Raw genomic sequence first — 72,089 nt, forward strand, 5'->3', positions numbered from 1 at the left:
ACGGCGAAGAAGGTCGATCGAAATATTATTCCTAATAACAATTTCAAGTGGATAACGCGATCGATGAGCCAAGATGCGGTAGATTATCTTGCGCGCTGGAACGATTGACGCTGAGAAATGCGATTCGGAGGAATGCTCGTTTACATGATTTTCTCGTGCACTAAAGTTTTTATGAATCTTCATAAAAATTGGTTTACAACCGACCAGTGGGGTCGATATACTCCCAGAAGAGGAGAAGTACATTAATAAACTGGAAAGTAGTACCTCAGAGACTTAAGGATTCTGTCATAGCTCTGTTAGAAAATCTGTGGAAACAATTCAAATATTCATATTTTATAAACAGAAGTGTGGTTAGGTCTAGATTCAAAAAATAGTCCACAATTACTAAGGTCAACATTAGATTTACGAAACTGCTCAATCTGACGAATGTCAGATCTCATACTTGAAGTTGCAGAGATCGAAAATATTATTTTTCAGCAATTTATGTTGAATTTTAATTCAACTGTCAATACGATAGACCTCGATAGAAATAGGTACATAAGCAATGCCCATAAATCTAGTGTAAACAAAGCCAACAACTGTTCGATTGGAAGACCATGAGTTCCACATCTTGCATCATATCACCACCATATGGTTATCGAATTCCCAATAATGAACTCTTTGATCCACATCAAAGTCACGAGCTGGTCCAAGACTCCCGTCAGACTCTAGTCACCAACAAGACGCTTTTCCTCCGCGATATTTGCGCTCCTGGAGTCGAGTACAGCTCCTCCAGGTGCAGGACACGAAGCATCAAATATTGTGCATTGTTCAGCGTCATAGCGCTCCAGGAGTACGGAGGTTAATGAATCCCATAACATTCTAGTCCGAGGATCGTGAACGTAATCTGGCGCACCACTACCTGTGGTTATTGGACTCGGAATAACTAACCCCACTTCGTTATGTGAGTTATAAAGGAACTGGTTTGGGAGATCCACTCGACTAGCGTGCAGTGGCCTCAAGGAAGTTTGCTCTTGGGGTCCCTCTTGCTGACAGAATCCAGGACCAACTCCGCCGGGACGCGAGCCTTCATCCTACCCCCGGCCAGGGTAGCCTCGACTAGGGTTCAATATTCGTTTTCATTCTTCGTCGCCGTCGATTTTCAGCTTAAGCGTACCGCAGTCGGCGTAATAGACCGTAAACTTGATCCTGGCGCCCGCCAGGGAATATTGGATCTCCTCGTCGGCGTCCTGGACGTCTTCGGACCTCCCGGTTTGTCTCTTCCGGTGACCAGTGGAAAGTTTCACAGGAATTTATAGACGCGGATGAACACTGTGCAAACAGGTCTGGGGGATTGGGAATTGTTAGGAAGACAGTAACGATGCGATTAGAAATGGAATTCGGGGTAAATACAAGGACGTAGGATCACGTGTCTACGTTTTGTCAATAAACGTTGTCGAGTCACCTTGGCCAGAATGTCTGAAACATAGGAGATTTCGGTTATTAGTAAGATATATACATTGTACAATGGTAACGTTCGCTCATTAACGTTCGCTGACTGGTTAGCCAGAACTGACCAACAAACGGACAAAAAAGAAACAAAAATTGGATCCTGATGCAGACCTAACCCGAGGGAGGTACTACTAAATAAAGTACACGTGTGGTTTCTTTTACAAATTGCATGATTTCCGTATTGGGTAGCTCCTCGACGACGTTATCGACGTATCTTCCGGTGACCACCGTGGAAAGTTTCACAGGAATTTATAGACGTGGATGAACACAGCACAAACAGGTCTGAAGGATTGGGAGCTGATGCTATCGTCAGGAAGACAGTAACGATGCGATAAGAAATGGAATTCTGGATAAATACAAGGACATAGGATCACCCATCTACGTTTTGTCAATAAACATTGTCGAGTCACCTTGTCCAAAGTGTTCGAAACGTAAGATTTCAGTTACTAGCATATACAGTGACTATTAAATTGTCGATACTTGTACGTAAAGCACACGTGTAGGTTCTCGTACAATGTAACATTATTCGGGAAGGTGAAAAGAGCCACGAGGCTGAATTTATCGGCTTCAGATTTATTTCGAATCGTAAAGAAATAAAATTGGTTTTACTTTCTTTAAGAAGAAGGTGGTGGGCGGTGGACTTGATTACTGGAGAAGAGGCCACGTAGCTGGATTTGGAGCTGCCTGTGCCGGAAGATCCTTTCCCAGATGTGTCAAAGCCTTTTGACGAGTCGTTTCCTGTCCTTAGACGGTGATGTTGACACTATGACGGATCCGTAACGAAAGAGAGCGGCTCAGCGCGAGGTTCCACGAGGTTTCACGAGGCCTATCCCCTCCACCAAACCACGCGTATTGGGCAAACGCGCGTTATCACGCACGACATATCACAACAAATTGTATGATTTCCATGTGGAGTAGCTCAACTTTAAGATAACGAAGAATTAGTTGTTAATAACCTTAGGTCCTTACGTATTTTTTCTTTTAAAAAATTAAAAATACATAGGCAAGCTGCAATATTTAGTTCAGCTAGCGATTCAACATTAAGTGGGAGGAACAGTTTCATATTTTGGAACTTTTTAATTGACTTGACTCTTGAACTGTCGTAGAGCCTGCATTGCCAAACCACATGATTGATGTCTTCGATTTCATGGTTGCATAAATGAGACTTCAATCGAGCTACGGTACATAGTATGTTTGTCGCTATAGCGGTGCTAGGGGCTAAAGAACATTTAAACTCTTGGCTCCACGAACAATAACGAGTGCTGTGTTTATTTTATATCAAAGCGTGATATCACTGCTCGATAAAGTAGAATCTAACAGGAACTTGGTTTAGGGTTCCGTCACCTGGGATTGCATATTCCTCTTCGAACAGAGGGAGCAACCGGGAAAGTTGATTGAACCAGACTTCTTAAGGAAGCCTCCTTCGATCGTTCAGCGTCCCGACGCCTCCAATCCGCGAATGGCTAGGTGAAATTTGCCTGATCCGGAATCTGGCTGACTCCTTCCTTTCCGCGTTCGGATCCAGACGGGATCCCGCGGTCCCCGGCGATGCAATTCCGTCCCAGCTGGTGATTAGGCTGCCACGGTAGTACGCGGAAAGCTCCTAGCTGCTCTATTTTGTCTTCCCGTGCCTTAGGGAGAGACGCGGGATTAGAGCATCCTTCCGATCCTCGTTCTTTCGACGCTAACTTCGAGTTTCCGGAGTCGGCTAACAACGTTCGGACTTTCTTTCCAGTTTCATTGCTTCTTAGAGAGGTCTCGACGGGGCACGCGAAGTTTGCGGAAGCGGATAAAAATTAATGAAGGCTGGAACGAGTGGGAGCCGACTGCGTGGACGTAGCCCGTGCGGTTTATGAATAATTAGGGACTCGCGGTAGCCGATTCGTTTCGACTGAAACTTTACGTTGCGATGAAATTTGTTTAGAACATCGGATACCGGAACACCGGTGTTTTGTTTTAGACTCAGGATCCCAAAGTTAGAAGATAGTCCGCAATGATGTTCAAATTTTGACGTTTTAAATTCTTGCCAGTCTAACTTTGTACTGGCTGGTACTTCGAAGGAAATTATTGTACTTCGAGTGGATAGTACGTATAAACGTCTGTTAGTGTTGAAATTCGCCTCTATTGTACGAAAAATGAACTTATCGACCTCGAGGAGGTGTTCATTTTAAGAATCATGACTGTATAAACGTGTATTGGTGTTGAAATTCGCCTCTGTTATACGAAAAATGAACATATCAACCTCGAAGAGGTGTTCATTTTAAGAATCATGATTGTATAAACGTCTGCTAGTGTTGAAATTCGCCTCTGTTGTACGAAAAATGAACATCAAACCCCGAAGTTGCCCTCAAGTACCCCCAACTTACCCCCAATAAGCATCTATTGGTGTCGAGATTCGAAATTCGTCTCCACCGTACGAGAAATGAACATGTCAACCCTGAAACAACGTTCATTTTAAGAATCCCCACATTTAATTCAAGTGCACAGAAGACACAGAAAGGCAGTAAAGAGCTGCTTGTAGCACACGATAAATTTGATAAAATAGAAAAAAAAGGAAGGATAAAGGAAGCAATAATTTGGATGACAGCGGAGAGAAGCGGGATCGAGTTATTTCGAACGGGATTATTTTCGATTAACCGCGTGTTCTTTGACGACGGATCAATCCCGCGAGGATCCGGCTCGCAATTACGCCGCGTAATCTTGCGAAAACTCGCAATCAGTCGAACGTCGAGTCCGAGTCCGAATCCGAATCCGAATCCGAATCCGAAGGTAACGTTTGTTCGCGAAAACTGCTTCTTCCTTCTTCGTTGACGGAATGCGGATATCGAAAAAGTTCCCGGGGGCTGATCATTCTTAAAAATTCCGCCGGGTCCCTTTGTTGCCTTACTCTTTGTAGAGGCAGCCTTTATCCATCGATCTGGCGGGAAGAACAAAACGAACACTTTCAATAAGTTCCGCCAATTTTCTTCCGCCCCTCGACGGACCGTTCTTCAAACTGGACCAATTGAAAAGAATTTCTGCCCCCTCCTGCAACAAACATCACAAATATTAGAAAAATATTCGCAGGTTTTGCTCCTAAGGAATTAATAACATTTAAAAATATTTTCAATGACTCGTAACCTTAATCAGAGAATAATCGACGAACGGTGAACGCTAGTTTTATAATTTATGGTTTTTACGACTTTCGAGCGTCGCGTGTCGAACGCGAAAATCCGCGTTGAATCGGCCATAATTACGACGAATGAATTATCCGGCAAATTAGTCAAGTGACAATCGTCGGATAATAGGCGGGCGAGGGGGGTTGGGGGGGGTGGGGCAAACTGAATGATTCGCGGCTAATTGGACGGCGTGAAATTTCGTGGCTCGTTGGCGGCCGAAACCGGGTCGGGTTGGGGCGGATTTTCTTTTCCCCCGGAAAATTGTCGACCGCGGGCAGCCAGCCCGTTACAACGGTAAAAATTAACCGGCTCGATCGCGCGTAACAAGTTAATTTTATTAGACGGCTGTCCGGAAAAAAATTGGGGGCCAAATTGAAACCGGCGATCGCGATGAATTTACCTCGCGATTTTGTCCAACGTTTAACGATGTATTTTTAATTAGGATAATGAAGGCCGGCAGAGGCGCGCGACTCGATTGCATCCACTAATGACGGGAATGACACTGAATCGATACTATCGATACCATCGTAAATTATAATTTAACGTCGAACCGTTTTCGAGAGGGAATCGATGCATATTTCGCTCTATTATTTTTTTTTTTTCGAACGATGCACAATCGGATTATATCTAATTTTGCGTGACGGAACGATTAATATTTTCTATGGCCCGGATGGTGAAAATTCGTGATAAATGCTCTATGAAGGCAATACTGATATTCGGTATTGTGTTTGTTTACTGACCGTGATATTATTTCATTTGTGCTTTGTTGTTCCTAAATAAATACTAGTCTCGATGTATTTGTATGAGCTTCGTTCGTGCATCATTTAATATTAATCGTTTTAAAAGTCGATAACTCGATTGGAATATAACAGCAATTTTAGCGTTTGGATTTTAGAATTTTCTTACTGGTAAAATGTTTAAAGATTGTTCTAAATCACTTTTTGTTCGTACAAGTATCGAAAACGTTCTAAATGCCCTTTAGAAAAATTGGGTCTGGTCCATCACAAATACTTTTTTTTAGATTACTGATAATTTCAATTTTAATTTGTAAAAATAACGTGATTTGGATTTTATTTCAATTTCGTAAAACAATTTGAAAATATCAAAATAAGTCATCACCTTCTATAAAATTACTAACTGTAATACATTCTTGTTCGCCATTTTTGTACAAATAAATTAAGAATTTATTATGGTAATGGGATATAATTATAATAAAATTTGTTTGATACACGTTAGATTCTTATAAATGTTCGAAGCAGTGTAATTATGTGCTAATATCATAATACAGTAAGTATTTCTAATGTTCTATGTGTATCAGTGAAAAAGATATTTATCTATGTCTTCACCAATTTCCCATTCAGAAGTCTAAATTTCAATTTAGGGTAACCCAGTTCGATAAATCAGCAATTCTGTATCATCATCGTAGCAAGAAAAATTGTATGAATCGGTGCATTTTATAGTGAAAAGCCTTTTACGAGCTTTGCACGCCATTTCCACGCGACCAATGAACGCGATTGTTGCAACAAGTTACCATTCGTCGTTTACCGTAGTATTTTTCTCCCGAGAGTCAATCGAAAGTATGACCTCGCACTCCCGAAAAGTATTGTGGCCGTTACTTTTTTCACGGATTGACCGACTTTGCTTTCCTCGGAGGACCATTGTCAGTCGAACGCGATTCCATAGACTCTCGTTTTGAAAGAGGGCCGTAATAAAGGACGAAGGTTTCGTCCCCAGTCACAATCGACTCTGAAATTTCAGTTTGTGCCAGCTCTCACAAAGCTTCGAAAGCTCCTGAGCGCAGCCGATTCCTTGCGTCTTTTTAACAGAAGAAAGAATTCTCGGTATCCATCTTACTTCACCTTCGTTCAGACCCGGATGCTTGTGGAAGATCCGCTAAACAGTTGTTTTAGACAGATCCGTCCTCAAATCAATCTCTTTAACTATTAAAATTCACATACGCGACTTCTACTTCTTTAATTGCATTTTAACACATTCGTAACACGAATGAAACGCTATTAAACGCTGAAAATATTTAGCTTTTTATATGACTCTTCTTCTAATGTCTCTTAGATGCAGTTTATTCATTTCTAAACAATGTTTAAAACAGATATCGTATCCCTATATTTATTCCCACATTTAATTATATTATTAGTTTTCTTTTTAAGGTTCGAGATTACCTCGTTCGTTGCAAAAATATTTCCTGCAATAATCGAGGTTCTACAGTATTCATATTCTAATGTTTAAAACAGATATCGTATCCCTATATTTATTTCCACATTTAATCATATTATTAGTTTTCTTTTTAAGGTTCGAGATTACCTCGTTCGTTGCAAAAATATTTCCTGCAATTATCGAGGTTCTACTGTACTTATATTGCAATTCTGACTTACTATTATAACAATATGACTATACATGTTTCACGAAAAGAAATGTGAAAAGTTTGCTAAATATTTTCTAACACAGTGTTTCATTCGTGTTACGAATATGCTTAAATTCTCATTTAATTTGACATCACATCACGATGCTCGGTAATTTATACGTATCGATATCAACGATTGTTTATCTTGTATTGGTTTCACCGCTAACAATAATTTAAATAGCGATTGAAATACCGATTTATGTAGCAGTAACGCGTTGCACTGCTTATCGGACCAACAATTTTGATGGCTACTTTGTTCGACACTTTTGTCCCCTATGGCAATCGTTCACCAAAGGCATTGTACTCGTTAATCATGCATTCGCCATAAAACAATGGCGATCGAAACACTCGTCAACCGGTGCACGTATTCGGCGTGCATATTCAATGAAATGTTCCCTTCGATAGTCGAAGTTGGTGGCTAGGCGAAAATCGGTAAAATCGATTTAGAAAACACTAATTGGCCAGCAAATTGTATCTGTTCGTTCTTTTGGCGATCCGTTGATTCTGTATCAAACGAGCACCGTTTTTTAATCAACGTTGCGTCCGCTATTGAATTTCGGAGATTTTACACTACTCTTTATTAGTTCGCTGGCGCTAGAAGGAAAACAGGAAATAAATGCGTGTATTGCGTTCGATCCAAAACTTGAAACTCTGAAACTATTGGCTAATAACGTCCAATACTTCGAATAGAATACTGATAGGAACGAAATTAAAACAGGAATGGTGACCTTGTTTTAATTAAAATTCATTTAAATGAATAGAGTGCCCGAGTAGTTATTTTCTGAGTTCTAACGAAACGTCTTTAGAATTCGAATTCTAGTAAAATTTTATTCGTTGCAGAAATAGTAGATGAATTCACTATAACTTGAATGGATGCAAATTTTCATTCAGAAATAATCTCCTTATTAGTATTCAAATTTATTTATCAGATAATTTTCAGGGTATAAAGTTAAAACGTAAAGAGAATAAATTTCTTGTAATACTTTTTTATGACGATTGAAAAAGCATTATATTTAATTATTCAAAGAAATGTTATTTATATTCGACGTGAAACGTGCTCGGGTATGGCTGTATTTAAGCATAGTGCGTTTAGTTTTATACCGTTTGATCCAAATAGCCGGTATTGTCAATACGACATAAACAAGGGAGGAATAATTAATAAATTATTAATTTAGATTTTAAGAGCATTGAAACTGGCGTTGTATCCTGAATCCGCTAGCTGGCTCTGCAGTGAGCTTAACGGATTCTGCCCGCTTTAATGCTCTTAAAATCCAAATTAATAATGCATTCTTATCATTTATGTATTTAAAAACGAAAAATTAAATTTTTCGATCGAGTATTTCGTGAAATGCTTTTCTCTGATTTTTAATCGATTCCTCAAGAATTTTTTTTGGTCACTGTGTGATCCCCAAATGTAAGAGACATTTTTCTATTTTTTTTTTAATCTACTAATCAATTGGAATTTTTGGACTTCTACTAATTTCAATAATATTCAGATAGATCTCATCGTTACTTTACATTTAATAAGTAAAACTAGAAAATTAAACGAGATATTTGGTTTCAAGGCTTTAAAAATCCAAATTAGTTGCTATCCTTTATAATTAAAAAATTCTTTTAGTGTATTTTAGCTCGTTGTAATATTGTTTTGGGGGTAGAAAAGGTACCTTACTCACAGTGGACTTGTGGCGTCGCCTCCCATGCTCACCACCAGAGGGCTCGCGCTCTCACAAGCGCTCGATTGACCCCTCGGTTGCTATACATTCCTCAAACGACTTCCCAATATCCCAGTCATCTAAGGCGGGGCCTGCTAGGAAGCCTTAATGATGAGTCCACTAGCAGGCTCAGACGAAACGAGCCCCCCTCCTTTCCATTTCTGTCCTACGAATTCTCAGAGTTCCTACCTGCAGCAGAGCAGCAGCGCCACAAAAGTTTATTTCACTATCCTTCCACACTCCCCAAAATATTTTAATATTGCTAGAAACAGCTAGTATAACAAATGTCTCTAGCAGGCCCCCTCCTTTCATTTTCTGTCCTCCTACGAATTTCTCGAGTTCCTAACCGCACCAAAGCAGCGTCACAGACTTCTACTAATTTTAATAATACTCAGATCTCATCGTTACTTTACATTCCACAAGTAAAACTAGAAAAATACACGAGATATTTGGTTTCAACGCTTTAACACGTTCACTGCCAGATCAAAGCCGTATAATATTCTGTAAAAGTAAAATTTTGATTTTAGACCATTGTAAGCTACATAACCTAAAATTTGTTTCACTACTTATTTTTGTAACCTTGTAAAAATTCACAAATTCTATCCAATTTTATTTTCTTCAACGTTTTAACTTGAGAATTAATTTTTCTAGTATCATAGTAGTAAATCCTGTCACCTATATATGGGTGACGTGGCAGTCAAAGTGTTAAAAATCCAAACTAGTTGCCATCAAATTGAATTAAAAAATTGTTCCAGTGACTTTTGGTCTTTAGCTCGACAAATACGTGCCACGATCGTTTCCTTGCGCATGTACCATGAATTCTCTATGACGCTGTGGTTCGCGCGTGCATATTACGCCCACTGATCGATGCGCCACTATCAATATTATCATACTAATCTGCGAGGACCGCGGGAGTATCAACCTGTCGAAACCCGTGACATAGATTTCTGCAACGACGCGACATCTCGAAGAACATTGAAATTCGGGGTGGAACGCAGCCAACGCGACATGGATATCCGACGGTTGGTCGATCATAATTGCGGCGAATGAACTAACCGGCAAATTAGTCGGCTGACAAGCGTCGGGTAATAGATGCAGTAGGAAACTGAAACCGGATGATTCATGCTTGATTGGACAGCGCTAGACGCTTCGTTGCTCGGGCCCAACAATAGACTGCATAATTCCGTCGAATGAGATATGCCGTTGTCTGAATAGATTCCGATGCCTTCGTTCCGCGAGGATATCATACGCTGGGGCCCCACCCGTCATTCAACGCGTGGCCCCGGTTATTAGAAAAGAATCGCGCCTGTATTTCCGTGGACCGCGCTACTAATGACGGACATTGTTCGACGATCACTGGCCGCGAGCTTTCGGTCTCAATGCGTGATGTCAAAGGCCCTAATAACGTGCAACGTAACGCTTTCGTCACGGACGTCCAGCGTAGATTCAATCTCAGCTGGATAAAGACGCCGCGCAGCGTGGAAAACCGTCTTCCAGATTGGCCATTTTATTCCCCTTCGACCTCTACGCGGTTAAACGAAAGAAAAACCTAAAATGTGTTGGTAAAGAGTATATTGGTTTGGCAACTAAGTAATATAAAAGTAAAATAAAGGGTAGTGTTTTCATGGCAACTATCACCTTTTGCCATCTTTTAAGCAACATCGTAATTCCAGGTTCACAGGAGTTCTGAACCAAGTGTGATTTGATATCGTCATTATTGAAATTTTTACCATTCAAGAGGGTTTGCAAGGACGAATTGTCAGGACTATATGTGGCAACACATCCCAACCAAGCTCTAATAATTTTTGTCGAGTGGCCAAAGATGTGTGTGGCCTTGCATTGTCATGATGGAACACAATACCTTTACGATTTACCAATTCTGATCGCTTTTCTTGAATTGCAGTATTCAGTTTGGTTAGTAGATCGATGCAACGTTCAGACAACAATATGGATTTGACGTTTCGAATACAAACATATACGTAACAATTCATCTAAAGCAATCTATCAGCAATCCGCAATTACATAGTTGTCAAACCAATAAATACGCAAAATATAAATCAAATATTCTTATTCACACGTTTCAACGTCCCTCTGAACAGTCGTCGAGCTTTCCAGTGCTGGTCTTTGTTGCATCAGAATTATTTTAAAGAAATTTCATCCATCGTTCGTGGATGTTTAAATGCATCGTTAATAAGATATTGTGCTGGCAGTTTCGTGCGGCGGCAACGTCGACGCCATTTTCATCGCGGTAGTTTTTTGAAGCCATTGACCAAATGACGGAATTCAAGCTCTCGTTAAAGTTTTTTGCGAATCCACCTTCGCGTCTTTTTAGAAGCTCGTTCGAGCCGGGGGTCCTCATAAATTGGAATAGCGTTTTTCAACGACTCCCAGGAAGGGGATTTTTGTGGACACAGTCCTTCAAAACTTTCGCCGACTTTGCTCGGTCGCCGAAAGCGCGTGGAACCTACGCCGACGACGCTGTAATTTTATTAGGCGTTTCAATTATATTTGTTTAACGTTTTTCTTAATTTTTAACAAACGGAAAATTTACAGAGTTAAAGGAGGAAATCATTGTGACGGATTGAAAAAATTGAAATTTGTTTTCATCTCTTTTCAATGCTTGGGGCCTTAAGAATGAGCCTTTAAAATATTAAATTAAAATTTGTAAAAATGACAATGTTACAGAAGATTTAGTAGACGCTTGAAATTAACTGCTCTTTAATTTAAACTGAATAGTTTCGACGCGGTGTTAACATGTTGGCTGTCAATCTAAAATTCTAAAATTGTATACGAGACCAAAACATTGATTTTAGACAATTTTAAACTATACAACCTAAAACTTGTTGTAGTATTTACTTTCGTAACTTCACTAAAATTTACAAAACCTATTCAAATTTATTGTCCTTGGCATTTCGACTTCAGAATGAATTGTTCTAGTTCCACGGTTAAAACTTCTGTCACCCATATATGGATGACGTCGTGGCAGCCAAAGTGTTAAAAGAAATATTGATTTTCTCATAGTTTTTTGAGATTTTTCCTTCAAAGTACTACCATTTTATAATAAATAATTATTTTTCAAAATCCGTACGTGCAACAGAAGCTACTGTCTTATAGTTTACGAAAATTGCATGAATTCTTGTCTCACAATTTTCTATTATGGCTATAATAATTAATATTTTTACACAAAATTTTCACAAGAAGTAGTTCAAGAAATGTAGTTTCGAAAACATTGAAAATTTATCGAAAAAGTTTCTTAGTTACTTCCAAAGAATTCTTGAAAATTGCCTTTATTTTCAGCCATCACAGTGATACAATATAATTAAAAAAACGACAAACTTAAATCTCTATATCAATAAATATCTTATTTGTTGCCCCTTTATTAAAATACTTGTATTCCTCTTAAATGTATTAGAAATATATTTTATATCTATATCCATCTCAGTCTAATCTATTGTCTTTTGCTATACCTACGCTCAATGGAGATTTCAAAAAAAAATCCTTAAAGCTAGTAATCCGCGAATTCGAAAGTCTGTTCCACCGACTTACAATTCGTCCAACTTCCCGACAGAATTCCAAACGAACTTGTGCAAATTTCCTGTACTGGAAAGTTTCGAGCAGGGAAAAAATTCCGAGCGTTCCGTCGCCCCGCAGGACGCGTCGCGCAGAAACGACGCCGACGCGAAACGTCAAAAACCCCGGCGGTCCGGTTCGCGTGGGCGCCATCGAGTTTGCCCGTGGTTTTTGAATAAAGTACCTGGAGAACGCTCGAGCTTTGAAGACCAGTTAGTTTTTGTTGGTTACACCCTAACGACCCGCCGTTAAACGAGCATCGAGTAAACTGGGAATGAAAGGGGCTCGATAGGCCCTTCTGTCGCGTTCTCGATCGACGTGCACGCGGGTTTCTCTCGAAAAACCCTCTCTACGATCCAATTTCAGCTCGTCCTCTGTTGTTGGTAAAAAAAAAATAGAGAAAAAGACGACGGGACGGAGAGGGGGTGAAAAAAGGAAACCGATCGCCGCCAGTTACACGCGGTGGATATACGGTATCTTTGCTCGCGCGCTAAGAATTGTAATAAAGTCCTCCGTGTAACTGTCGAAGGCCGCTGGCCTTCCGCGTGGACCAATCCCCTGATCGAATATAGGATCGAGCATGCGGAAAACGGAGGAGCACATTCTACTCTAGCGGCACGGAAAATCTCAAATTACGAACAGAGACGTAAGAAACGATCTTCGTCACGAACATTAGAGATTGCTGGAGACGTTGCTCGGCCATTTTGTACGTGCGCGCGGAACCAGATCCCGAGGAATATCGATGCCCCCAAGAATTACGAAACCGTTAAAACACTGATATTTATCATCCCTTTTACCTCAGGTTCTATAAAAGTTCTCGAAAAAGTGGGCGATTCTATTTAAAAAAATGCACACTTGATTATTTGGGCTACCTTGGAGTTGCAATATTCATAAATAGATCATAAATTACTAAACTTAATATCTAACAGACATGCAACACCCAAGTAATAACGAGCAATAATAAATATTTGCACATCAAATCAATCAACGTCACATTGTGAAGATTTGAGAAAACATTGATGATTGATAACTGGTATAGCAAAAGAATTTTTTCCCTCCCGGAAAATGAATCGTGTGTTCCAGTCAGGCACAATCACCTCGGACTCTTTTTCCCTTAATAATCCTTCAGGAAGAATGTCCTTTATTGCTGACTATTTCTGTCTTCGTTTTAGGTTACCTGCATTGTGCTGTCCCACGGTTCTGCAAAATGGCTTCGCGGCATTTAATAACAATGAGCCCGTTCGCCTGAAATATTTCCATTGTTCAACCACCTGGAACGTACTTTTATTCCATCTTGATAAAGTACTCCGGATAATTAGGATAGGAGTCCAAACAGTACGGTCGCTTTAGCGTCTTCAAAGAATCACTTTTCGTCGCATAAAACGTTTCCTTTCGCGCCCCTCGCGGAGAACATTTTATCCAGTATGCGTTGCGTAATTTCATAAGTCTTTGCACGTGCAACTGCGCGAACAAACTCGATTTATTTAAACACGGATAAACTTGGATCGCGTCGGAGTTGAGAGCCTTGGAAAATCAAATAAAACTAAGGCGTAGTAGAATCTTGTAATCATTCGTGTTGGTGATAAGCAAGGGAAACAATCTCAAACAAATTTATACGAGACTATCTATGGGATTAATGCAATCCTATAAAGCTCACAAGTACAACCCGCGTTTCACTGAAGTTTTACAAAAATAGAATTCGTAAAGTTGCCTTTAGAGAAGACAGAGAAATGTCTGTAGGCGAAGTGATTGAAGGTTTGAAACGATCGACGTCGAAGAGAAAAAAAGAAAAAAATGGAGACAACAGAGGCGTACTCGACAGATCGCGTAATCTTCCATTTCGCGGGCGGATACGAGCCAAAGGCAAACTTCATCTCGTCGAATAATCCTCTGAAAACTTGCCTCGCGTCGACCGGTCGCAATCTACCCGCAGCTTCACGCAGCGCGGAACTTTCTAGTCGTATGAAGGCATTAACGTCAGGGAGTAGTGCGTTGGTATAAAGATACGAAACCGCTCGGGTAACAACTGTATTCCCGTATGGCGAGAAGGGAACCGATAGCGCAATGGGAACCCCATCCTGTTCGTTTATATTCACACCGATGCACAAGAGGATCCGGGAACACCTCTGTGTGCCACGAACGGGTTGTTATATCATTTCGACGTGCTGCGTAAACACACGAAGAAGTCCTGGGAGGCGCGGCTCCATCGTATGAGCGCCATGGGTAGCGTTTAATGTGGTTCAGACGCCCTAGGGAGACGCCACTTTATACATACCTAACTTACCCCTATGGTGTAGCAGCGTGTAACGGTGTCTCTGTCTTTCTCTCCGAGTATAAACCTTTGCTTTCTCCGCCTTCACAGTCCTGCCTTTTGCGATCGAGGATTTTTTTTATCGTTTTCTTAGTTTCGTTTTCGATTTTCACTGTGGTTCCCCGTGACTCGAATAGATCGGAGTGTCTTACTAATTTGATCGTGTTAGAATATTAAACATACGAATACTTGGGTAGTATGATAGTTTCATTCGTTCTAAGTGTTTTATAGTTAATGAACTGGTTGACATAATCCATCGTGGCAGGGTAGGTGCCTAAATTTTTCGATGAAAAAAAAAAATTTCGAATCATTCTGAAAAAATTATTTTCGATTGCAGGGGTCAATTACAATCATATTTGGTCAATAGACATACCCCCGAAATCCTAACCATTTTCGAGAAAAAAATTCCTTACCGAAAATATAATGTCTGACCATACCATTGATATGTTTCACTGAAATTTCATGCGAATCTTTAAAATGTCATAACTTCTGAACGGATTGGACGATTTTAATGTTTCAAGACGCAAACAGCGCGTATTTTGATGAAGAATGTGTAGACATTTCAAGAATATTCGAAAAGTTGGTCCTTAACCCCGTAAAGTGAGAAAAACCCCATCAAAGTGGGCCAATTTTCAAACAGCCATAACTCCTACAATAGTGAATATAGTTCAATGAAACTTTTTTCTGAAGTAGAGCTCATGGGGAGCTACAAAAAAGTATTAGACAACTTTTCTGTTGGGTGTCGAACAAAATTACTAAAAATAAAACGAATTTTTAAGGAAAATCGACAGGGGGTGCCTAAATTATTCGACGAAAAAAAAATTTCAAATCGTTCTGAAAAAATTATTTTCGGTTGCAAGGGTCAATTATAATAATTTTTGGTGAATAGACATATCTCCGAAATCCTACGAACTTTTGAGAAAAAAATTCTTTACCGCAAATATAATGTGTGGTCAGAGATCTGTGATTATATTCCTCGTGTTGTCCAATTATCTGGCATACAAAATTGTAAAAGGAGATTTTAGAGGCCAAAATAAGACAAAAATCAAAAATACCAATTTATTGCTTGCGTTCTGTAACTCGAATTGACAGTCCAAGGATGTTTAAAAAATTTGATCGAATTATACAAACATACGAAGTGTTTCAATAAACTAGTTAACAAAATCCACTTCCCTGCCCTTCCCAAAACTAATTTATAAATATTACGTAAATATTACAGATGCAATTGCATACAAATTGAGTTGTCAAATTCGATTATCTCTTCACCCAAGTCAGAAATGAAATTTACTCCCGTGCCAAGCCCGGGAACCCGATTTTCTCCAGAAGAACCATCCCGCGCGAAAATAATATTTTACGTTTCTTATTTATTTTCACGCAAAGTATCGTGTCTTCAGGTCGGGCCGTGCAATACTTCCCGACTAATTCCGTACACTTCGCGGCGCGAGTTCTGTTTATGATCGCCGACCCTCTTCGCGGTGCTCGCCAATTTACACGCTAACTTATTTACTCGCGCCTGTCGTCCCTTCCTTTTAGCAACTCCCGCGGGTGTTCGTGTTTCCAGAAACCCGAGGCCGTTTTGTTTTTCATCCCCCGCGTATAAATCGTTCGTCGTATCCCCTCTGTTCACGCTCTGTACTCCCCCACCCTCCTCCCCCACGCGCCTCACGAGTGCTCGGAGTCTGCGTTACGCCGCTTGTATCTTTTTATTTCTTCGATCAATCTTCGTTTTTCTGCGTACCCCGCCCTGTCTTTCTGTTTGGAGAACCGACTCCGGGGCTCCTTTTTTCTCCCCAATCCGGGAGTCGCGATCCTATTTGCCGGGTCCGTTCCCGCGTTATTCCTTCGCCCGTAACTACGGTGTCGAGACACACTCGCGGGGGTGTATCCAACGCGCTCGTAAATCTGCGCTTTTTTGTCGTTACATTGATTACACGTTCGAGTGCCGTAAGGAAGCTGCGATCTTTCTTCCGTACGTGGACCGAAGACGACGAACAACCGGGTTCTTTTTCCCCCTTACGACTTGTCTCTGATGTGTTCCTTTTGTTTTTGCTTCCCTTTTCCGGAACTGGCCGTGATTTCAACGAGGAACGTTTCCACCGTGAACCGATCATTCGTTATAATTACGTTCCGTAGAAAGGAACGGACTGCGCGGGATAACTGTACGTACGAAACTGATTTATGAATCATAAATCGTTTGTATAGAGCTCCGTGTCCACTTATCTCGCGATGTAAATCATCTCTGCTTTACTTGCTTCCGAAAGTTCGACGACTCGCGCACTTTGCCGCTCCGAATAATAATTAATAGCGGGAATCGACGTGTTTGTTCTTTCGCGAATGATCGTCGAATCGACGAGATCGTATCTTTCGACGCAGTGGACTATTGTTTTATGTTTTTAGATAGAATTGTTTAGCCATAAAAAAATTTACAAGCTGCAGAAGGTTGCTAAGAAAATCGAACGTTTCGAACGTTCGTACCACGATGTCTGACTATCACTCGTTATTTCTACTTGCGTTAGTGTTTTGTAAACGTTGGCGTTTGTTATATCAGGTCTGGGTTATGTTTTTAAATTTTCATTCGTAACATTTACGTCGTACTCTAAGCTTACTTTCACAAGCGTATCGACGGTACGAGGTATTATATTCCGCTACACTCGGGGCTCTGTAAAAATTTATAGTGTAACCGAGAGACGATTATTCGTGTAAAAATCAATCCAGAATGTGTAATAAAATTTTTTTCATACGAGACTATTTTACGAGAAAAGGGATTTTTGAAATTAACAGGATACGCGCACGCCTGATCAATATTGGTTGTATCTGCTTATATGGCTGTGTACGGTAACGTAAGTAGAACAAACGAGCATAGCCAGACACTGCGCTATGAATTTTTAAAATATTAACGTTGGCTACCCGGGGTCTGGATTAGGTTAAATTTTTAAATTTTCATTCAAAAATTTTACATGATGTTCTAAGCTCACTTTTCTTTACTAGGGTATCGATTTCATCATGTGTTATACTTCACCGTGCACAGGGTACCGTAAAAGTTTGTAGCAGAATCCAAAAGGGAGGTCACTCTACGTGTAAAAATAAATCTACAATGTGAAATGAAAGTTTGTCGTACGAGGTTTTATTTTCGAGAAAATAGATTTTAAAGATGTATGCCTGACCTAACGTAGTTCTTACTACTTGAGTTGGTGACAGTAAAGATTCAAGTTAATGTAATAGTTGTTTTAAAGAGTGATAATTAATTGAATAGTAATAAGATCGATGGAAACTACGATTCATAAAAATTATAATGGATAATATCAGTGGAAGTAGATATGTGGAGTAATAGTCAGACATGTTAGTCAAATATAATGTTGCACTACTTAACGACCTACGAGTTGAACGAATTTTAGAGATTGGATAAAATATATTTTTCAAGGATACTTTCACGTCTGCAACAGTTAGTTTAAAAGTTATTTTAACGTGTACCACTCAAGTTGTGAGGAAATATTTATAATTAAATTTTACAACGTTGCAAATTAGTATCAGTTTGCTCGTTTCTAGAAATGTATTTCGTTCTTGAAGAGATTAATAAAACACTCGACAACTACAGGTTTTTGGAAATATTATTCATTTACCAGAATATGATCTAGCACGACTCAATCGCCAGTTCCGTACATTTTCTAACTACTTGCATAATATAAGAAAACTAGGTGGAAAAATTCATCCGATATAAAATTCTCCTTGGAAATTAATTTCAAGCAAATGAACTCGAGCTTGTCACTGGGATTTTCGCGATATTTCCATCACATTATTCACAATATATAACGCTATATGCTATTAATTAGTACGAGTGGTTTGCAAGTATTTAATTTCATCGAAGGTTTTTTTAAAGTTTTGTTTTCAAGAATATCGAGGTTGGAAGTTCATGGAAAAATCAATCCTAAGGAAATACTAAATTTTCAAATTCGATTGTACGAAAAAAAATTCATTTTATATTTTTCACTCATTTTCTCGCGTAGAATGACATCCTTTCAGGTTGCACCACGATACTCTGACACCCTATATATTATTTCTGTTCAGTTCCCCATTGTGTGATTCTTCCCATAATATTCCTATATATTACCTTCATCCCCATACATTTTTATTCTCGATATATTATTATTCTTTAGCGGATTTCTCTAAAATATTTTTCTCCCGTCACCTGTCCTTCGCTTTATCCTTTATACGCGTTTTAATTCGTACTCGTTCCCCGAGAACGTCGCCGCTTTGTTTCTTCCCGCGACGCGTCACTCGACGTCTCCCGTATCGTTTACTTCTATCACTGCAATTTTAGAACCGGTGGCAGGCTTTTTCGGCCCGCCATCGTTTCCCGGCCCGTCCACGAAGCACTCCTCGTAAACGTGAAAGCATCGAGAGCCCTTCCGGCACGTTGACATCGCGGTTAATACTTAACCGTGACGAAGGCGACGTCGAGACTCCCGTTTCGTACGCATGTAATTATCACCTCGTCTCAGCTGTCTCATTTACATTTACTTTACCCCGGTATTTTTCTAAAAATCCATCCGCGTCTCTGTTACTCCGCGCGAAATAGCGAGTTCGTTATAAAGATACTCGATATTCCAACTTTTTATCACTGGCGCGGTGCAATTACTCGCAACGTATTGTACGGAACATACTGCATAGTAAATACAGCAATATTTACAGGAACTATGCAATGTAACAAATATGGAATATTGCGTTTAGTACGTTTTGTTAATGTTCTAGCAATTTTCATTTTGATGTTTCTTTCGGAGAATTTAATTCAAAGATGTTCAATTTTGTTCGAATAAGCTCGTTAATTGTTAATATATTTCAACTGTGGGAACTCCAATTAGATTAGAGGAAATTATGATTAGATTGTGGATCTTCATGAAATGGAAGCTTTTGGAGGGTTGTCTCAATCCCTAAATAAAATATAGTATTATTTATAATATATGTATCTTATTTGAAGTATTTTTTATATTTTTCTGTATTAAATGCAGTCTTTAGTTTATTGAAAATTTAAATTTCCCATGAATGCATAAATATCCACAGACTAGTTATGACAAATTATTTCGACTACAAATTTTGTATCCCCTGTGGAATAATTGTAGCAATGAATTTTATAATCTTTATAATAAATGTGAAGAATTCTACATAAATTTTAGTTTGAAGAAAATAGAAATAAAAATACATAAATAATAAATCGATCAAAAGTTACACACCTATCCCACCTGATTTTTAAACAAGACTTCGACGAGAACGTTTCAACAAAATTGTCTTCGCTTCTCCCAAACGTATTTCGAGTTAAAAAAAAAATTTACTGTTTCTTCCGAAACTAACGGAGGGGGTTGGGGGGCGTTTCGAGCGGACAAAGGTTTCATTCCAGGCAGCTCGCGCGACTGTAATATGCACGGTGCATCGCAACCTTCGCCGTGCTGTGTTTGGCATTAATTTAGCGCGATGCATCCGCCGAGGATCCATCGCAAGAAACGAATTCCTGGAACGCCTCGCGACAACTCTATTTTGCGCCTCCGGTTTCATCAAGAAAACCTGCCCCCGAGATCCCGCTGTTTTTCCGCCCGACCAGCACCGTCCATTTTAATTTCCCCGTCCTGGTCCACTTGCACGCCACCCTCTCGTCCTACATTTCCCGTCCCCTGTCCGTCGAATGCTGCTCGCATTCCTGCAAATCCTCGACCATTTTCCGCACTTTACGCGATCCTTTCGCGAACGTCTTCCTTTTCAGTTGGGGCCACTTTACGGGCTGCATATCCCCGCGACGCGCGTTTCACTCGTTTATTTTTTATCCTTATATAATATTACCAAAGTCACGAACACAGAGAGACAGAGCGAGAGGATGGGGGTGGATAGAGTTTTCTGCTGGCGCACGCATTGTAGCTGGTACTTAATGTGACCGAGGCGTCCCGTGGAGACGCCGCTTTATACATACCTAACTATCCTGCGGTATAACCTGTCTCTCCACGGTGGTTATCTTCATCTACGTGTCCTCTCTACCCACTGTGTCCGCTGGTGTTCTCTTCTCCGAGCACCGGACCTCCCCCTGTAACCTCATCTCCGTCGTCTTTTTCCCCCCTCTCGCCCTCTCCCTTGGCCCCTGTTCAGCCATCTCTGCGCAATAGCACATCCTTAGACCCCGGGAGTGTCTCTCTCCAACCCTCTCTCGCTCCCGTTTCCCGTGTCGAGAGAGCTTTTTTTGTTTGTTTTCATACTGTCCACCCTCTGCCAGGCTCAATCCTTTCCTTTATCCAGCTACACGGTAACGCGGCTTCTTGTCTACGATTATTGTCTTTATCTCGTTCCCTTTGTGCAACCCACTCCCGCCCCGGAATGTCTTTTTCCCTTGATTTTTTTTAATTACACTCGTTCCTCCGCCACGCTCCGCCGGACGTACTCTGCTTTACCCGTCTCTCTGATTAACCCCGTATGTATATACCGTTTTTATCCACCGAAAGCCGGACCGTGGTTTACTCCAACGGACACTTTCTCCTTTTTATCCCCATCCCACCCCCTCGCGTCGTCCGGGGTTCCCCCGAATTATTGTACCGTTCCTGGTCGTTCTTTTGATCCGTTCCGTTGCATCCGCGACGCGTTCTTTTATCGCGTTTTGCCGGCCAGTTTACGACCTCGTCGTCGTAACTCCGTCGCTGAAGTTCTTTTTCCAGGCAACACCGGCTCAAGAGCCGCCCCGTAGCTCCTCTATTGGGAGCGTTTCTTTCGAACGCGACGCGTAAAGTCTCTTTTCGCCGGAGCTTTTTTACGTTCCCGCGCGTGATCGTGTCTTCCTTTTGTTCCCTGAGCTCGTTTTCAACGCCTGTCGCGTCTCCTCGTTCGACAGTATCTCCACGTTTCCCGCCAGTCCTTCCTTTATACTCTCGCAATGTCACTGAATGTTTTAACATATAATCAAATTTTTATTCCAACGATTTTATTTTATCGTCCCTCTTCGTTTACCGAGCGGCGCTTCTTGCGTGTTTATTTACAGCGAAATTTCTTTGGGCTTGCTTTATTTAGAAATTATCAGTGAATTTAGATTCTGCTTAGATTTCTAGTCCCTTTTTGGTAGCCTAATTCTCTGGAAAGTTTCGTTTGTGGCGGCGTATATATATAAATACATGCTCACTCGACCACTTGTGAGAGAGAAAAGTTGAACGTAGCCCTCTGCTGGCGAGTACTGGTAGTGCCACCACGTGTTAACACATTTACTCAAATTAGAAACTTGAGAACTCTCTTCGACTTACTATTTGCTCGTATTATATACAAATAGGTGCTCGAGCACTTGTGGGAAAGCCTAGCCCTCTGCTGGCGAATTTGGGAACCATCGCCACGAATTTAAGCCTTATCATTTATTCAAATTACAAACTTGAGAGCTATTTATTCGTGGTTCGAGTAAGTTACTAATTTACTCTGATTAACTCGTTACTGATTTATCCTATAATATTAATAATTCAGCATCGTTGGCTAATTGGATTTTAATTCACCGTTCCAGCGTTCCTCTATTAATTCGTTCGCTTTCGAATTTATTCCGTGATTGATTCTAACAATAAAACTCGCTCGTTGGTTCGCCTGATAATTCGTTTCATGGGTCGGTTGAACTCTTATCTATTCGTTCGCATACCCAGTCTCAAATGCAACCAGCATTCTGTCGTCGATTCACTCCGCCCGCTGTTCCACGCTCTTTCATTCTGATTCTCTTCCTCCGCATTGTACGTAATACTTAATGTAGCCGAGGTTTCTCGAGGGAACGGTACATTACGCGAAACAGCCCCGTATTCTCAGGCGTAACCTGTCCCTTTACGATGTCTGCGTTTGTCCACGGTTCTCCTTAGCCCCGTTCTCTTACCTCTTCGACGCCATTTCGTTTCCACCTACTTCGTAGCCACCCTTCGCGAAGCTTCCTCCTACGCTCACGTTAGATCATGATATTGGAATCGCTGAAAATTACTTTTTCAAAGTTCTGCTTCAAGAAAGAATTTTTTAAATTTACCTCGTTGCTATCATACTTCCAATCTAAATTTTAAATATAATACTTTTGGAGATATTTCATATTTTATTTTTGTCAATCAGATAATACAACAATTTATCTGTTTTCAAATTTTGCCTAGTTTACTATATTTTCGAGGATTCATTTCATCCCTTTTACAATTAAAAATTTTCAACTATATTTTTTAAGGTTCATTTTATCGCTGAAAGAAAAGCTCGCTCAGAACGGAAGTACTTTTACTCGTAAAATGTTTCAATGCATAATTCAGCTTGTAATTTTCACTCGGCGGGCAAGAAATAGTTGGTCTTTTATTCGTTGCTCGAAATTTGTATTTAGATAAGAAATTGAGCGAACGGTGGTCCAGATCCTCCCTTTCCGGACCCTCTCGCGTATTTTCCACGCGTCTCGTAGCCAAGTTCGTTCCTTTTCAGCCATTGTGCCGGGGCGAGACGCGCCGTAATGACGGGACACTTTACGGAACAACGGGCTCGAGTGAAATATTCTTCGGCGGAAAATGAATTGTATACCGAACGTGCGCGAATCGTACACTTAACTGTTCGACGTCGGTGACTCGGTGGCCCGGTTCGTGCTCGACGGGCGGCAACAGCTTTCCGCGGTTTCCGGTGGACTCTATCGATCGAAACTTTTTGTCCCGCGGGCAGCTTTTACACGTTAAACGCCCCAAAGCTGAATTTTTCATTCAGAAAGGGAGGACGCGGACCCGTCTACCGATTTTCACGGGATTTCGCACGATGAATCTAAGACGAACCCACAGGGAATCGAAAATAACTCGTTCCTCAAATGCAATAATCACGACAAATTGTTTAAATACCCATCGTACCATATTCAGTGTGAGAATATTAAATGCGTCGATCGAAAAATAAAAATAAAAATTGTATATTTTCTGATACACAGAAAGAAGAGATGTTTCTTCCTTTACATATAATTTTGCAATTTAATATAAACAGTTATTTTTCCTACGTATTCCCGATGTGTATAAATTTGCTCGATTATTAAGGAAAATATGGGATTTCAAATGCTAAATATTTGTACGGATAAGTGAATAAATCCTCGCGATCTTTTCAGTACAAATATTTACACGCTGTTTATCATTTTCTGCGCTTCGGGCCATTTTAACGCAACGCACGACACGTTACCAACTTCAAGGCTTCGCGGAATAGTGAGATAAATATTCAAATATTACCAGAACACAGTTTTATCGGTAGACTGCGTATGTTTGTGTGCGTGAAATATGCGAAGAACGTATGACATTTATGCTCATAAATATGCATGTATCTACGAAAAGTATGTTAAATACGGTAGTAATACGTGCGACAAACGTTAACGGTGTAGATCACGACTGAAACTATTGTCAAATTCTTTCCTTTGATGTACAACCTCTTGCTCTGTATTTAAGTAAAATAAAACTCGATTTAAAAATGGTGAATAGGTCAAAGAGGAAATCATGATATCGTAATACGTACGTAAATTTCCCAATAATGTACCACGATAATATCGTCAGAATATCGACGTACGTCATGGCTCGATGTCAGCTTGAATTTTTATCTGCCCGATACAAAATAACACGTCCCAAAAGTGGCGCGGTATTTATTAAAGTGCCGAAAATTATTGATTTAATTGAGTTTCATTCCATCCATCGGTCTGCGCCGTATACGTAAATGCACGATGCGTATCGTCGAATATAAATTGCATATAATTTGATCGAGTTTGTAATTAACGTCAATAAACATCGTTTCTTTCGAATTTATCGTCCGTTAATGCACGCGCCGGAATACCTGAACGCTACTTACGGACGAAACGTTGAATAATATAATAAAACAAGGTAATATGTTTAATAAAGTAATAATATTTGTATTTTGATGCGATTTCGCTACTCGTACAACAGCGATGGACCGCGAATAGATTGTATCATAAACAGGATTGGCGTGCAGCATAATAAAATCCCCGGAACAAAGATTGTTATGGGGTCTGATGAATTCATCCCTCGCAGCTATTCCCTCTGCATTTATTATTCATTACGCGTTTATTTTATCCGGTTCGTTCCTGTACATATTCCTGTTGCAGTCTGTGCTTAATGCCCGTAGTTCTTTCAGGTTACGTTTCATTTCCTTACGAATTGGTTTCCACTGTTTCACGTAAAAATCCCTCGATTACATTATCGCTACAATACTCCGCCAGTTTTTCATCCCGTTTCGTCGTCGTTTCGCAAATTTCACCTGTTCCACGCGATTCTTCTACCTCTTTACACTCATTCCGCTCATTCTGTCTCTCCATTTGTTACATAACCTCTTTCTCAGTTTATTCATAATTAATTCCCCTTCGTTTTTAATTTAAAATCCAGCACAATTTGTTGTTGGAGTCGTAATTATCCTTTGATATCCTACCACGCGGTTTCCTGTTCCCATATTACAGGGGTGTGTATCTTGTTGCGTATCGTGTGGTCATTATGGTCTTTTGTAACGCGATCGTCAGCACTTAAAATTTTGTTCGGTCGATGGAAATTAATTTCAATTTTAAAGTTTGACTAACTAATATTTATATTATGTCTACTGTCAGTGTTAAATATAACTCGACGAGATTGTAAATTTTATGTTTGTAAATCAATGGTGAATGGACTTTCAACTTTCTTTGTGGACAAATATAAATTGAGATTTAACGTAATACATAGAATTCTTACGTCCTTCTTTAACTTTGCAATATATTGCAACATATTGTAAAATTCCCTCCAGTGCATTAAAGTGGAGCATAAAACCAAAGTTTATATGATTTAATCCATCAACTTATTCCAATTAATAATACACATATGTTATTGTCAGGAACGAAAGGGTTAAAAAGAAGGGTAGAAAGATTATTTCTACTGGTGCTACGTCTTCGTCCCTTCCACTCACTTTCTTCCCAGCCCTCTAAATCTTGCACCCTTCCTCCTCCAACTCCCTCTCTCTCTCTTTCACTTTCACTTACCCTTTGCAATTCATTCTCCCACTGTTTTCTCTCTCTTTTCCTCCCCTCCCCCACTGGTCTCCTTTCTCCCTCTTTTCGCTAATTCACTTACCCTGCTATCTCTCTCCCTCAAGCCTTCCACGCTCGTACATATGCATCGGTGCTTCCTGTAACCATCGCCAAGAGAGTGAGGCGGAGGACGAAAGCAGCGGGGCCAGGGAATATTATTCAAAGCAAGATTTACATTTTTACGACGCCACCATTTTCTACCGAAGGCACCAACGAGAATAGGAATTAGGTTGATTTACATATATACGCGCACGCGCGACCGAGCCTGCCCGCGAGCCTCCTCGCGTAAAGGAGATTAATGCCTTGATTAGTTCGTTTTCCGCGACTTATCGCCCGCCAACCCCAGCACAGCTCCCCATCCACACACACTCTGCGTTTCTCTTCTTCATTACCGCCCCTAGGAGAGATTTTCCATCCTGACGATGCCGTCGATTACTTTTTCATCGACTCTGTCGACCCCCTCTTTCGATTCGAGATAATCACGCGTGGATCGAGGGGGGAGGCTCGAGAGGGTAGCTACTCCTCCGTCGAGGGGCCAGTCTTTCCCCAAATAAATTTAATTTTCACCAACATCCGACGAAAAAATTAATTCTGATTTATTAATGCTTTCGAGAGCTTAATTATTCTTTGGAATGTATTTTTTTGTAATTTTAATGCGTTCAGAGTGACAAGTATGTTCTCAAATTAATTTAAGTGTATCTCCTGGGAAAAGTAAAGTTATATTTTGAAAAAAGAAATTACTTTGATATTGGTCTTATCGATTAAATATTGAAACCGTTTTCTGAAATTGAGATGTATAATATAGATTACTTACTTAAGAAAATCGTAAGATATTTATAAGATTGCAGCTTCTATTAGATAGGTATATTTTTAGAAAGAAGGAGAATCGACGATTCATAATTTAAACCCTCCAAAAAACTAAATTGCCACTTCTTCGAACCACGTGCAGAAGCCAAAGGTTAAATTGAGGGTTTTAACGACTCGTGTGTGCCAAAAAAAAGAAATCTAATATATCACAAGTCACTACACAGTAAGGTTTGCAAAATTCTCAATTATTGGGTCCACGTGATCATAGCTAGTATAAAATTAGAATACAATGCACCAAAAACGATCGTTAATTTCTTCGTTCCTTAAGTAAATTTTCACACAAGCAAAAGGTAAATAACATCTAAAAATCCGATCACAGAAAGTTGTTCCCGACTGTGGAGTTCTGGTAATTTCGGCGTTATTTTGGTGCAATTTTTAGCTGGACTTTTTCGATGGCTTACAACCCGTTTAAAATGGCGGTGGAACGAAACAAAGAGTCGTCCAAGTCACTGTGCTTCGTTTAAGGTTCGCTTGTGCGGCTCCGCGAGCAGCGAAAACGGAAACGCCTGCCTTCTGTGCCGAGCTTTTGATTGATTTACAAGGGCTTTTCTGTATCGTATCAGAGATTTCCGATAACTCGTTCGCCGTTAAAGCTCTGTGCCTACCACTTGGTCTTGCATTACTTGGTGATCCAGTTACTTTTTTCTTTTTTTACTAAATCGAGAACAGGCTCGCGATATAGAACGTTTAATGTCGAGGATCGTCTCGCGGGGAACCAAAGGGAAAGGAGATATTCTTATTCCGTCGAACGGATTCCTCTACAGTTTCTAACGCTTTGGCCGCAAGCACTTTCAGACAAATACAAAGCATTTATCATTGTTCGAGCCGTGAGATAGGAATTATTTTTAATTGAATATCATCGTAGAATCACAAAGTTGTTTCAATTTTCTAGGTTTGAAATAAAATCGTAGATTCTGGGAAATTGTAGTTATGTAGAAATTAAATGCACAAATATTTGGTACATTTTTTTTAGAAGCCAAAATAAGACGAAAATCAAGAATACTAAATTGTTGATCGAGGCTTCGTTAAAAAGTTATTAATAAAATTTGTCCACCTACACGAATTTTTTTCTCGAAAGTGCTTAGGATTTCGGGGGTATATGTAACAACCAAAAATGATCGTAATCGATCCCTGCAACCGAAAATAATTTTTCCAAAATGATTTGAAATTTTTTAATAACAGTTTAACGAAGCCTCAGTAAAGAAATCGATATTCTTGATTTTCGTCTTATTTTTGCCTCTGGAATCTCCCATTAAAATTTTTCCTCAGTGGGCGAACATCCTGTATACAAAGAATATCATAACTGCATCCCTTTTTTAAACGCAAAATAAAAAAGAAATAGAAGAGAGGTCTGTTGTATATGGAAACTTAAAATACGTAGTGATTAAAAATAGTCGAATAATATAAAATTTTTATCACATTATCATTACTCTGTTAAAATTGTGTTCCGTAAGCATTACTAACGACTCGTTCCAGGACAACCGAGACAGTGATTTAGAAATCGCTCGATCGATGTGCTCGCGTTCGGTTGCACGCTTTAACTTGGAACAATGTTTCGTTTAACCGTGTCCTCCAACTTCCAGGGGCACTCTTTCATGCGAACTAGGTGTGTACCTGTGTACGTTCCGCTGGCTTCCAATACAAGAGTTAGGAGCAATTTCCTGGAAAGGTCTCTCGGGCTCATTAACCTGTTTGATTAGACAACTTTACTTCGAGCGTCGACGATAAAGTTATACGTACGTATCGGGTTTTAAGGTTCAGCGATAGTGTCGATCCACTAACGTCTGTTCCATTTGCCATGCCGGGGGGACTCGAAAACCTTATTTTCGTGGGTGTATCAGCCGGAAGCCTTTGTGTTTTAGGGTCTGTAATAGCGAGGATGAATCAGGCTTCTCGGGATTTAACCTTTGATCCTTTGATAACCCGCAGAGTCGGGCACTTCAACACTCCAAAACATACTACCGATAAATGGAGAGCAGAGGCTTGCTTGTATAATTGTTGCTGCTTTATGCAGTGGGTTACTTGGATACAGAAGATAACAGGGCACAATGTTATCAATTATAAATAAGATAAATGTAGTTATTGGACTGACGATATACAACAGACGATATTTAACTCTATATGGAAAACTTATAATACTTGCAGATTAAATAGTAGAAGACTTAACACTACATTATACAATTTTTACTGACAATCGTCAAGTTGACGGTTATATTAAAATGCAGATTTTCCTTTAAACAAGATATCATTACATTGATCAAAGCAGTTAAAATCTTTCGAGATTTCCTTCGGTTTGTCTCTGTTTATGAAAGTTGCGTGTTACGATATATTTCTCGCTGCTTGGATGTTCTGCTTTCGAGTGCATATGAATCGGTCAACAAACGAAGTTATTCCGCGCGCGGCAAGGAATTTCCACGCTGGGAATGTCGGTAATTCTTTGAAAAAATTTCACCGTCCCGCGGAGGCTGCGGCATTCACGGGGAAGTCGCATTCATTTACCACGAGAATTTCAACGTTCATTACTATGCGTTGCGTGTTCCCGCGGAAAACAAGAATCCTTACAAATTCGCATTCATTAATATTACATTAAATCAACGATTCTCGCGGTTCCAGGATTACGCCCTTACTAAACGCACGAAAGCCCTGCTAAGCTTGTAACCCCGTTCCTCGTGAGACCTTGAATTATACCTATTTGATACGCGGGGGAATTGCAGCTTTCTCGGTGTAATTTGCTTTGCTAATCTCGATTTTCCCAAAGTTTTCCATCGTCCAACGCGAGAGTCTGGAAACTTTTTTTGAAACCCATCAGATAATATTTTTTAACATTTTTAGTCAAGAAACTACGGCCACACCCTGGGAAAAAATTTTAATGGGAGATCCTAGAGGTAAAGATAAGACGAAAATCAAGAATATCATTTCTTGACTGAGGCATCATTAAAAAGTTATTAAAAAATTAAAATAAAATATTGCAAAACTAACCGAAAAAATTATTTTTGATTGCGGGGCTCAATTACAATCATGTTTGGTCATTAGACATACCCTCGAAATCCTACCCACTTTCAAGACAAAAATTCGAGAAGATGTGAAATTTTTAGACCAAATTAAAAAATTTCAAATCGTTTTGGAAAAATTATTTTCGGTTGCGGGGGTCAATTACAATAATTTTTGGCTATTAAACATATCCTCGAAATTCTATCCAGTTTCGAGAAAAAAATTCGAGAATGAGTGAAATTTTTCGACAAAATTCAAAAATTTCAAATCGTTCTGAAAAAATTATTTTCGGTTGCGGGGATCAGTTACAATAATTTTTGGTCATTAAATATACCTTCGAAATCCTACCTACTTTCGAGAAAAAAATTCGAGAAGGTGTAAAATTTCTCGACAAAATCAAAAAATTTCAAATCGCTCTAAAAATATTATTTTTGGTTCCTGGGGTCAATTATAATCATTTTTGGTCAATAGACATACCCTCGAAATCCTATCCACTTTCTAGAAAAAAATTCGAGTAGGTATGAAATTTTTCGACAAAATTAAAAAATTTTAAATCGCTCTAAAAAAATTATTTTTGGTTGTTGGGATCAATTACAATCATTTTTAGTGAATAGACTGCACATTTTCGAGAAAAAAATTCAGTATTGGCGGAACTTCAAACGTTAATAACTTTTTAACGAAGCCTCCATCAACAAATTGATATTCTTGATTTTCGTCCTATTTTGGCCTCTAGTATAACCTGTATAACCGTTTCAGAGACACAGCTATTCCCAATTGCGTGCAACAACTCGCATAATTTTCAACTATCGCTTGTTATGGAGATAACCAAACCTTTTCTAGTTTATTAAGGGTAAAAAGATAGCCCAATTTGGGTTCCCCATTCAACCGATAGCCAATCTCACGGTGTAATTAAAAGTCCTTAAACCAACATCATAAACTTGGACAATCCGGACCGAACAATGGGTATAGCATAACCAATTTGTCAGAGTGGCTCGCGGGATAGCGATCGCGTTCAATTGTTCCATTCAAGTACGGTAAAGCGATACACTTATTAAACTGGGCCACCGTTGTCGGTGCTAATGTTCGTCGCCGCGGGCCGATCCAGCTTCCTCGTGCATCATTCCGCAATTCAACAAGCGACGCGCGGCGGGAATTAATCGTAACGCGAGTTTCGCGTCTTGGAAGGGTGGTTTAAGGCGGACAATGGACTGGCCAGCAGCTAGTCCCGAAGCCGATCCCGCGGTATCCGCGATGGCGATCGATCAAATTCGCCGACGGCCGTTTCGCTCCGCAACAATCTACGTGGAAATTAGTACGCCGACACGTAATTAACGTCTGAACCGGTCCGTTCCGACCGACCAGACCGAGGAACTTTATTTATGGCCTCCTTGGCCGGCCGACGGTCGTTAGGAGCGTAATATCGGGAAACGCGCGTGTCGCGGAAATTGCATGCGCCTCCGTTACGCGTATCCTATTCGTCGGAATTAATTCCGCGCGCCTACGAACGCGGAAACCGCCCACAGATACGCGATGCGATTATTAGAAAGGGGGAAAAGTCTGGGGCTAGGGTTCGTCGAGACGATCGACTTTGGAATATGTTTTGAAGTGTTCGACGATGTTCCATAGAAGGGTGGATTTTAACAATTTTTGGAAAAATATTCAATAATTTTACTTTAAAAGTGCATTGTACCGTAGAGGGTAAAACAAGCTTAGAAACGAATCTTGTTTCGTGTAGATATCGTAGTTAGTTCTAGGAAACTATTATTTATAGAGAAATGCTGGCTGGTAATTACGTGAACAACCAGTATATAAATTTAAATTCATTTTCTGGTAAATGAACTTCTTTGGGTATGTAGCGTGAAAGTAAATTGCATAATAAACATGGAAGACAGTATTAATTATAGTAGGTGGTATAGTCATTGGATAGGGGATGAAATACCCTTTAAAATGAGCGTTCGAACAAGTCGATAGCTTTATTAGTTCCGGAGATATAGCGATTTTAGTTTCAAGTCGATGCGGTGGCTAGTTCCGGGTCCGAAGCGTTTGTTTACATTCTTACTACGGCCTTGTCAAGGTCGTTGACCGCACGTGCTCGTAGTAAATAGGTCACGCGACCACTCGGTCACGAGTCACGTACGAGAAAGAGAGGTTCGGCGTGACGCGTCAGACGGAGACAGAAATAGTCGAATTAAGAAAAATACACTTTTACATAAATTACGATATCTCGAAAACGGAAAGTCCGATTGACAAAAACCGAAAACCATTGTAAAGAGGAAGCTTCACCGCTTCTAACAGTGGGTCAAATATGAATAAAACACTAGTAACTTTGAAACTGCATGCGTCTAAATTTTTCAATACTTTTAATACTTTCCTAAGGCGGAGAACAGAGAGATAGTGGAATTTAAAAAAATACGCTTTTATTTAAATTACGATATCTCTGAAACGGAAAGTCGGATCGTTAGAAACCAAAAACCATTGTAAAGAGGAAGCTTCACCGCTTCTAACAATTGCTCAATTATTAATAAAACACTAGTAGTTTCGGAACTGCAAGCGTCTAAAAATTGACTATTTATAATACGCGTTGTTAGACTGTTCCAAGATGAAATTTTATGGCAAATTTTCTCCCAGTTTTTTACAAAATGATATAAATCTTAAAAGGTAGACAAGACCTTTTTCTTAGCAAACAAACTATAAAAATAAAAGTGAATATTGAAAAATTCATTCCACATAAATTGTAAAAAAAATTGTAGAGTTAAATGGTGCTAAAATAACATTAAACGCTAGTAATTGTAAACAAAATTTAAAAAACGATCATTTGAACGATCGTAAGTAGGTTTAATGTTAAATAGTCGTGAGTATGACCAGATTCTAACAAAAATTTTAACACTTTGCTTTAGTAGATATTCTATTAAACATCTTTTTGAAATTATCTGCTTGTCTTTCGTTCTTCCACTCCTGGAACAAATTTTTTCTCGTAAGATAAACTGGTATAATCGGTTAAATAGTTCCATGGACAGTCGTAGTAGCGAACAACCAGTTGGTCCGTAGAGAAATTTCAAGGTTTCAGCGAACATTGTCTCCCCGATTCAAATTCAGGTAAAAACTTGTCTACTTGCTGCGGAATCTCGATTGGAATTCTCGAGAAGAACAAGGGAGAAATTTCAGCAGAATTCCTACTCCGAGATGAAAACTATGCGAGTTGCTAATAGTGTTTTTATTTAACACGTTCGCGGACATGAATGTTACAGCATTCATTTTCATTGCGATGCAAAATGACACGAATACTACAAACTCAAATTCCATAAGCCACATTATCATGCATTCAATCCTACATAGTTTCTAGTTTTTAAAATTATTATGCAGTTGATGTAATGGCTACAGAATAAATCATCCATTTGCGACTTCTTTCTCTGCTTCATTTTACTTGTAACTATTGTTTCCAAATACTATAGCAAATAGCAGTACTCTAATGTATGAAAGTCTATTATAATAAAAAATAAGTGTCACCCTTGAATGTTTAATAATTACCCTCTTCGCTCTTTATTCGAAGATACCACAAATTGCGGGGCTCTAAACGAACATGAGACTATATTATTAAATAACTGTAGCAAGACTGGAATGTATATGATCCATTAGAAAATCTCTAAAAGATTTATCATTACCAAAGTAACTACTATTTTGGCATTTTTCGTTTTTTTGAAGAGATCTTAGTTCATGCGATAACCAAACTTATCTATATTAAGAATATCTTTGGTTTTTGTTTTGTAATCAACAAAAACTGCGTAATCAATAGATATTATGCGTTGCAAAAATTCATAAATATAGTTAAATGTATCATAAATATATCCACAAAACCCAGAATTAATCGCTCTTTAACACGTTCCGTGCTAAGCCCTTTTTGCCTGACTTGTCGTTCAGGCCATTTGATATTTGATATTTTTACTAAAGATTGATATATTATCACACAATATTTCATTATATCATCAATCGATAAGCATTTACCTTGTTTAGAGTAGCTATCACGTCGTGTACCACTGTTGGTACACTTGGCTTGAAGGTCAAGTTTAACGTGTACCACCAGTGGTACATGCGGCGTGGAACGTGTTAATAGCCCGCAAAAAAACAATCACAAACATCGTTTTTTCTTGTCCACAAAGTAGGGTGGCCCCTCAAGCTTGCAACGAGCCTAACCTCGTGCAAATTCGTGGCTCTTTCGAAGAGTATCGCGAGAGTTCTACGGCGGCGTAAAACCAGCTCGTAAATCAAGCCCCGATTCCGGGTCGCGGGTGTCGGACAATGCGTCGCCCGTTCGAAGGGGAGGATTTTCTCGCCCGTGGGCGGGAGGAAGAGTTCGCGGAGGAAATCTGAAATTTATGTTTCCGTCAGGTTGGCCTCGCTCGGCTGAAGGAGCGCGCCAGAAGAGGGGCTTCGCACCTCGGCGAACAAGGGCCGGGAGATTCCGAAAACGTTTACCTCTTATCCCCGCCCCCGCGCGCGGCCGGCACTCGACTTGAAGGGCCGCTCGCGGGAAAAGGGAGACAGGGTCAAAGCCGCGAGAAGAGGGCGGCAAGGGCCGCTGACTCTTTTATCGGGGCGCGCGTGAAACACCGGGGAACCGACGCCCGCGCCTTTGTGACGGGAAATCGCGGCGGAAGGTCGCCGGAAAAAGTTCATGATATGCGCGGACGACGCGGCTGATTGAATTGCCGGGCTCGCGCGTCCTGAATCCACGCTAAATTTTCATTTGGGGGAGAAAGGGGCGGTTGAAAGAGCGCAATTAACCGCGGTCGCGGGGTATTTCGAGAAACCTGGAAACCGTATCCTTGCGTTTTCACGCGTTGGCAGAACGGACAAAATGAAAAACAGTAACGGAAATTTTAAATGGTAAATCTTTTTGGGGATTTTTTTAATGGATCGTGTACATTCCAGCCTTTTGCTACAGCTATCTAACGATATAGTTTCATGTTCGTTTGGAGTCCTGCAATTTGTAGTATCTTAAATTGGTAGATGGAAATCAACTTTCGTTTAAAGCATTTAGAAAATAATGAACTAATGGAGGGTTAAATGGATTTTCAAATAATTACATTTACATATGTTAAATAATTGTTAATTTAAACTTGCAACAATAATCTACTTAAGGTTAAAACTGTCAATTGATTGTATAATTTCAGGATTTGAAACATCATTAAACGCGAAAAGTTTTGTTCCTAATATTAGGGCAGATTGTAAACTTTATTTCAATATAAATTTGTATATGTGAAAGTTTGAGGCAGTTGGTAATATATTAATATCTTTCATCAGGATCAGAGTTTTTTGTTAATAATGTGGACGGTTTTATCTGACTCTGTAATAAACAGTAACAGAGTGCCTCATAAAAAGAAACATAACATACTACCATTAAAAGTGAAAAATTTACTGTAATTAAACAATAATAAAACAGATAATTCGACTGATAAAAGTACTGTTTTAATCATTAATAAAGAATTTAGTTTTACGAGCCATGAAGACTAATTTATATTGTTACCACTTTGCTTGTCTCGTTATTTTTTTATTTAAAAAGAATTATAACATTTATTTTACATATTAAAACATATTTTTTATTTAAAACTTAATAATGAAAAAGAGTATATTCTTACAAATTAAAAAAAAAACAGATATTAAATACCGAATAAAGCAAAAAATACTACGCATCAAGAAACAGTTTTTTCCAGCCAGATTGTTGATTAATTTTTTAACCAAAAAACCCGGAAATCTGCCCAACGTTCTCCAAGCTGATAAAGAAATTGTAAGCCAGTACGTGGACTGAGAGGAACGGGTCGTGATAGTAATTCGTCGACGAAAAACAGGGTGGAACTGCATTGCTCGAGCCAGGTTTTCGTAATGCATAATAACAAGGCGCGCGACGATAAACGCATGGCCACCTGTTTCATTCGAGTGAGCCGCCTAGTTTTTCGCGCCACGGCTTTCACCTAGATTATGAACAAGGCTGCGCTTTGCACGAAGGCGAGCGCTTAACGCTTCAAGTAGAGGAAAGAGAAGGACCGTCCGTTGCACGAGTGGCGGATCCTTCTCTTTAAGATTTCTCCGCGAGGCTGCGCCTGAAGTAACTCGCGTTGCAAAATGACGCTCGCGATATTGTAACCAACCTTACAAACGCCAAGAGACGTCCCTTACAATTGGATTCTTCCTTCCACCCTGGAAAGATAAGAATACAAATACGTAACAAAGGAATTTAACTCTTCAGAAATGGACTTTTCTTCGAACGCTTTACCTTGACAAGCATTTCTATCATTCTTGTATTTTTATTCACGAGTAAATTATTCTTCAGCGGTTTTATTCGGGGAAAGTGAAATATAAAGGTAACATTAGAAAACTCAAATTTTGATTTTGAGCCATTGTAAACTGCGTAACTTCAAAGTTGTTTCGGTATTTATCTTTGTAAGTTTGCTAAAATTCGCAAATCCTATACAAATTTCTTCCCTGGATATCTCAACTTGAGAATTAATTTTTCTAGTTTCTCAGTGAAAGATCCTATATATATGGGTGACGTTTGAAAGTGTTAATATGTTCGAACAGATTTTCTGTGTGTACATACGTCAATTTTAACAAAGAGTAGGAAATTTTATACAATAAATTAGTTGAATTGATCCATTTAACGAACATCTCCTCATTTTTACCAAAACATTACAATACCAAAGGCTAGAAAATTTTATACAATAAATCCATTTAACGAACACTGCCTATCAGTTTCCACGATTTTTATCTGACCCTTTGTTTCTATTTACAGGTACGTATGGAATCCCTGCAACGAATCGCGAGTCAAGGGCTCGAACAATGCGTCGACCAACAGTGAGTACGCTTTCCACGGAAAGAATTTTTCTCCGTGCAATTACCAAAACCGTTAACCGAGTTCGTTGCACCGTGGAATTTCCTTCTTTCCTTCCCCGTTACTTTCGCGGGAGATTCAGGGGTTCAGCGTTAAGAATGTTTATTTAAATTTTACGACGAGCTCCCGGGCGGTCAGAAGCGACGAGAAAGAAAGAAACAGCTTTTTACGCGCTGCTTTTCGTACGAATGCAAAGGGATGGAGGAACGTTAGGATGAAAGTAAACTTACTACCTGGACACTTTGCGCGACCGTGTCTCGCGTCAAGTGTCTTATTTTAAACGTTTCTCGCCCGCGTTCTGCAAGTGCAACGCCGGATGAACATAAATTTCGAATTCCTTATGCGAATACGCGCGTGTTACCTTTCTTATTCGTATTTCTTTGTTCTTTTTCACGGGGTGTGTTAAATTCTAAAATATTTTAATGAAACTTTTTAGAAAATTTCTTATCTGTCTCCCCGAAAAAAATTTCCAAATTTTAAGGAAATATGATTTTCAAACCAAGAGATTTAGTGTACTTTTAACACAGCCTGTACGTTCTCTTCTGATTCGTATTCTTTGTCTCAGCCATCCTCACTCGCCGTCTCCCCTCAAAACACCGTCCCAAAATTAAGTCGTAGATATGCAAATTAACTTATTCGATTCGACTGGTCAATTCGTCGATCCTCCGGCGCGGAACATGCAAATGAGAGGACTTTGGCGGTCGAGGGAACCCCCGAACACCGCCGTCAGCCATCGCAAGAAAACGATCGACGAGCAGTTTTCACCGGGAAATTTCTCGCAACTGTCAGGGCGCTCCCTTCCGCTTTTGTTTCGTTCTTTCTCGAAACTGCCCGGTTCCTTTCTCCGCCCGGTCCGCGGAAGTCACTTTAAACTTTCCCAGAGGCGTCGAGACGCTTCGATACTCCGGAGTCACGATTGGGAATTACACCGAGAATGATCGAATTCGACGATCCCCGTCCCTCCATCGTCTTCGATCCGAACATCGGTTCCGTCATTTTCTCGATCAAACATTCCCCGTGCCTGATTTCGCTCCAAAGTTCTACCGGGATAGTCGAAGATTTTCTACGTGTTCGAACGCTACGAATAAACTTTGAATATTAAAATATGAATGTTCTATTTCTCGGATATTCGGTTGAAAATTCGTCCAGTTATCCGGGCGGAACCGTACGCGATATCTCGCGCGACTGTTTTTCCGTCGACTTCAAATGAAACCACTTTTTCTCCGATCCCCGTGCTTTCTTTACGCCCGTTTCTCTCTTTTGTACCATTATACGCCGTTCAACGCGACGCCGGCATAAATTCCGAATTTCTTATGCGAACGTACAGTGGCTACGAAAAGTTTCCGTACGACGTGCTTTATTTGCTTTCGCGCGGTGTATTAAAGCCAAACAATATGCGCGAAAGAAAAATACTGCAACGCCTTCGTCAGCAATAATTTATTGCTTAATATACAATAAGTATAATGGAGATTCGATAATTCGGTAGAAAATTAAATATACTTACTACATAAATTAATTAAAATCACCTTTTTGTTAACCTTGGTAAGCCTAATGTGGGAGAAATCTCACATTTCTACATAGAGAAAATTAATTTTGAAATTGTGGTAAGGTAAATATTATTCCATTAAATACGTATTTCAACTGTTTTCTAAGCTTGCTTAGGGAATCTACTCAAAGTACATAGTAATTATAAAATATTTGTGATAGTAATAATTTATAGTAATTTTACTATAATTGTGAAAATAAAGACACATAATTACTATGTACTTTGAGTAGATTTCCTAAGCAAGCATAAAGAACAGTTGAAATTACAGTATTACGTATTTCAACAGTTTTCTAATCTTGCTTAGGAAATCTACTCAAAATACATAGTAATTATACAATATTTGTAATAGTAATAATTTATAGTAATTATACTATATTTGTAAAAACAAGACACACATAATTACTATGTACTTTGAGTAGATTTCCTAAGCAAGCATACAGAACAGTTGAAATTACAGTATTACGTATTTCAAGTTTTCTAAGCTTGCTTAGGAAATCTACTCAAAGTGCATAGTAATTATACAATATTTCTAATAATAATAGTTTATATCAATTGTACAATATTTGCAAAAAAAAAACACATAATTACTATGTACTTTGAGTAGATTTCCTAATCAAGCATAAAGAACAGTTGAAATTACATAAAGGTAAATATTATTCCATTAAATACGTATTTCAACAGTTTTCTAATCTTGTTTAGGAAATCTACTCAAAGTGCATGGTAATTTTGTTTCACAAATATTGTGAGATTCTATGTAAAAAAATAAAAGGTGATATTTTCATACCAACTGACTACAGTGAATACTTTATATAAATAATATTTTTCCAATGGCGGGGGATGAAAGGATATTTAATGCAGCGCACGGAAACTTTTTCGAGCCATTGTATGCTCCGTCAGCCACCGATTTCTCATTTTATTAGGTTATTCGCGCACCGACCGCGGAAGCTGTGCGTAAAGTTAAGTCGGGACTCGTAACTTTTGTTTCCTCCTCTGTTCCACGTCTTTCGTTGCGCCGCGAATGCAAAACGGAGCTTTTTTAATGGTACGATTTAAGACTCCGCCGCCATGAATGTTAACTTGACCGATTTTCTGCGCTCGCGACACGCAAAAAGGTGAAATTGTCGGAAATTCAACGCTTTTACACGCCGAGGACTTTCGTCGGTGACGAAAATTGCAGTTTACGTACAAATATTCCCAAAATTCTGCAATACTCCTTTCCTAGACCAAATAAAATTCGTAATTCGTTGGAAATTAAATTTGTAATATTAAACACCTTATAAATTAAACGTCTAAGCATACAAATATTCCCAAAATGCTGCAATACTTCTTTCCTAGACCAAATAAAATTCGTAATTCGTTGGAAATTGTAATTTTAAACACCTTATAAATTACACGTTTAAACCTTCTATAATAGCATGCAAATATTCCCAAAATTCTGCAATATTCCTTTTCTAAACCAAGTAAAATTCGTAACTCATTGAAAATGAAATTTGAAATATCAAACGCCTTATAAATTATACATTTGAATTTTCTATAATTACAAACAAAATTACAATTACGAAACTAAAAGGAATTACGTATGTAAATATTGAGCATTTAGATTGCATGGTGATGACACTGAAAAGTGGTCGAGAAATTTTTCTTAAAAAATCATTTGTTTCAGAGTTGATTTCGAGCTTTTCTCACGGCGGATTCCACGATTCCCTTTTCCCGAAAAGCAATTTAATCTTTGTCACGAGTGTGTGGGTGGCGTCGAGGAGGGACAACGAGGACGACGAATCGCGACCGCGTCGCGACACCGATTTCTCCCTTCCCACGTGTCCTTCCGGCGGAACGAGAAATCTGACCGAAGGCAGGCTGAGCCGGAGATGGCGGTTTATATAAAAAATTCGAAATTTATGCTCCTTCTGTGTTGAATACTGACGAGGCCGGGGCGCGATAGGGAGCCAGAGGGGATAGATAAAACGGGGGAAGTTAAAGGTGGAAAGATTCGCGTAATATTTTTCGCGCGGATCGTGAAACGGGGTTACGTTTAGCGCTGATTTTTTTTCGCCTTGATTTTACCCCGAACGAGCTCTCGAGACGAGGCCGTCACGGGGATTAAGTTAACTTGGAGAAAGTTTGACACACTTCCCTTGACAGTTTTCCTGCTGAAATTTTGAAAATTTATACCGTTCATCGGCTAATTAACGAGCTGAGATGCTCGAGATACGCCGTGTACCGTGCTAAATTCAGTTAAGCAACCAACAAATAAGAAGAATTTATTACATCGTAATGTACATTACCATTACTTTTTATAAATATTTAAAATTAGAGAGATAATTGTTTTTTCTATCGAGCATTGTAAACCCTCTACGACAGTTTTGATTAATTTTGCTTCATGAAAATTATGAAATTCATTTGCCAAATTTAAGTATTGAATGCATCGTGTAAATAATATTACGAAACAACGCTTTGTCGTTACTAATACAAACTATTAACGGATCTACGTGTCAGAGATTTTCGTGGAGAGAGAATGCGATACTATGAATAAGTAAAACGTGGACAAAGTCGAGTAATTTTACTTCGCAAAGGTGGATTGTAGCGTTTGACGCAAAACGACTCGCGCGAAACGACTTTTTTCCACGCGCGGTACGCGCGTGAATTAAGAAGCAGTCTCCATCAAATTTCATTCCGCCTCGTCCCGAGTGTCTCCACTTTATTACGGCGTTATGGGTGTCCTCGCAGCGGGAAACAACGATACCTACGCGGAAACGAAGCGCGTACCGTCGATAACAGCAACAGCAGGGGCCTCGTAAAAGGGAAGCTAATTACTCGTTGTTCGACGTTGGTTTCGTAGCGACGAGGAACCCCGGCTGTTTCGACACTTTGCTTGATATTTGATCCGATCGCAGTAAAAGCTGGCCGACTTTTACGAGGATGCTTTGCTCGAAAGAGCCGCGTTTATCCCACGAACGCGTTCCCCCTTGGCGCTTTCACGAGGGACGGGAGATAGGGAACGATACAGACAGAGATAAAGAGAGATAGAACGATATAAAAAACCGTGCTTATTATAGGAAAAATGGAGAAGAAGATTTATTTATGTACCGGAGGAATAAAATCCTCTGGGGAACAAGTTAACAGGAGAGGGAAGCTATAGACGTGAAACGAAATTTAATCCACTCGATATAGTGGCAAGACAGGGACAAAAAGGGGCACGTTAGGTTGGACACAATGTTAGAGAAGCGTTTGTTTCAAGAAACTTCGAGGGGACTCATCCCATTCGTTTGTAAATGATCAATTGATAAACAGAAATCGAAGTTGACACCTAGTGCTAGCTTATGAATCAGTTTTATCGCGCAGAATCAATAGGAATTATTGAAACTTCTCTAAAGTATGTAGAGTCAAAGGTAATTTTAAAATAAACATAGAAGATAGCAAAAATTATAGTAGTATTGCAAACATACTGTATACATATTTAAATTCTTTTTCAATTCAATAAACAATTTATAATCTAGTTTTATGGCGCATTATGTTGTATAATCAATTGGAATTGCTAAAACTTCTTTGGGTGCATGGAGTCAAAGAAAATTGTAAAATAAACATAGAAGACAACATAAATAATATTGGGTGATATGATCATTAGATAGGGGATGAAATGCCCTTTAAAACGAGCGTTCGAACCATTGGATAGCTTTATTAGTTCCGGAGATATAGCGATTTTAGTTTCAAGTTGATGCGGTGGCTAGTTCCGGAGATATAAGCGTCCGAAGCGTTTGTTTACATTCTTACTACGGTCGTTGACCGCACGTGCTCGTATTAAGTAGGTCACGCGACCACTCGGTCACGAGTCACGTACGAGAAAGAGAGAGGTCCAGCGCGACGCGTCAGACGGAGACAGAGACAGTCGAATTAGAAAAATTACCTTTTACATAAATTATGATATCTCCGAAACGGAAAGTCCGATCGACAAAATTCTAACGCCATTTTAAAGGGGAGGCTTTGCCACTGCTAACAGTGGCTCGATTATTAATAAAACAGTACTAGTTTCGGAACTGCACGCGTCTAAAGTTTAACTATTTTTAATACACGTTGTTAGACTTTTCCAAGACGGACAGAAAGGTACTGGAATTTTAAAAATTACGTTTTTCGTTAAACTACGATATGTATCCAAATCGACATGAAACTGTGGTATCTGTCTGTATGGAGGAAGTGATAAAGTAAGATAACAGGAGGAAATAAAATGAAAAATCGTTTTGTCCTGTAAGGCAACCCTAGCAGCAGTGTACCTTAAGGAGTGTATACAGGGTGTCCTGTAAATAGTGTAAGAACCGGAAATGGGGGTTAGCTGAGACGATTCTGGACAACAATTTCCTTTGCAAAAATGTCGGATGGGGCTTCGTTTTTGAATTATTAACGAAAAACACTGACATGTAGGAATCGATGGTCGATCGAGTACTTGTGAGAGAGCCTAGCCCTCTACTCGCTACTCTAGGAAGTGTCGCCACAAAACAAGCAGTAATTATAGAACAGTCCTGACTATGTAAAATCCACATTTGTGGTTCCTTACATATTACATCTTCTGCACTAAAGGGTTTATTCCCGTTAATAAATGAATAATAATAAAAAAACAATTTCTTTTAAAATTCACCACGAAGCTCGGAAAGAACGTTAAATAAAATGGATTACGACTTCTTTTCTTTTTTCGAAGATAAAGAAACGCAAGAAAATACTGAATCCCTTAAAGCCTCGCGTAGTTTATGGACGGGTTCTTTACCGAAGGACTCTTGCAGTAATGCTTGTCCAGTAATCCTTGCCTTAGGCGCAAGGAGCGGACAAGCAGATAATAGACGCTTAAAATCGAGAACGAGCATTGCAAATGGAGGCGCCGAGGGTGGGAATGGAACGAAAAGAGACAGAGACTCGCGTTTATCCGTGGTACGTGCAGCATCTATGACACTTTCGGGGAAAATGTCTCGTAAAAGCTCGAGCCCGGACATCGACGCAATAAAAGACGAGCTGTCGGGGAGCAACACCGTCGAAATTCCGTTGGGCGGTGTCGTCGACGTCGATGGCGGCGCGGCGTCATCGAAAATCCGTCTCGCGGCCCTTGAAATTCATTATCCGTCGGCGAATCGGAAAACGCGAGATCGATCAACCGAGAACAAGGTGTAATCGCGCGTTACAACGCCGCTGGGACGTAACGCGAGATAATGACGGGGATTTAGCGCCTCGACCAAGCTTCCTGGCTCGTCCCTCGCTTTCACGATGCAAAATTGACCGTAAGTCCGAGGACCGGGATAAAATGTTTATTTTTGTCGGCCTTTTTGCCCATACGCGACGGGGATTTATTGGGACGAATCGTTTATCGGGTATTGGAAAATGTCGCCGGCTGCGATTTTTACTTCGCGACCTATTCTAATCGAGACAAGTTTCGAAATTTACTTTATGGACAAAGAAACTATTTTTCTTTAACCCTGTTGGGGCTTGTGGCGATCGTAAGATCTTCAAGCTTTGGAAGGTTTGCACGTAATGTGCCGACTTGCACGAAGGACCAGCAGTGCACGTTGTGTGCTGCCAAAGGTTGATTGAAAAACCTTATTTGTTTAAGGATTGTCTTTATTTACAATTTATAATGCACGTAGAGTGCTGCCGATGTTGCTTATGCGTTGCACGTGGTGTGCTGCCTATGTTCAAAAAACGTGTGTGTCAAAAATTACAAGTGTGGGGCCTTAAATGTTACCTTGAAAATCAGCCTCTAGCCAATCAGAAAATTTCTCCTTCCTGATTGGTGCGCTGCTACTTCTCTACCTTCGCATCCAAGACGGTGGTCTACATGTCACAGGTACTTGGCGGAAAACCCCTGACCCAACGGTGGTGTCAGGCCGCGCGGTACCTCGTCCCATTAGCAAACGCTGCTAATGGCTTTTAGGGCCCTATTGCCTTAAGGGCACTAGTCAAATGGCTTTATAAGGTGGCAATTCATATTGTGAATCTAAACAAACCCTTTTTCGTGTAAAAATTTGACTCGTCAAGGGTTCACACTGATCTGGTAAATTAAATTCTATGTTGTTTTATGAGCACTAGAATTAGGAAAATATTGGAAGAGATTTGAGTAATTATATCTTGTCTGAAAAAGAAAAAATTAACCTTTCGTTTTTTTATCCTCTTCTAAATAATTTCGTATATTTTATTTTAGTACAGGTTATTTCTGCGTAAATAATATTTGGCCAAAATGAAAATTACCTACTTTGACGAAACTTGTCACCCTGAAAATTTTCAAATCAAAAGTTTCAAATTATTCTGGAAAAATTATTTCTTGTTGCAGGGGTCAATTACAATCATTTTTGGTGGATAGATATACCCCCGAAATCCTGCGCATTTTCGAGAAAAAAAATCGAGTAGCTGAAATTTTTCGGTGGAAAAGAAAAATTGCAAACCGTTATGGAAAAATTATTTTCGGTTGAAGGGGTCAATTACAATCATTTTTGGTGGATAGACATACCCCCGAAATCCTGCGCATTTTCGAGAAAAAAATTCAGTACAGGCGGAACTTTTATGGAGACCATTTTTATGGGGTCTTTCTCATTTTGCGGGGTCAAGGATCAACTTTTCGAATATTTTTGGAATTTCTACATATTCTACACCAAAATACGCGTTGTTTGACTTTTGAAACATTAATATCGTCCAATCCGTTCAGAAGATATGATTTTTTAAACATACGCATGAAATTTCAGTGAAACACATCAATGGATGGTCAGACATTGCATTTTCGGTAAGGAATTTTTTTCTCAAAAGTGCGTAGGATTTCGAGGGTATGATGTATTGACCAAAAATGATTATAATTGACCCATGCAACTAAAAATAATTTTTCCAGAACGATTTGAAATTTTTTAATATAATTCTTTAATAACTTTTTAACGAAGCGTCCATCAACAAATACTTGCTTTTCGTTTCATTTTGGCCTCCAGAATCTTCCATTAAAATTTTTCCCAGGGTTGGCCGAACATCCTGTACAACGAATTTTCACCGAATATTTCCACCGATCGAGACGCGAAACCTTTTGTATCTCAAAGATAAACAAAGTTGCGCTCCACTTTCCTAATATAACTCTCTCCGCCCTCTCGCCTCGCAGATTAGTCCCCAAATCGCGTTCGCCCGGCGCGAGGCGCGGAACCACCCCTGCGAAGAAAGGCGAGCATCGTTCCTCGGCGACGGAAGCATAAATCGGAAACGGGGTTGATTGCGCGTCTCGCGTTCCCAAGGGGATCGAACCTCCCGTGGGGGGTGGTAGAGGGGAGCTTCGTCAAACGCTCTCGAAAAGTTCGCGAAATCCCCGGGGAATCGTCGAAATTACGAATAAACAAGCATTCCCGCGAAAAAGAGGGTGGAAAAAAATCGTCGAGCCCGAAGCACGCGATCGAGCAGCGTGCATTGTTTGGCCCGAGAGGCGGATTGGTGGGTGGGGGGGAGGGGGACGAGAGGGTCCGGGACAATTCAGTGGCGGAAAAAGCAGCGCGCACTCACGGTCTTCTGTTTCGTCGCGAAACGAAACGCGAAAAACGGAGTATTAAACCGCGCTGGCATCGTTATGCGCCACGACGAGCGCCATTGTCGCGCGCGCGAACACGCGTATCGAGGATTGCGGCAAAGCGAAAAGACGAAGAGGTTATAAGGTCGCGCGCGTCGTTTCCATCGTTGTTTGCACACTCTGCCAACCATCCCCCCCTCTCCATCCACCGAACGTAATCCACGTGGGCAAACTCTGTCGTCTATTACGCTGACGTAGTTTGAATTTTCATAGTTCGCCGTTTCCGCGTGATTCCGCCTTGTATCCGATGGTCCACATAATCTAAAGTTTCGGGGAATTGTGAAAACTCTCCCATCCCCGGGGGAAACTTGGCCAAATTGGATCTCCTCCATATCGATAATTAATCGATATTTCCTTACGCGTGTACGTTCTTTCACGTGTACTTCAGTTCGATTCTAGCAACGAGGATTTGGAATTTTGTGAAGGAAAAATTATTTGTGATTTCGGTTTGATAGTTTGTTCTGTTATTTCTGTGTATCTTGACGAAACACGTGAACTTTTTCGTAAGAAAATATGAAATAGTTTCGAAGATATGGGTCCTTTATGCAATCGTTGTAAAAGTACCCTGGATGATATGATTTTGGCTTCTTCTCCATTAGGGGTCCCTATTATGATTGATATTGGTTATTAGTAGCTTCAACTAAAAATTGTACTTTTGATAATATTAAATAGACTGTGGATCTTTATGCAAATTCATACTTTTGTTAATAGAATTTTATCTCAAACTCTAAATATAAAAATTCGTATCCTACTTTAAGTATTTCTTATATTTCTGCATACTAGATGTAATCTGTAGTTTTTTGAGAATTAAAATTTTTCATGTATGCATAAATATCAGTCTAGTTATGACAAATACTCTATCGTTAGTTTCGACTAAAAATTTTTCAATTTTTATAATGAATGTGAAATATTCTATGTAAATCTTAATTTCAAGAAAAGAAAAATAATAGGAAACTGTTCAAAAGTCTCACCAAACCTGTAACAAAACATAAACCATTACGTGAAGGAAAAAATTTGATTCAATGCAATCATCAGAGTCTAGAAAAAAATGTCGATTATAAATAGCAACTATTACATAACAATAAATTTTATATTTTCGATTTGCAAACAGTGAACACAAGATGTAAGAGCAAAAGCTGGTGTTAGATATAGAGTGTAATTTATTTTGTTAATATTCCTCGTAAAGTAATCTAAAATCAAGTTAATTTCATACCTTTTGTAATTATATTCACTTTTCTTTTTAGGTAACTTTATGCCGTGACAATTTTAAAATGCTCTTATGAATATTAATAAGGATATCTCCCATATGTGTGTCATATTTCACAAATTCTGTGAAATTATCTTATTCGTGCTTTCGTTTCGATCCATGTTAATTGCCGTAACCATAGAAACCAAAACCATGTTGTTTTTACCGTACACGTGGACGTTTCACTTTGGTATCACGAAGGAACGGTCCAATCATGCTGCATAATATTCGCTCGTTATCGTTCTTCCTTTTTTCAAACGGTCAACGAGAGTATTACGCCGTGTACATTCCAGGAGGAACAGTTGTCATAACATTCCCAGTGCGTGGATATATTTTTGTTTTCTTTGCCGCACTTTCATCGGGAGAATCCATTGTTTTATGTGTTCTTTTGTCTCCGATGAGTAACAATGAATCCACGTCGCATCGACGGCCACGAAACGACGCAAAAATTCATTTGGATCGCGTTCAAACATTTTTAAACATTGCCTCGGAACATTATTTCATACATGTTTTTGATTCGATGCTAACGAACGCGGCATCCAGCTTGCGGACAGCTCTTTCATCTTGCGAATGATTAATTTCACGAATTTTTAAACTTATTTTTATAATTGTCACCTCAATTGGACTCTGCAGTGTTGCTCATTACAAAATACTTCTACGATTTTTCTTCTTTACAGACCAAAAAGTAAAACTCACCTATGAAGTCGTTGTGCAATTAACCTTTTCCCGTGCCATTTAGCTCGACGAAATCCGGGCCCAAATGGTAGGTGTCAACACGCGGTAAACAGACCAGACTGATGATAAACTGCTTTGTAACAGAGGTTATAAGAATCCTGACCAGCTCTTGTGGCGTACTGATAGGAACTGAAACTCAATCACGATCGTGATTTGCTATCCGCGAGCCTGGCTCGTCATGTTTACGTTTGGGCCGACCTTCTGTTCGCGAGTTTGGCTCGTGATATTCATGTTTGGGCCAAGATGAGACTCTAAACTAACAACTTGAATAGGAAAATTTATGCAAGCAAAATTTCAGGGGAAAATTGATAGAAAATAATGAAATCCTTCTCTTTGACTGAAATCAACAAATTTAATTTACTTAGGCTACTTTAATTTCGTACCTTTTGTAATTATATTCACTTCTCTTTTTAGTTAACTTTATGCCATATCGTCAACTGAACAAATTACTTTCAATATTTTACGACAATTTTAAATTGCTCTTATAAATATTAATGAGGATTAGCTATCTCCCATATTTTTGACGAAAATATAAAATCTATGAATTCTAAAAACCCAGACCTAACCCAGACCTAACCTCTCTTTCCACCCCCTTCTAATCCACCATTTTGGAGAAGGCTCCTTATAATAATAGTAATACTAAACTAACAACTTGCATAGGAAAAACACTGTCTATACAGGTAAAGTTTCAGAAAAAAATTCATAGAAAATAATGAAATCCTTCTCATTAACTAAAATTCCATTAATTAAATATTCCATCCCCCCAATTAGATTTCTTCCAAAGCGTTCGACATAAACAGTCTGGGAAATTGAAATTCCCTTTATGCATAAAGCCCGAAATATACAGAAAAGACTCAATATAGTTAAACGAGACGACCTATAACCAATTCAAGTTTTTAACTGCGGGCCACGTACGGCGTCGCGACGAATAATTAAATATCCGACTATTATTTTTGCTTTGTCTCCCCGACAATAATATATCCAAACCACTCCTTCCAGCCCCTTCCGCCGCGGCGTTTTGCCCGCTAGGGGTAACGATATATCACGTAGCATCGTTATCAAAACGGCGAACCCGAATGGACCATCGATATTTTTCCCCTCCCTGGTGAAATCCGAAATGATGAATCGCGGATAATTAGCCCGCAGCCGTTTATCGATAATTGGTCGAGATTAATACGAAGTGGCGCGGTTTCCCGACGCTCGCGAAATCTGATTCCGCGCTCGTACCTTCAATTTTCGGGGTCCAATCAATCAACGGGGTTCGGAACAGGGACGATCGTCGCCCATCGCTAATATTTCTCCCTTGGATCCTTGTCGGTTCGTATTTTATTTTTTTTTTTTTTTCACCCCGCTGTTCGCGTTTCATCCCCGTCTCCTTTCCGCCCCCCCCTGTTCCGCTCGTTGATACGCGCCTTTCTCACCCCCGTTCCATCGACTCGACAGCCACGAACTAGCACGACAGTTTGCACCGCCCCTTTTTGCTCCCGTTTCTTCTATATTCTTTATATATATATATATATTTTTTTTTTCGTTCCTAACCGCAGCGCCCGAAAACGACGCCGCGAGCATAAATCGATGGAGGGCGGGGGTGGTAGGGACAGGATTCATCGGCCAGCAACCCTTCGGTAATTTGTTAAGAACCCTTCGCGTATATCCAGCGATTCCATGTGTGCGTGGGCGGTGGAACGCTGCACCGTGAAAAGCGGTGTTCCTTGGCCGAAATCCAATTTTTCGACTTTGGTATTTTTCAAACGTAATCACGGCTTACATTAAACGGTGATTTTAATTGAGATACACGGGTGTTGTGAGATTGATCCCTGAGGTATTGGAACCAACCAAATTAAAAACATAATTCATGTAATAGTCACAAGTATGTTTACACTTTTTTTGGTGGATTTTATTGAAACGTTTCAAACTGGAAAGAGGTTCTCTGCTGTCAAAAATGTAAAAGGTGAAAATACAACTATTTCTTTTTAGTTAATTCTGTACAAACACTCGTATAAAAATATACAGCAAATAAAAATTGCTCAAATGTTAATGCTGTACATTTTAATGAAACTCTAACAAGTAAATTTTAAGATCGATTCGTTCGATTCCCCGCAGTTAGAAGTCCCATATTTCACCATAAAGTCAATATAAAAATATCTGGCTATATTCTCGTACCTATACTAAATGACCATTCATTTGGCTAATATATGCTACATCATTTTCGACGAAACGCGGGTATTTTATCACCGGTCTCAATAAACACATAATCGAGGCATTTCTCTATCGATCGACTAACAAGGGGAGGACACGAATAAACGAGCGCTTTTTGGACGCGGTCGGGCTGAAAATGTAGGACACGATGAATTGGAACAAATCATGGAATATTAGCAGCTCATAATCAGCCATTTTTATATATAAAAAAGAAACAGCGTTAGCTAATCAATTTTGGACGATGTCTGACTAATTTTATTTTTATTCCAAACTACAGATCCCGATGGAAAAAATCAAATTAACTTTTTAACTAGAAGTCGTATAATTTCTCTAACTAGGAACAAAAAATTTATTATTTTAGCTAAATTGTCCGTTATGCAAACAAAAATGAGTTGAAAATATAGAATAAAATTTTTCTATACAATGTTTCGATTTCAAGATAATTGAATTTGAAAATTTACCTGCCATGTCTGACCATTACTCGCTATTTCTGCTTGTTTCAATGGCGTTTCTGGTGATTTTTTCTTCCGCGCAAGGCGAGCCTGTAAATACGATAAAATAAACAACATTTCAGCGCGTTTCGATAAAATTAAGCAATAATTCGCGTCGCGGATCGCGGCATAACACTATTATTACGTTTCGTAACAAAAACTCGTACCAACTGGACCATAGCCAGGCTAACATTTCGGCTCAATTAGTTAATTATTCGCGGGCCGCTCGCGTCGATTTCCATTTTCGTTGAATTACCAACGCTTTGAAATACGACGCCTCGCGAGCCTGCGGTGCCCCGCGTCGCGCTGAATCTTCTCTTTTTCGAATTTGCGTTTCGAGATAGGCGACGGACACGATGAATTTACGAGTGAAAACAAAATAGATAGAAATATATATACACGCGGGCGCGAAGTCATATTTTGTAAGTTGCTACGCGCTTTGACGTGGAATTCCACGCGGGCGTACCAGCGAGCGTGTAAAATTCAACGAACGTGCGACGCTGTATCTTGCACCTGACCCTGATACATCGAAATTTCATACATAATTTAATTACGAAGATAACGGACTGCGATACGATGTAATTCCGTACACGTTCCACGAAATCGCTGGGTATTCGATATACGACCGCGTCATGTTCAGGCGATACCATTAACAATATTCATATCTTTAAGAGTGGAACTGCTATCGGGCTCATTTAACGGCCGTATCTGTCCAAGAATTACAGCTATCCCGTTTATTATCGGACGCGGGGCTGAACGATCGCGCGGTGAAATTTAATGAGCGTTCAAAATTGCGTTTCCGCTTCTGCCGGGCTCCCTGGCGCCGAAAATATCAACTCCCTCGCGTTATGAAAGATTCAGCGGCGCGATCTTTGTTGGAGTCGATGCTAGGAAATTAATCGCGAAGCATCGAGGTCGTAACTTGCCTCGTAATTAAAAAAATAATACACATTAGTGCCTCGATTATTGCGAGAACCATTTAAAACTCGACTCAGATCTCTGCAATCGATTACAGCATGTAACTTTAAAATTGTATATTAATATTTTTCAAGTCTACGTGACTGTAATACTATAAAATTATCATCGAAAAGCTATTTGTTCTCATTTCGTAGACCAAAATAACCACCATTTTATCATTCGTTAACATATACGTAAACTGAAATACAACGATCCTTAATTTCCCGTGAAACAATTTTCAAATTCTTGTAACTTGTACACAAAAATAATAGCTTTAAGCTCGTCCAACTTCCCCCGAAGCTAGCTTCGCGTTAACGAAACTTCCGGTGGGAATGAGCAACTTTGAAACAACGGGAGAATTCATTTTCCAGGGTGGCGAAAAATAGTCCGCCACTTTGTGTTCTCGATTGTTGTGGAAGAAGAGAGCAACCCCTGTGGCACGTCGCGTGAGTTTCATCCCTTGTTAAAACCACGCGTGCCTGCAGTGCAGTCGCCAGAGCGCACGCGCCCCACCACAGGAAGCTGAAGCGTTTGTACCGGCGACCGAGTGTGTGCCTCCATAGTTAGGCTAGCCATACACTGATTAGCGAAGACGAGACACAATCAAGAGAGGTTGCATTCGAACAAAGTCGAATCGGAGCTTATGGTCACGATCCAGGGATCGATGGAAACTGGGACGCGTATAATTTAGCGTTTTCCGAAGCACTGTGCGCTATATCAACGTGGCAGGCAGGAATGTGTTCAGAGTTTGGCGTTGTTCGAATTAATTATCGAAACACAACTTTGTTCTATATCTCGAAAATTTCTTTTCTATTTTTATTCTATATGGCACAAAGTTGGCTTGTTATGAACTTGCAAAATATACATAATATGCATAAAACATTTGAAAATTTTAGGAGGATTCAAACTCACTGACTTTAGTCTGAACCCTGAGAATCACCAATACAAACTAATCGGAATAAATTTTAATTCAGGTGTAATCCACTTTATTCTATATCTTGAAAATTTCGAACAAAGTGGATTACATCAGAGTCAAAATTTATTCTGATTAATTTATGTTGGTTATTCTCGGGGTTCAGAATAAAGTCAGTGTGTTTGAATCACCAATACAAATTAATCAGAATAAGTTTTTATTCAGGTGTAATCCACTTTATTCTATATCTTGAAAATTTCGAACAAAGTGGATTACATCAGAGTCAAAATTTATTCTGATTAATTTATGTTGGTTATTCTCGGGGTTCAGAATAACGTCAGTATGTTTCAATCACCAATCCAAATTAAGGACCAAAAGGATCACCAATATAAATTAATCAAAATAAGTTTTGATTCACATGTAATCCACTTTATTCTATATCTTGAAAATTTCGAACAAAGTGGATTACATCAGAGTAAAAGTTTATTCTGATTAGTTTATATTGGTGATCCTCCAGGGTTCAGTGTGTTTGAATCTTCTTGAAATTCTCAAATATTTGCAATTTCATATATTTTCCAAGTTCGTAACATGTCAACCTTGTGGCGTGTATGCAATAAAAATAGAAAATGCAACGTTTTAAAATATTTTGCCAGGATTAAACAATTTGTTTTGGCGCGTGATGGGTCAATGTAGTTTGCAAGCCACGTTTTGTGAACAGAATGGCCACACTTCCTGCGTACGAAGGTGTTTTAACCCCCTTGTTGGGTAAATTGTACAGAGGTAGCCACGTCACAGTTAATATCGTCGTGTCATTAGACCAGTCGGCTGAATGCACATTTAAGTCAAATTGGATAGCATGACGTGTTTACAGCACACTTCAAAGCTTGGCAAACACAAACAAACCAAACGCTGGTTAGTTTCTCATAGCAGCTAATGCGCTAATTGCATTTGCCCTGTGTTGCGCCCTTCCCTTGCCTAACCCAGACCTAACCGATTCTTAGATAGCCCTGATCAGCCCCACAAATCGTTACTGGATATCCCTAAACATTGAAACTACCGAAATTGAGCCAACTCTATTCATTCAAAAAATAAATTCACATATGTAAACGAAACGATCGAAATTTGCTTCTTCAGATTCTACAAACTTTTTACCGAAAATAAAACAACGTAATAAAGAGGACGTTGATAAATTAAAAAGCACCATATATAGAGACCCACGTATGCAAACGTTGGTTAAAATGTTTTGAATTACTGAGCTTATAGTAAAGCTGTTCTATGTAAGCTCCCAGAGCTTAGGGACCTTCCCCCACTTCGCCACCGTTATTATGGTACAGAAACGTTGGTTTATAAAATGAGAGAGAGGGTAGAACTACGTAAGGGTCTCCAAGTCGTGGACAACACTGGTTTATATTAATTATAGTGATAACAAATCGATATGGTGAACTCACGCGAACTCGAGTAGCCGATGACCGTTGTGAATTGGTCGCTCAAGGCCACTCACGGTGAAGTGTTACCCCATGTTTTGCTACTCTATAGCTCGATCTTTGAAACAGACAAGCTGTGATCGTGGGAATCGTGGTAAACTGTGTGGTTGAATTCGAGCAATGTTTTCCTTTCTAAAAAAAACTATACTCCCCCCGATTAACTAGCGAGATTAAAAACGTCTCGTCTGGAAAGAGTTAGCACCCGGTGAATCCCCCCCCTGATAACACAATATTACGTCGCGAGGCGTGCAAATCCTACGATCGCCACCCTCTGCGGCGACATCCAGCGTATCTGGCTAAATGCAAGAGGGAGAAGCACGTTCCATTGTGTCCCGACAATGGCCCGGGGTTGGGGGGGTAGGGGGACTGTTTCGTGGTTTCTTTTCTATTTCTGCGCTCTGAATAGTAAACGCTGGAATTCATTTTGCTTCGATACAGATATATACTTATCGGGGGGAGGGTGGGGGTGCCCCGAGGCTTGCCAACCGACGCAGATAACGGCGCGTGCACACGCGTGCAACCGCGTAGGAACGCGACAGGGAGAAAAGGGGCGCGCGTGCCTGTGCATGGCGACGCATAAAAGAGCACCCGCGGGAAGGGGGGCGGTTCCGGGGAACCTGCGCCTGAATCGAAGGATTAGAACGAACGAACCCGCTTTGAAACGTTAAACACAGCCATCCCTCGTCCTTTTTCGACCGTGAAATCCCCTCGATACGGCAACCGGCCGAACGAGACGTTAAATATCGCGCGGCTGACTCCTCCTCGCGCACGGTACGAAATTAAAACGCGATATTATCGCTAAAGTCACGAGGGCGGACTCTTTCACGGAATGATCCCGGGGAATCGAGAGTTCTATGGTACGGAATCGTCCGATCGAGCTCCGGTATTATCTCGGACGACGTTTTATTTACGTCGAAGCCGCCGACCATTCTCGTTTTTGGGGCGATTCGAACGGGACGCTGTGCAAGGGAAGATTTAGAATAGGTTGTTACCTTAACTCACTGTTTTGTGAACGATAGAACCGGGAAACAATCATAGTTAATTTGAAAATCGGTGGATCGACCTTTAAAATGTACTGTTGATAAATATAAACCAGATTGTACATCGGTGTTAGGGTTAATTGTACAGGACGTGTGGCCAACCCTGGGAAAAATTTTAATGGGATATTCTAGAGGCCAAAATAAGACAAAAGTCAAGAATACCTATTTGTTGATTGAGGCTTCGTTAAAAAGTTATTAACGTTTAAAGTTATCACTATTACGCGTACGCAGCTGTTCGCAGATTGCCGTTCTACAGACGGAACTTTAAACGTTAATAACTTTTTAACGAAGCCCCAATCAACAAATTGGTATTCTTGATTTTTGTCTTATTTTGGCATCTAGAATTCCCCATTAAAATTTTTCCCAGGGATGACCGAACACCCTCTATAAAACAAATATTCTCGATATTATATTTTCCATGCTTTTTAATACGTATTTCTATTTAAGATACAATGTCAGTAACGTGGAGTATTATACGAGAATAATACAACAATTAATTGCAGAGTATGGAATTCTGTAATTAATTCTTTAAAGTGAACATTTTCATATTTACGATAGCACAAGGGGGATGATTCACTATTTTTAAGAGTTTCCTTGGCCATAGATCATTAAGTAAAAAATACCTAGTAAAACAAAAATTTTATTAGAAATTACTAATGGATCATTTTGACTGCTTTGGTAGTTCCAGTATTAAATGTACACGTATCTATTAATTTCTTACACCGAAAATCAGTGTCAGAAAATAATATCTATGAATGTTAGAACCAAAACAATTCAGTTTTAAGATAAAGTGAACATTTTTACATTCACGATAGCACCAAGGGGATGATCCACTATTTTCAAGAGTTCCCTTGGCCATAGATCTTGGCCTAATGAAATAAAAGTTTTATCACAAATTACTAATGGATCATTTTGACTGCTTTAGTAGTTCCATTGTTAATCTCTAATAAATCAATTCTTACAAAGATTCGGTTTCCTTAAATACACCGATACTATTTAACTAACAGCGTCGAGGCTCGTAGAGGTTGTTTCTTTCCCCTTTCCGACTACCCGCGAAACTGAGAAGGCGCTTCGGGTGAAATTTTCCAGATGCCATTCGGAGGTGCTTACTGTTATTAGGAATTTCCTTGTCTCATTACAGACGCGTGCTTAAACGCCTCTCGGTTTCCTTCGGAGCAATTCCGGCGAAATCAAGGCGTACCGTGCCCTCTTGCAACCCCTCCGCCCTCCCCCCCGTCCTCTCGCCTCGTCGTTGTCTCCGCGCCACCCTTTCAGCCTACTCTCGATGTCTCATGGCCTCGTAACTTACCTCGTACCTGCACTTAGAATCTCAACACCGCCTGCAATTCCAGGAATTAGGAAACTCTTGGCCCGTAACTCGATTGGAGTGCATTCGAATTCGCGCATTCCATTCCAAACCCGCCCCCCCCCCCAACCAACCCCCCCTTGCAACCGCCATCCCCTTCGCGCGCGTGCATGCACGGTAATGCGTCCCACTCGGGCGCTTGTTGCGCCGACAAGCGGAAAGATTAGCACGCGCGTCAAGAACAGTTCTCGCTTTCCTGCTAATTTCCTACCCCCCGAGCCTTATCCAAACTTTTTCTCCCCCTTTCTTCGATCTATACCGCAGTTATACATTAAAATCTTTCTTTTTGTATCGTTTGATACCTCAGACGTGGTTCATTTCAGCTCGAAATGTTCGTAAAATGTACAGTGGCGTGAGCAATCTTCTGGCAGAGTTTGGTAATGTTCGACTGTGGGGGCAAATTGCATTCTCTCGAGTGGTAATTCCAATTCCATTTTATGTGTACATTTAGTCTGATTTGTAGGTTAAAATTATTTAGGAATTTTTGGTGAAAATGGAAGTAAATGTTTATTCATTCTCTTGTAGAAAACCACGATAAAATGATACAGTTGAGTAAACTTTTTATTTTACAATTTTTATCAGAAATTACTAAGTGATTTTAGTTTATAAATTAGACTACTTGCAATTTTTTGTAAGTAGTTAAAATTACTTAGTAATTTCCGAAACTCCATTTAAAATAATTGTTATTCATTCACTTGCAGAAAATCACAATGCAAAGACACAGTCGAGCAAACTATTTACAATTTTTATCAGAAATTACTAAATGATTTTAGTCCAGAAATTAGACTAAGAATTTTTTTAATTCTATTTCGTCTATAAATTAGACTGCTCGACTATATCATTCGTGGTTTTTCGCAAGCGAACGAATAAACATTCATTCCGATAGCATTACACATTTCTCCGGGCATCGTTATAATTTCACCGGTGCAAATAAATAAATAATTGCTGGTAGTTGCAGCGTTAAATACCTAGAATCCTCGAATCAATTTTGACCCAGATACCAGAAGCTTCGAAATAAAACATGCACGAAACAATAGCGCGGAGGAATACAATTTATTTATTAATTCCAACGTTTAGCAAGCACTCGCGTTAAACCTGAACAACCTTTCGTATTAAATGCGTAATAAAATCAGTCGGTGAAAATCAACGGATTTCGAATTAAACGTACTGAAAATTCCTTCTGTTAAAAGTTGCCAGTCGCTGCTATCTCGACGCGAAGTATACATGCAAAGTTCTTTTTCTTCCCGCCTTTGAGAAAGTTTCGGAAACCACCGGCTTTAAATAGTTGGGAATTCCCCGGGGTGGCCACGGAATACCTGGAATACCGATCTTTTTAGCGTGGACTGGACAAACCGGAGGCGGAAGTAAAAAATATTGGAACGTTTGTAAAGCGACAGGGACGCGGCGGTCAGTCGTTAATGGGCGTCGCGCGTTCGACGATCAATAAAGTTCAAGCTCGATGCGGATACACGTACAGCGTAGCTTAATAATTATCGCGGCGGTGTGATTGTTCATTAATCGCGGGACAAGCGAGCACGTCTCGTACCGCGTAACCGTCGAGGCGAAAACGGCCTCGATCGTCCCAGTTTTGTCGCTTTCTCAACGGGGGCCGAGAATTTATCGGCGAAAATCCTTCGATGCCTGGGGATTCCTCGCCAGGATAGGAAACGTCGCTGACTGCTTGACTCTAAATAAATCACGACGTTTCAATTTTGCGCTGTCGCCTGTGTATTTTGTTACGTGTCAAACGTGTGGTCACGCCGAAGATAAAATCTTTTGTCTCGTTTATCGCGAAATCCTGCCTCCCCCCGGCGCCTCGATGCTCGGAATATTTTCCCGTAGACCTGAACTTTTCGAAGTTAAACACGCGACATCTATATACAGATTTAAGGAAATCCATTTTTAGATAATACAACATTTTTAGAAACAGTTATCGAAGAAATTAATTCACATTTTTTAAACCCTTGTTTGTCCAGGAAGAATGTTTGAATAATTTTAATATAAAATAAATTGATTAGATAAAATACAATTTTTGGAAACAGTGTTATCGAAGAAATGAATTCTCATTTTTTATACCCTTGTTTGTCGAGGAAGAATGTTTGAATAATTTTAATGTAAAATAAACTGATTAGATAAAATACAATTTTTGGAAACAGTGTTATCGAAGAAATTAATTCTCATTTTTTAAACCCTTGTTTGTCGAGGAAGAATGTTTGAATAATTTTAATGTAAAATAAACTGATTAGATAAAATACAATTTTTGGAAACAGTGTTATCGAAGAAATTAATTCTCATTTTTTAAACCCTCGTTTGTCCAGAAAGGATGTTTAGATTATTTTAATGTGAAATAAACTGAGTTTTGTAGAAAATATGTAATTTTTGACAGGGGCTTTGTACTACGGTAAAAAATTGCAAAGCGTTTCGTAACTGGTTCGAAAGTTACAAAGGGTAGCGCGCGGGGGTTTAAAAATCAGCGATTGAAGAATATTTCAGTAACTCGTAACAAGTTTATCATTAACGTTGATTGCCACCATTATTACGTCTGCAGGAAAGTGCGCCCCGAAGCGTTACATCTTTTCGACTGCGCAGTTTTTAATTAAAGCACTCGGCTGCGTCTTTAATTCGGGTTAACAGAATTACCAAGCAACAGGAGAACCGTGCTTCTGAATATCAACTTCTCACTGAGCTGGAAATGCAGCTAACTTCGTTAACTTTACTTCCGAAGTTTCGTTTCTGATACTTCCGACCCCCGTCTTGCAATAACAAATTAATCCTCCAGCGACTCATACGTTTACCGACGGTCCAAGTAATAAATTACCGAGCAACGTTCGCGCATTATAACGATGAAAAATGTTCTGATAATGTTTTTCATTTTAATATCTGGTTGGATTTTAAGCGAGATCTATAACAATAATGGTTGCTTCTAGTTGCTTCTTGGTCTCATTTATAAAATTTGTAACACATATTTTAAATGAATCTTAAAGACAACAAAATTATTTCAATTTCTCCAATAGGTGGAAAAATGAAATAAAATGGTTGCTTCTAGTAGCTTCTAGTAACATCTTGGTCTCGTTTATAAAATTTGTAACACACGTTTTAAATGGATTTTAAAGCCATAAAAATTATTTAAATTTCTCCAATTCTCCCAAAAAATTAAATAAAATCTCGTTATATACTTAAGTCACAGTACTATTACAAACTTATGAAGATATTCTTTTGATTTAAAAATTACCTTCGATAAAAGTCAGTTTTTATCCTCCACTCGTGTTTGACTGTTATTTATATAGATTATAATATAGTATCAGGGAATATTTTTTGACACGTCTCTGACAATATTTATGGGTTTCCACGTAGATAAAGTCTGACAAGGGTGGCTGGGGTGTGTTTGTAAACGGGCCACGAATAAAATTAGGTCTCGAGTGGTGATCTCCGCCCCTTCCGGTGGAAGTCCTCTCCCGTGGATGTTTCTGGTCTTCCGGTTATTCACGGCGGAAAGGAAACCGTGTCCCGAGCATCGTAGATGGGACGGCGATACGTCGAAACGCGTTTATAATTTAATAATAGCGCCTGGGGACCGGGTGGTGTCCGCTCGGTGGGACGTTCGAACAAATTCTTTTCGGAATGCCGTGAATGCGTGTCACCTTTATGCGTAATAACGTATGATGACAGGGCACCGGGAGCCATTGTCACGCCTGTTTAGCGGCTGACGTGAACCGGCCGGCGGGTCGTCCATCATTGGTACGCACGTTCAAAACACAACAATCGCGCCGTGCCCCGAAAATACGCGTGAAAAATGGACCCCCGATCGCGACGATCGATCGAAATCTTCCCCCGGGACTTCTGTTGCTCCTCCAGAATTCACTCTAATACGTTTCGAATTTTTTCACTGTTCGATCCTGCCTAGAACACTCATTGAACCCTGTTTTCTGACGTTGAAAACACGCAAGGAAATTCCAAGGAAATTCAGTAATTTGTTTCGTTCGTATTTCTTCTTCTAACCAGGTCCAGAATATTAAAATATTTGACAAAATTGTGGAATTCATAGTACTGTGATTAATTATTAGACGGCGGATCTTTATGCAAATTCGTATTTTTATCAATAGAAATAAAGAAACAGTAGCTTCGTAGAGCTTCGTTTCTTATGTTTTTGCATATTACGTGCATTCTGTAAACTTTTGAGCAAATCTTCTATAATTGCATAAATATTCACAATGTATTAATTATATTTTACATGTTCCCTGGAAATCCAATATTCTGCATTTCATACGTTATCTTGCAAATACAATAAACACGTATATTTTTTTGTCGTTCCAGGTCAGCCCGAGAGGCAAAATTTCCATTACCAGTGACCGATATGAAATCGGCGGAAACGCATTAAATCCAGTAACTCAATAGTTCTCCGATGTCTTTCTCATTTTTTTTTACTCTTCGTTATACACAATAGGGGAGAAAGGTCCTATTTCTCGAGAACGAACAGACTGTTAGAAAAACGCATTATTCTGTGGGCCAGTGGGTGGTCCGAGGCTACAGAGTCAGCAGCCGCCCATCGACCACAGTGCATATATGCATACGCGCAGTAACGCATCTAGTCGCAGGAAAACCTGGGTTTGAAAAATGGGGCGCCTGTAGTATTCATAAATTATAAAAATTCTTGGACTACATTTATTTTATTTGTTAATGCTCTACTATTCTCTGTGACTAACTGCATGGGGTGAAAACAATTGCTCTTGTTTACTTAAAAATAGTGAATCATCCCCCTTGTACTGTCGTAAGTATGAAAATGTTCACTTTCAAGAATTAATTACAGAATTCCATACTCTGCAATTAATTCTTGTATTATTCTTGTGTAATACTCCACGTTACTGACATTGTATCTCAAATAGAAATACGTATTAAAAAGCATGGAAAATATAATACCGCGAATATTTGTTTTATACGGGGTTTTCGGTTACCCCTGGGGAAAATTTTAATGGGAGCTTCTAGAGGCCAAAATAAGACGAAAATCAAGGATACTAATTTGTTGATTGAGGCTTCGTTAAAAAGTTGTAGAAACAATTTCCGGTCACACTGTATATTTTCGGTAAAGAATTTTTTTCTCGAAAACGCGTAGAAATTCAGGGGTATGTCTATTCACCAAAAATGATTGTAATTGACCCCCGGAACCAAAAATAATTTTTCCAGGACGATTTAAAATTTTTTAATTTTGTCGAAAAATCACACCTACTCGAATTTTTTTCTCGAAAGTGTGTAGGATTTCGGGGGTATGTCCATTGACGAAAAATAATTATAATCAACCCCTGTGACCAAAAATAATTTTTTTAGAACGATTTGAAATTTTTTAATTTTGTCGAAAAATTTCAGCAAGTAAAATTTTTCCCAGGAGTGGCTGAACACCCTGTATAAGGATATTCGATTAACCGAATCTATAAAACTTTAAAAACCGATGGTTTCGACGTCTCCTATCACAATATTCGTCCCTCGTGGCGCCCAATCGCTCCGTTTAGGAAACAACTTCGACCCAGCCACCCTTCGGTGTGCGGTTTCTGGTCGTCCATTGTTGGACAGGTCCGCGGCACGGTAAACGGACGCGTCACGCTAATGCTCGTTGGCACGGTTTTCGTGGCCGCTTCCGGTCGAAGGCAGTCCGGCAAGCGGCGTAATAAGACGCGGCGCGTCGCACACGCCTCGAAATTGGCACTTTCGGCGAACACTTAACCCTTCCGCCAGTCCAACGCCACCCCTTTGCACGTGCATAAAGGCGAAATGAGCGAGCACGAGATCCGTCAAGTGATGGTTGCCCGCTGCATATGCCACCCCTTCTCGACTCGAGCTTCTCTCTCTCTCTCTCTCCGTTCCACCCCTCTGTTCTCGCGTCTCTCTCGGTTCCACTCTTCCGTTGGCCGCTCTTTTCTTCCGTTTCCATCCCCGCGCCTTTACACCCCTGGCACCGTACGTATATTCACCGATTCTCTTTCTGTTTTTTTCATCGAACGACACGGGGAACGACGGCCTCGTTGGTTTCTCGATCGCTCTGAATCGCCGCGCGCCAACGAAAATGAAAAGCCGTCGCGTGCTCGAGGTCCGGGGACCGGCCAGGTGTTGCCACGGCCATCGACAATGCCGCGGGGACCCATACGCCGTTGTAAAATCGAAATATACTCGGCCCCGTTACGTTCCATCGAAACTCCCGGACTCGCTACGGCTCTATCGCGTTGCAACCTTTATTCCCCGTTTGACGCTTGTTGACAGAAACGTCAATGCGCTCCCGCAGCGACCGATTCAAGAAGAACGTGTCGCGGCCACCGCGATACCAACTTACATACGAACGGAAAATACTGTTTATTCGGAACATATTCAAGGAATAACATTACGAAAGCAATATTATCATTGTTTCTCAATACATTCACTGCCAAAACTTTAAACAATAGTAAATTAGGTAACTTAAAATTTGTCTTCGTACTTATTTTCGTGACCTCTATCAAAGTTACGAATCCTGTTCAAATTTATTTCTTTTAACGTCTCGACTTGATAATTGTTTTGAGTTATATAGCAGTTAGATGTCAAATTTGGATGACTCAAAGAGCCGATATTTATCCTAGAAATTTTTATCGAGCATTGAAATAAAGTTGTACAATACATTTGAAGCTATTTTCTAATTTACTAGTTTTTTTTTTATCAAGTGAATCGTCTGTGTGTATCAATGTACAATATCTAATGACTTACAGGGTGAAGTATGATTTTTTAGATTTAATTAATCGAATATCTTTATACAAAAAGATTTTTCATATTTTGTAACTAATCTCTATTTAAATTATATTTGAAATAACATTATATACATACAAAAATAGTTTATAAACTTGAATAAGCATATATTTCCAAAAATAAAATAATCTATAAACTTGAAACAATTATAAATATAATTTTAAAAATTCTTCAAACCCATAAATAAATACAACAGTAAAAAATTCATCGTATCGAATACGAGGTAATACACCACGAATTCTTTTTTCTATAATTGCTGTTTAGGATCCAATAAAAAGCTTCCTCGACAGGGGTGCAATCACACAATTTTTTCTTTTCTAAATTTCAACAGATTTTAGGCATTTATTTGCACTAAGGGCTTCCTCACTGCTTTTAACAAATGTTACACAGCATAACTTTTTCAAAGATATTCTATTTGCAAATTAGAATCAACAGAATTGTGCTAGTATTGGATCGCCCGTTGCCAGGGGCGCTTCGAACAGAAGAAAATAATAGGTAATTATAATTTATTTACACTCAATGGGAGCACTACCCTCCCCTGGAATCCTACGTTCAACCCCTACCGGTATACACAAGCATTTAAACGTTCTGTAAGAACTCGAGCCCCGCTCCTCCACCCCAGACCCACGACACATGACTCCCCAACCCTAAACCCCGACACCCGACCACCGACCGCTAACCTCAGACCCCTGACCACCAACACACGACCCCCGATCCTCGATCGCTGACCCACGACCCCCGACCCAGTGTCCTTTCAATAGCTTCCGGTGAAACGAGTGCAGAGAACCGTGATGTCTCCGTCACTGTACTCGCCTGAAACGTGACTTTAACCAGTCAATAATGAAAATTTAGTTACCATTTGCTACTTAAATTGTAATTCTAGCGAAAACTAAATTCGTAAATTCCAATATGTTTAGAATCTTTGGAGGTCAAAGTGAAATAAAAAAAGCAAATGCTCTGAAAAGACCACAGCTGACTGGTTAAAAGGAAATGTTTCTCAAGAGGAAAAATTCTCTTCACGAACATTTCCTGGTCTTCATAAAAATAACAAAATAACAAAACTATCCGTCGCTTTTCCTACAAACTGTTAAGACAGTACATTTGTACTAAGCGTGAAGGGACATCTGTGAATAAAAGAGGAACAATGATGCAAAGAAGCATTACTTCTTTTATGTTATGTAATAAATATACAAGGTGTCCCGTTTAGTCCTTATCGACCATTGTCATGTACAGTACAACCTCGATTATTGCACGAAACACTGCTTCGTTATATGGTGTCAGAGTGGTCAAGGTTACTATTTATCGTTACTCTTCCACCAAGTCTGTACTCTTCTATCTACCAGAAGTTTCGGAAGTAATTCTGACACCGTTTGCGACCGTTTGGATGCAACGTAATCGTCCAATGGACCACGAAGAGACAACAACGGGCCACGCCGGTCAGACTTCTATTTGCCGATCGAACGAGCATCTCAATTATGGGGTTAATCGGCTGGGAAATAATGACGATCGCGATTCTCGCCCCGGGAACGTTTAAGAATATTGAAACTATTCCGGGTTCCCTTGTTCGGCGGTTCGGCCTGTTGATTGAACGAACGAACGGATCGTTGTTCGCTGATTTATTGGTCGCTTTGCGGGGGCGAACGTGGAAGCGATTACGTGGCTATTTTAGGCAGAGGGGGGTGAAAAAGAAAGGCGAAGGTGAGAAGCGATTGAAAAAGACGGAGAAAGGATGGGCGACAGGTCGAGGGGGAGGGGGAGGACGACGAAACGATCGATGGAATCGTTTGAGAGGCGAATTATTTGCTCGGTGCATCGTGCCTTCCGAGTCTGACGGTCCTTTGACCGGGGCAAAGTGAGCTACGGAGACTATCGACATCAGGATATAAAGTGGCCTTAGTCCCGATATTTGGATAGCAGTTAGAGCTGAAAATTTCATTATTCCCAAGAATCCTTATCGTATACACGCTACCCCCGGGGGGAACGACGGATACACGGACTGAACAGTCAACTTTGATGTTAGATCTCCGAGCGAGTCTTTCGGCGTTCCTACCCTTTACGCTGATACGACGGGATCGTTCATTTTCGAAGCGAGTTCATTTTTGTTCCCATCTAAATATATCGGAAATCGTTGCACTCTCAAGGAAAATATTTAATAGAAATCTTTGTCTGGTTTAAACGTTATTTACTACTCTTTTGGTTAGAAACATTTACAGCAACGCGTTAATTGGCAGACCAAAACTGTACAATTTTTTACGAGACAACAATTTTGATTTGAAGCAATTGTACACTACATAATCTAAAATTTGTCTTGGTACATATTTCCATAACGACACTGAAATTCATGAATCTTATTCAAATTCGTGTCCCTTGACTGTTCAATTTGAGAATTGTTTTGGTTCTACAATGAAGAACGTGATTAAAAAATATTTACTCTGGATCTTCCTGGCCAAGAGTTAGAAAACCAGTTGTAACAAAATACAGAATTGAACTATAGAATATATAGTTACAGTCAGGGGGCAGCATTAAAATTTAGAAGCGTATAAAAATATTATTCGAAGCTATTTCGTAGTTAGAATCCCAAACGCTAATGATGAGTGCATCCCGTACAAAGGAAAAAGCATTCCGAGGGGGACGTTGGCCCTTCGATGGACGAACGAATGGCCCAATTATGCGAAAGCGCACAGATAAGGGGAGCATTGGGAACGACGTCGTCCGTAAACTTCGATTTTACATGATTAATTAAGCATAGGTCGAGCGTGATTGAACAAGTGCTCGAGGTCACTGCAGGAAGGGTATTATGGAGGCGTTACAGCTCCTGCCGCGGCCAACAATGGGCTGTTTCACCGTGGACGAGATGAAATTATTTGGTCGATGCGCAATTATTGAGAGCTGCTTTGTAACGCATGCTTGTAACCCGCAGGCGTTGCACCCAAGTACGACGAACACTGGACCATGAATATTGTTTCGCCTAAATTGCTCCGCGTCCCGTCTAAATTCGACCAACGCGACGCCAACGATCGAACGTCGCCTGTCATCTTCGATTATTTTCGCGGTGCGATCTTCTGGTTAAGAACGCGGATCAATGACGTCGACTTCGGTTGGGTGAAATTATTTATGATTCGATTATACGCGATACGGCGATTTTTAATCATTTTTCCTTGTGACCTGTGCCTTAAAATATTAGGTCGTCCCATATGGTCGTGATGAGTTTTCTAAATTACAAGTTGAAGCAATATTTTAAACATATAATGGAATCTTATGACAAATTTAATCTTTTCTTACTCTGGCAAAGCTATTATATCGTTGATATTAAAATTGTTTGATTTTTGTTTTTAAATGTATTTCAACGCTTTCAGGCACTAATGAGCCTGGAAATTATTGTATTTTATTTTTTATAAGGTTCAATTTTATTATTTGCTAGTATAAATTATTCAAGCCAGTGTGGATTCCAAACTTCGAGTTTTGATACAATATCTATTTCTTTCAAATTTCTATGAATTCTTGATGTTAGTTTGAAATTCCAGAAATCCTCTAAACTAATAAATTTTGTTTGTTTTCTATTACATTATAAATTTTATCTTCATCAATTTTAATTTTTAAATGACACGAACTTATGGGACGACCTAATATTTATAATAGCGCAAAAACTATGATTATCAAGAAATATGTGAACATTCTATGTGTTAAATAACGTCACTGTATTTGTATGAATTGTTAAAATTTTGTCAGCTTACGTCAATCATTTGTTTCGAGGTGACAACTATTTGTTGGTGTTTAATTTTGAATGGAATTATTTTTTTGTTATTTTAACTGCAACATAATTTATAGTAATGTCTACATTATATGATACAAAGGTTTCCTACATCGATAGATTACAATTCCTGTAGGTTTTTGAAGGAGAAAATTAATTATATACAGGAAGTTCATACTATTACTAGTCAGTAAATTTTTCGAAAACTATTTTAATTAGGGAAAAATGAAAGAAAAAAGAGTTTTACAGTTTCTCATGATCAACAAAACTTATTTTTCGAGAAACGAAGGCAATCTTCAATTTTTTAAATGCAATGCCATGTATTGTTTAATGTCGCTGACGAATAAAATTTGTGGGAAATTTAAATTGAATTTGATTAACAAAGTGTATCCAAATCGAACGATAAACTGGAAATTCGATAGGTTTCGATGGAAATACGATCGACGCCCGTGGATCCAGCGTTAAGCATCTGGACCGGAAAGGTAAAATAGTTTCTCCCGGGGTTTATGGAACAAACGCGAGCATTTTGGCTACCGACGGTTAAAACAACGATTCGCATCGGGGCTTTGGAATCGAGTTGATGAAAGTTATCTCGAACATTCGCCCCCTTCCGGGAGTCTCAATCGGAAATGACTCGCGACCCGTGCTAACGCGATTCAGCCTCGAAGCATCCGGCAGACGATTCGAAAGAGACCCTGAGCTCCGCCAAAAAGATGATATCCGTCTGAAACTAACTTTCAACGTTTTCTGCTTCACGGTAAACATCCCCCGGCAGCGGGTAAACGAATTCAGACACCAAGGGGCTGAAGCGTCGCCGCCGAGCAACTCGTTTAATTGCCGTTTCCGGTGACGGCGTGTCCTTAACTCGGCTGAACAGAGTTGTCAGAAAACAGCGGGACAAGTTCGCGAAGAAACGAGGATCCGTCAAGCGTTAACCGGTTACTAGCGTCCCCCCTCGTCCCCGGGGACCCCGCCAGGGACGAGCACTGCGGAATTTTATTTAGTGCCCGACACCGAACTCCCAGAGACGCGCCCGAACGCCCGGCTTCCGGTTTCCACGGACTACAATATTCGAGGAAACGTCCCGGATGCCCCGTCCACCCGGTGTCACTGACCGTTCGACGTTCGACCGGGAATCGTTTACGACTTTTCCACGGATTCCCCACGTAACACTCTGTCGTGACGCTCGGATTCACCAAAAGCCCGACGATATATATTTTGAAATAGTTGATTCCTTTGCGACGAAACGACCCGGAATTCTCCGCCTTCGGTTCCAATCTACTTTCCCGCGTTGGTGTATTACATCCCCTGCACGCTGCGTGCAAAATATTGACAGACATTACTCGATTCGAGAGATCCACGCGATTGATTCTGGGGAAAATAGACGCTGGTACCGTTTCGATTTTAATTAGTTTTGCTGATAGAATATTTATTTTTACTGCTATGTGAGAAATATGGACCGCAGATAATGGGGTTTAGAGATGTAATTAAAGTTGCATATATTGGACTATGAATGAGGCGATGTTTGTAATTATTTTTAGGAAAATGGACACTGATAATGGAAGAACCTTAACTTCTATCACTTCGATTTTAATAATTTTTTTGTGGGCTGATAGAGTACGTATTTTTAATGGTACATGGAGAATATTAGCCATTAGTGATGGGTTTAGAAATATAATTAAAGTTACTTATCTTGGACTATGAAGAAGGGAGAACCTCAATGGTACCTCTTCGATTTTAATAATTTTTTGTAAATTGCTTGTTTAGAGGTACATACTTTGCACTATGGATAAAGTGTATTTTCCAGGATAGAAAAGCCAACAGGAATGCAAAATTTTTATCAATATATTTCTGAAAAGTAACATTTATGTACCCTTTTGGAACCATTTTAGCAACCCCCGGCAACTGCAACGAAAAGAAACATAATATCATGCGAGGGTCCTCATATTCCCTGTCATTCACGTGTGGAAATGCAGGGTTTATTTTAACGAGTAGTCATTCTGGGAAAAGAGTCATAGCTCTAATAAAAAAAAAGAAATTGAAATGGAAACTCTAACCTCTAATTTCTCGTTGAAAAGAGTCGAACAAAAATTTGTTCTCACAGTTAATTTGGCTCTAATGTCACCGTGTGCCCTAAATGGAGTACACTGTTCAACGTAAAAAGTTTTATTATTATAACCTACTGTTAAACATGGTTGCGTATAAAAATATTTTAGATCTTGAAAAATTACCCTAAATAGAGAATTCCCAAGAGTGAGTGCTAGCGAATAACGAGTGGAAGAGGCGTCTTCTTTTATTTCCTGCTTTTAGAATTTAGAATACACTTAACCTCTAGCCTTGATATTAAAATTAACACATTTTTATATTCACGAGGTATTCCTAAAACAAATCTATTCTTCGTAGCCATTATAAAATTAAAATAGTACACGTTTGAAAAATTATTTGAAATTAAATCGTACGTCAAGGGGTTAATGGCTGGGAGTAAAAGAGGAAAGATAGAGAAACGGAGGCAGTGTTCGCTAATTTTCACTCTGTATCTCTCGAGCACAAGTAGACGCAAACGCTATTGGCGGGGACAGCAGCACAATAATCTTGAATAGCCAATATTTTCCTGTCATAACGCGGTTTCCGGAGTGCAGATTAGACGCCACTGTCTTCGGTGGAAATGATCGTCCCTGGTAGGAATTAAAACGGGTCAGAGAAATTCAGGAAAAGTACGCTCTGGGGAGACGCTGTTGGTGTGTACTGGTTTATACGAGATTAATGTTTTCGAGACGCGATACTGTTGGGAATCTTGTTTAGCGGATAGGGCGTTATTTTTCTTTTCCTTTCCCCGGGAAAGATTGTTCTTAAAGGAAAAAGTGCTTAAGGAATTCTTGTCCGCAAAGGATTGATGGATCGGCGGCGAACCGTTTCCTTTTTTTAAAGTTTTTCTCGCGGAGGAAGAGTTTCAGAGGGAGTTCCCGTGTAAATATTGGCCGGTGATCACGCAAGATGTTAAATTATTATTATATATTGACTGTTTCAACGCGTTGATTAACACGGCGGTCACCGGTGACCGACACTTTGAACTCACAATGTGTTGCAATATTGTTTACGATGGAAGAACTTCAAAGAGAATTTCGGTGTAAATAGTGACTGGTGATCACGCAAAATATTAAATTATTTGTATATAAATACTAACTATTTTAACATGGTGGTCACCGGTGACCGGCACTTTGAACTCACAACGTGTTGCAATATTATTTACAATGGCAGAAGCTTAATACTTTTAAAATTGCAAATAACACTACTTTAATTTGGAATATTACAAAATAACAAATTCATCATTGATTTATCGAATATTTCTATGTTTTATGCTATAGTATGAACAAATATTGTGGGCATCCTTGGACATGGAAAACTGGTGTGTTAACTGATAAGTTAACGAATTAAGAATAACGTGTAATTATTTTTCAATATTGCAAGATGAAACTATATTAAAATAAATATCAAAAGCACTATAATACGTTGCTCTAGAAATGCTTACATCGTCTGTCTAACATAGAAAATCATACTAATCATTGTCCAAGATGATAAGTCATTGAACAAACTGATAAAACTTTTTAAAGAAGAAACAATGGTTTCATGACAAGTTTCGAGAAAACTGTGGACGAGGTCAAACAATAATCATCAAAAACTATATTGAAATAAATCTCGAAAGCACTATAATAGGATGCTTTACAAATGCATACATCGTCTGTCTAACATAGAAAATCGTACTCATCATTGTCCAAGGTGATAAGTAGACTGCGGATTTATGGGAAATTTTAATCCTCAAAAAACTACAGAATGCATTTAATATGCAAAAATATAAGAAATACTTAAAGTAAGATACGAATTATTATATTTAGGGGTTGAGACAGCCCTCTGCGAAGCTTCCGTTTCATTAATTCTATTAATAAAAATGTGAATTTCCATAAAGATCCGCAGTCTAGTGATAAGTCATCGAACAAGCTGATAAAATTCTTTGAAGAAGAAACAATGGTTCTTGATGACAAGTTTCGAGAAAACCGTGGACGAGGTCAAACAATTATCGTCAAAAACTCTATCAAAATAAATCTCCAAAGGACTATAATACGTTGCTTTACAAACATTTAAAACATTTATCTAACATAAAAAACGCTACCCATCTTTGTCCAAGGTGATAAGTCAAACAATTATTTTCAAAAACTATATTAAAATAAATCTCGAAAGCACTATAATAGGATGCTTTACAAATGCTTACATCGTCTGTCTAACATAGAAAATCATACTTATCATTGTCCAAGGTGATAAGTCATTGAACAAACTGATAAAACTTTTTAAAGAAGAAACAATGGTTCCATGACAAGTTTCGAGAAAACTGTGGACGAGGTCAAACAATAATCATCAAAAACTATATTGAAATAAATCTCGAAAGCACTATAATAGGATGCTTTACAAATGCTTACATCGTCTGTCTAACATAGAAAATCGTACTCATCATTGTCCAAGGTGATAAGTCATTGAACAAACTGATAAAACTTTTTAAAGAAGAAACAATGGTTCCATGACAAGTTTCGAGAAAACTGTGGACGAGGTCAAACAATAATCATCAAAAACTATATTGAAATAAATCTCGAAAGCACTATAATAGGATGCTTTACAAATGCTTACATCGTCTTTCTAACATAGAAAACCCTACTAATCATTGTCCAAGGTGACAAGTCATCGAACAAACTGATAAAATTCTTTGAAGATGGAACAATGGTGACACGTATCGGGAGAACCGTGGACGAGGTCAAACAATTATCGTCAAATACGAGGGACGATCGGAGGCTTTGTTCCGGAATGAAAGGGGTGAGCGCATCGTTGCTGTCGCCAGGCGGCGTCAAATAATGCCGAGCAAGTCGAATTATCCAATAGCCGCGAACATAATCAGTTTTGCGAAACCGATAATTGGCCGCGCGCGCAAAAGCGAATTATCGCGGGGCTTGATAACGTTGCGCGGGAACTGCAGACGTTTCGTTTATTATCATCCCGTGGAGCGGACGGCGGGGGTGGGCGGCAAAGGGTCCCGTAGCACGAGGCACGCCGCGATTTAATTTCTTCCCCTTTGTGACGTGTCAGGTTTAATTGGATCGTATATCGTGGCTCTATCTTTGCGCCAATTATCCGCGCGAAACGAGCATATCGAGTAGTGCCTTTTGTGCGACGACACACGCGATCGTCGCGATCGCGTTTGCACATTCGGTTAAGCATCCGCGGACCCGGAACGATTCACTTTCCCGCGTCGCAGACAATTCATATTTTCTCTTTCGACTGCGAGGGGAATCACCAAAGACGCAAATTTAAAGAAATAATTGACCAACGACTTAATCGTATGTGGTCCATCCAGAAATATTAAATTCGAGATTGTGTACTTCATGGTAGCTTTCAGCGCCCTTTTTAGAGAAATATAATAATGGAGGAACTTTTTTTCTCCATTTAAAAGTGGAAGAATTTTGCAAATTTATGGGAAGAATTTGTAGTTTGATGGCTATATGTAAATGATGATAATTTTATAAATTTTAAAATTTTAAAATA

This window comes from Colletes gigas, unplaced genomic scaffold (genome assembly GCF_013123115.1).
Source record: "Colletes gigas isolate AHSC1104 unplaced genomic scaffold, ASM1312311v1 Colletes_gigas_Sc00019, whole genome shotgun sequence".
Lineage (NCBI taxonomy): Eukaryota > Metazoa > Arthropoda > Insecta > Hymenoptera > Colletidae > Colletes > Colletes gigas.